We start from the raw sequence: 72,089 nt of genomic DNA, 5'->3' as shown, positions 1-72,089 counted from the left end.
CGGCGAACACGACACGCGGGATCGTGTCCCCGTTTCCTCGCCCGATCCAACAGCAGACCACCGCCTCCTGCAACTTCGACGGTGAAGGTTTCGTTAGGCCGCGTTAGAGGGATGGATCGGCGCGGCGCAGGGATTGATCTACCGCGGCGCGGCACAGGATGGATCCGCCGCGGCGCGGTCCAGGGATGGATCCGCCACGGAGTGGGCGTAGGGTTGGATCGGGCGTGCGATCGGGCGGCGTCGGAGATCGATCTGCTGTTTCGGGTGGGGCCGGAGATAGATCAGCTGCGTGAACGAGGGAGCGAAACCAGCGGTTTTTGATGTAGCGGGTTTTTTCGTTCGAGGGTAGTGCACAGGTCGTACGACGACGAAAAAAATCGGTGGTGGGAGTATGACGAAAATAAACCAGCGAAAAAAACCACGCGGACTATTCACCAACTGCTCCATTAGGAGTAGCGACTAGTCCAAGTGGTTAGCTGCTGGCTCGGCTACACGTCAAGGCCGTGTAAGCAAGACGGTGAAAGTGAGAGTGTTTCGTTATGAGGATGTTTGGCAGACACATGGTGACTACGATCAGCTAGTACTTCAACAATGGAAGAAGGGATCTGGACAACATGGTCTGGCCGGCGTGGTTGCTGCTCTGAACGACATGCAACTACAGCTTGCTAGTTGGGGAGCAAAGGAGTTTGGGAATTTAACATGCAAAGTCTGAAAACTGCGCGCAAAGCTCGATCGTCTACGAGCCTGGTCCATGGGGCGGGGCCCTACAAATGAGGAACGTGCAGTTGGAAAGCAACTGCGTGAAGCTCTCCGATAGGAGGAAATATGGCTGCGGCAGAGATGTAGAGTTCTCTGGCTTCGCAAGGGGGACCGTAACCCAGGCTAATTCCATGCCCAGGCAGCTCAACGAAAGCGTTTAAATAAAATTGAGTTCTTGGAGAAAACCGATGGTTCAACGTGTCAGACTTTTGAAGAGAATTGTGCAGAAGTTCAAGGTTTTTATGAAGCATTATATACATCCCAGGGTTATCGGCCTATGGACGAGTTGATCAATCAAGTTCTCCCAAGGTGACGCCGGTTATGAATGAATACCTGGATAAACCTTTCACAGCCCTTGAGGTCAAGACGACATTGTTTCAAATGGCACCATCCAAAGCACCAGGGGTAGATGGATCCACAGCGGGCTTTTTTCAGCGGCATCGGGAACTTCTTCAAGAAGACATAGTGCTGGCTGTTTTGGACTTTTTGAATGGAGGCGAGCTGCCTGTGGGAATGAATGACACCTCCATTACTCTTATACCTAAGGTAAGGTACCCACAACGCATCTCGCAGTACAGACCCATCTTGTTATGCTCTGTATTATACAAAATCGCTTCCAAATGTATTGCCAACAGAGCGAGGGAGTTCCTCGGAGAGATTGTAAGTGAGGAGCAGAGTGCTTTTGTTCCCGGCCGTCTTATCACTGATAATGTACTAATTGCTTATGAGAGTGTTCATGTGATGAGGAGGCGAAAGAAGGGGAGAAATCATGTGTGTGCAGTCAAGCTTGACATGATAAAAGCGTATGACCGTGTCGAGTGGCACTATCTGGAAGCCATCATGCTCAGATTGGGCTTTAGCACAAGTTTTGTTACACTGACAATGAAATGTGTGACATCAGTCAGGTTCACTGTATGAGTTAATGGTGAATTGCTGCCTTATTTCACACCATCGAGGGGTTTACGTCAAGGGGACCCCTACTCACCCTATTTGTTCTTACTTTGCGCAGAAGGTTTCATCAGTCTGTTGAACAATTTGGGTGGGGCACAGGTGGACAGAGGAATTAGGGTGAGCAATCATTCGCCTTGGGTGAATCACTTGCTATTTGCTGATGATAGTTTAATTTTTATGAATGCAAAAGAAGAAAGCTCCCAAAGGTTGAATCAAGTTCTAAGGATATATGGTGAGTGCTCTGGACAGTTTCTAAACAAAGGAAAAAGCTCTATCTTTTTGAGTCCCAACACACCTGATCCAGTCAGACAAAGGCTTAACTGTCTTCTAGGAATCACGGTTGAAGCCTTCAGTGAGAGATATCTTGGTTTACCTACTGCAACTGGGCGGATCACAAGTGGCACTTTTGATCACCTAAATGAGAGAATGATAAGCAAGCTGCAGGGGGTACAGAACGCTTGATTTCATGTGCAGGAAGAGAGGTTCGGCTCAAATCCATGGATCAGGCGATACCGGCATTTTCTATGAGCTGCTTAAGGCTAACGAAGAAAGTTTGCAAGGGTTTATCATCATGTATGGCACGCTACTGGTGGAGCAGCTCGCTTGATCGTCGATCCTTGCACTGGATCGATTGGGATTCCCTTGCTACCCCAAAGGAGAAGGGAGGGATGGGCTTCAGAAACTTGCAGCTATTTAACTTGGACCTTCTAGGGAAACATGGTTGGAGACTCGTCACTAGCCCTCACTCGCTATGTGCATGGGTGCTCAAAGGGAAGTATTTCCCGAATACTGATTTCTGGGAGGCCTCAGCGCATCCACATGCTTCGTCCACTTGGTGTGCTATCTTGGCAGGAAGAGAGGCTCTAGGTATTGGTATGATCAAAAGGATTGGGGATGGCACAACAGTTTCGATTTGGGGCGACCCTTGGATTCTAGGGCTGCTTTCCATGAGGCCGTCGGTGCAGATAGGGGGTGCTATTTTAGCCAGGGTCTCAGACTTGATCGATGGGGAAACCGGGAGATGGAAGATCAATGTAGTGAGGGAAAATTTTATACCTCCTGAAGCAGATGCAATACTCAATATTCCCTTAAGGCGACTGGGAGGGGAGGATTTTTGGGCATGGTCAGCGGAGAAGGATGGAGTCTATACTGTAAAATCAGCGTACCGAACTCTAATGATTCGTAACGAGCATCGTGCTCTGGAAGAAGGGTCGGCTACCAAAGCTTCGAAGACAAATAAACAGTTATGGACAAGACTTTGGAAGTTGAACGTGGTACCAAAAGTACGTGTGTTCTGGTGCCGAGTGCTTCGAGGAATTCTCCCTGTCGAAAGTGCGTATCATGCATTGATAAAATGTAACCTTGCTAGGAGGTTCTGGAGAGAAGCAGGCGAGTTGCTTAATATCAAGCTCCCAGAATTGCATGAATTGACATGGTCTAGAGATATTCTCTGTGATGCTAGGTTTGATTCGGCAGACAGGGCAAAAATCATTACGGTGATGTGGGCTATCTGGATTTCGCGCAACAATATTACCCATGACAAGGCCAGTATGGAACCAGTTCAGTCACTTAAGATGATCAGAGATGCTCTTATGGTGTTGGAGCTCCCGAGCAAGCACGCAAGCATATTGACGGGCCATGGGTGGAGACCACCAGAGGGAGAGTTGATTAAGATCAATACCGACACTGGCATTTCTATGCAGGAGCATAGAGGAGGGATTGGAGGTGTGTGAGGGAGTCCTGGATTAGGGGGTGTCCGGATAGCCGGACTATACCTTTGGCCGGACTCTTGGACTATGAAGATACAAGATTGAAGACTTCGTCCCGTGTACGGATGGGACTTTCCTTGGCGATACGAATATGTAGATCTCCTCCCATTGTAGCTGACTCTGTGTAACCCTAGCCCTCTCCGGTGACTATATAAACTGGTGGGTTTTAGTCCATAGGACGAAAAAACAATCATACCATAGGCTAGCTTCTAAGGTTTAGCCTCTCTGATCTCGTGGTAGATCTACTCTTGTACTACCCATATCATCAATATTAATCAAGCAGGAGTAGGGTTTTACCTCCATCGAGAGGGCCCGAACCTGGGTAAAAACATCATGTCCCTTGTCTCCTTTACCATCCGCCTAGACGCACAGTTCGGGACCCCCTACCCGAGATCCGCCGGTTTTGACACCGACATTGGTGCTTTCATTGAGAGTTCCTATGTGTCGTCGCCACCAAGAAGGATGCCTCATCCCGTCTTTAAAGACGGCATTGTTGCTAAAGGAGCTTTGGCTATCGGCCAAACTCTCCGGCTAGGTGGTTTTCTTATGACCGCCTGTTCGGCCGCTGCGCCGACGATGACTTCTCGGGTCATCGAAAGCAATCTTCACGTCAACTCGGAACTCGCTGAGCAGTTAGATTCGATGGAGCTCTCTTCCCTAAACGAGCTCTTGGATCGCATCGCCGCCCTGGGAGTCGCTATAGACTACGATCAGATTGGGCCTAAACACGATCTGAGAGAGATTAAGGGCCAGATTCCTCCTGGTAATGAACAGGATCAAGGACTGCCGCGAGGAAGACGCAATCTCGTTCTTCTGCAATAATTGCACGGATAAGGGGATCCTCAACGCCATAAGTCGCCGTGAAATTACACGCTTCGCCGACTTGGCGTCCATAGTATGAAAGTACTGTGCGATGGAAAGCGCCTGGAAAACCGAAATAAAATTTTGGGACAATCCGGCCCTGAATGCAAACCCAATCCGAAATAAAAGGATGCATTATCGCCAGACACCCGGGTTAAATACCAAAAAGCCAAAACCCTCTACAGGGCATGGAACCGTATTGGAGGGATGGCTCAATGGACCCTGTAAAATTCACAGTACAGAGGGCGCCACACCAACTCATAGCCTTAGAGCATGTTGGATACTCCGGCAGGTGACCAGAAGTGGAGAAGATCTTCTAACCCCAGAAGCCACAGAGCACCAGCCCAGGGATACCAGTACGGTATTAACAGTCTTCGAGACTTTCACATCAAATAATATGCGGAAACGAACACTCCGCAGCCTTGCCGAAGTCTACCACGTAGCAAAAATATACCCATGGAGTGACACGGCTATTACTTTTAATGCTAGTGATGAACCTAAATTTCGAACAGCCTGAGCACCAGCCGCATTGGTCCTCAGTCCAATAGTGGACGGCTTTCGCCTTACCAAGGTACTCATGGACGGTGGCAGCGGATTGAACCTCATTTATGAGGAAACCCTTCAAAAAATGGAAATAGACTGGAACAGCATTGAGCGAAGCAGCACAACCTTTAGAGGAATAATCCCCAGTCGGGAAGCGCGCTGTACAGGAAAAATCACACTAGATGTGGTGTTCGGCACGCCAGATAATTACAGGTCCGAAGAGATCACGTTCCAAGTGGCCCCGTTCAGTAGCGGATACCACGCTTTGTTAGGGCGGGAGGCATTTACAATCTTCCAAGCCATACCCCATTATGGGTACATGAAGCTCAAAATGCCCGGGCCCAACGGAATCATCACTCTTGCTAGTGATCCGGACATAGCACTCCGCGCCGAAAATAAGACAGCCGCACTGGCCCTCGAGGCACTATCCGAAGCCCTAGCGGCTGAGGAACTGACCGCGCTGCGCTCCACGGCGAATAGGGACGATGTGATACTCGACAAAAGATCCAAGTCCACCTCCTTTAAACCAGCGGACGAAATAGTCAAATTCCAAGTCCATCCAACGGACCCTACGAAAACAGCTTCCATCGGGGCACAATTAAACCCTGATGTAGACTCCGCACTGCGAGAGTTCCTACGAGAGAACTGGAACATCTTTGCCTGGCACCCTTCAGACATGCCAGAAATCCCACGCAGGCTGGCTGAGCACAGCTTAAATATCATAAAAGGATTCAAGCCAGTCAAGCAGGCTCTTCGGCGTTTCTCCGAACCTAGGAGACAAGCCATGGCAGAGGAACTAGCCAAGCTATTGGAGGCCAGATTCATCAGAGACATAAAACATCCGGACTGGCTAGCAAACATGGTGATGGTACCAAAGAAGGACAAATCCTGGCGCCTGTGCGTCGATTTTAAAGACCTCAACAAGGCTTGCCCAAAGGATCCCTTCCCCCTCCCCCGCATCGATCGAATTATCGATGCTACCGCAGGACACGAGTCATTGTGTTTCCTCGACGCATACTCCGACGACCATCAAATTAAGATGGCAGAGCCAGACCAAGCCGCAACGACATTCATCACACCATACGGCCCCTTCTGCTTCAACACAATGCCCTTTGGGCTCAAAAACGCTGGCGCAACATATCAGCGCATGATTCAGACATGTCTGGCAAACCAGATCGGCAAAACAGTGGAGGCATACGTAGACAACGTGGTCGTCAAAACAAAACATGTCGAATCTCTAGTAGACGACTTGAGGCTCACATTCGATAACCTCCGAACATACGACATCAAGCTCAACCCGGAAAAATGCGTTTTCGGAGTACCAACCGGAAAGCTCTTAGGCTTCATTGTATCCGGCAGAGGAATTGAAGCAAATCCGGCCAAGATCCGAGCTCTGTCACAATTGGATATCCCAAAAGACCTCAAACAAATACAAAAATTGACTGGATGCGTGGCGGCTCTAAGCCGCTTCATCTCCCGCTTGGGAGAAAAGGCATTACCCCTTTATCGCCTCCTCCGGCGCACCGAACACTTCTAATGGACGGATGCCGCCACGGCCGACTCGACGAAATAAAAGCCATATTGGCAACAAACCTAGTCCTGGCCACGCCAAACATTGGCGAATCAATGCTATTATACATTGCGGCAACTCATCAAGTTGTAAGCGCCGTGCTCGTCGTCGAACGAGAAACGGACGGACATAAATACCCCCTTCAAAAGCCGGTTTACTATGTATCCAATGTCCTCACTCCATGCAAGTCACGGTACCCGCATTATCAAAAGATAGCGTACGCGGTATTCATGGCATCCCGGAAGCTGCGACACTACTTTCAAGAGTGTTCGATAACGGTAGCCTCGGAAGTGCCACTTAATGATATCATAAACACCCGCGACGCGACGGGCCGGATTGCCAAATGGGCCATTGAGCTCCTCCCGTTCGACATAATCTACAAGCCACGGCGAAATATTAAGTCACAAGTATTGGCCGATTTCTCACCGAATGGACGGAAGCCGAACTCCCTAAAGAGTACGGCACATATTCCAATTGGATCATGCACTTCGACGGCTCCAAAATGTTGGCCGGTCTGGGGGCTGGCGTCGTTTTGACGTCCCCAACAGGAGATACAGTTCAATACGTACTCCAGATAATGTATACAGAATCCAACAATGCAGCCGAATACGAGGCCCTTCTACATGGTCTCCGGATGGCAGTATCCATGGGCATTCAACACCTAGAGGTGCGCAGGGATTCGAACCTCACGATATCCCAAATAAATGGAGATTTTGATGCCAAGGATCCGAAAATGGCAGCTTACCGCAACGCCGTCCTAAAAATGTCAGCTCGGTTCGAGGGGCTCGAATTTCACCATATAGCCCGGGAAAATAATCAGGCGGCAGACGTCTTGGCACGCATTGGCGCAAAACGCGATGCAGTCCCCCCCCCCCAACATCTTCTTGGAGGGGCTGTTCAAGCCATCCGTAGTTTGGGAAGGGGAACCCGGTAATAACAGCCCGGACCCAACCGCACTGTCCGATACCGAACACTCTGATATAATTGGAGGCTCTGCCAATGAAATAACATCTTCAGCCCACGTAATAATGGCCGTCATCGCCCCGTGGACAGAACCATTCCTAGCCTACCTTACTAGGCAGGAACTCCCCGAGGACCTAAACGAGGCACGCTGCGTAGTGCGGCGATCTAAAGCCTATAAAGTCCATGAGGGAGAACTTTATAAGAAAAGCACCACCGGAGTCCTTCAAAGGTGCATCTCCGAAGAGGAAGGGCGGAATCTTCTGGCTGAAATTCATGCCGGACTCGGCGGTCACCATGCTGCAGCTCGAGCCCTTGTAAGCAAGGCCTTCCGTACAGGATTTTATTGGCCGACGGCCCGGGCAGATGCTCAGGACTTAGTCCAACGCTGCGTTGGTTGCCAGCTTTTTGCAAACCAAAGCCACATGCCACCCACCGCCCTCCAAACTATCCCCATCACCTGGCCCTTCGCGGTCTGGGGGCTTGACATGGTTGGACCCCTTAAAGGAGGAACCCACAAGAAAAAATACTTGCTGGTCAAGGTGGACAAGTTCACCAAATGGATAGAAGCCAAGCCTGTTAAGACGGCCGAATCCAGACCGGTGATAGACTTCATATCTGGGGTCATACACCGTTACGGCGTCCCACACAGCATCATCACTGATAACGGCACGAACTTTACGGCCGACGAGGTAAAACTCTGGTGCAAAAACATGGGCATCAAGCTCGATTATGCTTCAGTCTATCACCCACAAACTAACGGTCAGGTCGAGCGAGCAAATGGTCTTATCATGAGCGGCATCAAACCCAGATTAGTGCGGTCCCTCAAGGAATCTAACACGCACTGGGTAGAGGAGCTCAACTCCGTACTCTGGGGGCTGCGGACCACGCCGAATCGCACCACCGGATACACACCATTCTTTATGGTATATGGCGCAGAGGCGGTTCTGCCCTGCGACATAATTCATAACTCACCTCGAGTGCGCATGTACGAGGAAAGAGAAGCCGAGCTCGATCGGCAGGACAGTTTGGACGCCTTGGAGGAGGAGCGTGACGTGGAAAAAGCCCGTTCCGCATTCTATCAACAGCAGGCTCGAAGATACCAAAGCAGGGAAGTACGGGCCAAAACTTACAATGTTGGCGAGTTAGTTCTACGCCTGCCGGATAAGAAAAAGGACAAATTGAAGCCCAAATGGGAAGGTCCCTTCATTATTGACCAAGTCCTGACTGGTGGAGCGTACCGTCTGCGGGATGCATCGGATAATCGAATCAAGCCGAACCCATGGAACCCAGCCCGGCTCCGAAGATTTTACGCCTACCGCCGGACTCTGTGTTCGTCTCCTTCCTCTGTCCATTTTTTATACATTATCTGTCCTAGATTTTTCTCCTTTTCTTTTTTCACACAGCCTTTAAGGGCCCATTTGTGTCTTGTTTGCACACAAAGGACGCGCCATCCGCGTTCATCATACCTGGGGGCTTCTTTAACAGAAGCTTATTCATACGGGCTTCATGCCCATCACATGTGTCATACTTCCGCATGTACCTTTTATTCACCATTATATGCATCGATATGACTTAAGTTTTGGCCAAGCTGGGTTGCCTGGCTCTTGTATTTATGCCCTACGTTCCCGTTAATTCGGCTAGGGCATAAGGGGAGCACCTCTGCGATTGTTACTGCCGGGTTAGCCGGATGTGTACCTCAGACTGGGTGAAGCCGAAAGCTAGCATTCTTAAGGGAATATTCGGTCGGTGAACTAAAGATGATTTCCCACTTATTTGCTTATGCGCCCCCAGATGTTTTTCCTGCGTCTCTTCTCGTAGTCCGGACATGCACTTTAGGGCATGCCTCCCAGGGAAAGGAACCCCTAACGGAACTATTCTCCCTGGAAGATGTTTCTTACTAACCATGTAATATAACATAACTAGTTGGGCACTTGTCTGTTCAAGCACTAATGACCCCTACGCCTGGTCTCCATGCATGCCCCGGTTCTTACATAACCAAGAGGGCATTCGGACATACTCCGGACCGTCGGGTCCCGAGGTTGAAGCGAAAATGTCCGTCATGACAAACGATCTACAATCCGGCTAGAACGCATTATACATGTCACATTAAATTACATAAGTCAATTTGACTGATTGTATTCCTCTTCAATACCATCCAATAGGCTGTCTAGTTTACAGTCCTGTTGGGAATACTTTGCGGCCAATTCTACTTGGTCGTACACTAAGCTCACAGGGATCTCCTTCCCATCGGGCCCCACAAGTCCGACCTCGGCCATGTGGTTTGGGTCAGCCTTCGTGTACCGCGTCTTCACCATGGCCCAGGCCTCCCTGGCGCCTTGACAGCAGGCCGATATCTTCCATAATCGGAAGCGCCGCCGCGCTCCCTTCAGCTTCTCTGCAAGCTCTCCAAGGCCTTCGGGCATGGAGACGGATGGCCACAAGGTGTGGGCGGCGCCTTGCATCACCTGCCGAACTCGTTCGTGCAGTTGTGAGAGCTCGGGAAGAAGGTCACCCATAGAACCGGGCATTTCCTCTGCAGGACGACCTGTTAGCATAACTATAGACATAACTCTGTTAGTCGACTTTCTCGCCGAACACTTTTTCAAAGTTCGCTCAAGCACTTACTAAATATGCCGCGTCGAAGCCGCCGATTCTCCTTAACGGAGTCCGACAGTTGGGCACGAACATCCTTTAGTTCCACGCCTAGCTGGGTGTTGGCATCTTGAAGATTATTCTTCTCCTGCCTCACCTTTGTAAGCACGCTCTCACCGGCCTTTAATTGGCGCAGGAGTTGTTGCTTATCCCGATCTACTCCGGCGCCATCTGCAATGTTCTTGTCAGATTTGCACACACGCCGCACTTCACATCATACTTATCATTCGAAGCGTATAGTACCAGAGGGGGTCTCCTTGGGCTCCCCTGCTGCGGCTAGTGCGGCCTCAAGTTGTGCTCTGCACTCTTCCAGCTCCTGGGACAGTTGGGTATTCTTTTCTGTAAGAACCTGCATAACAAATGATCCTTAAATCAGTTATTCTAACTGTTTCAAGTCTCGGGGGCTACTGGTATATATAATCACCAAATTTTCTTACCCGTATGTTCTTTACATACTGCTCCGTGGCTCTGGTTAGACCATTTTGAGCAGCACGAACATACGCATCTCCCGAGTTAAAGGGCTCCAACGCCTCCTGGGAAAAACAAGCATCGCGAAGAACTGTCCGGCGACGCCGGTGGTTCATGGCACTCTCCACCTCGGAATTGGTGGCAGACAGCCTGTCCGCATCCTCTGTCGGAGGAGCGTCCGGTGCGCGCCTCGTGTTCGCCTCCGCTTCCGGACCCGGCCTTGGAGCCTGGCTGGTGGAGGCGCGATTGGCAACCTCTCCGGATATAGTCCGGCGAGCGCTCTTTTTCCTAAAGAGAGCACGGGCGTTAGTATGCCTCTGAGAATAATGTCTCGGAATACGATGGCGCGCCATACCGTTGTGCCGACGTCTCAATCCGGAAAACACTTCTTTTCAGCCTATTGGGCCTCGCGGCCCCTTGTTGGCTAGTCGCCGCAGGCTCGGCCTTCCACCTCAAGGACTTCCCCTACTAAACACGGTTGTTTTACGGTAATCAAAAACGCGCGAGGACGGATCCCTTTTCAAAGTGCTGGGACTTCGGTCTCAGTTACCTGTGAGGCTGGAAGTAGCCCTGGGTAATCGGCCGTAATGGCCACCAAGGTGTTGTCACTGCTCAATTGGTAAAACACCCCATCAATCAGCTCCACAGATATGTCCGGATCCTCTTGGGAAGCCGGGTTGAGGGACCGTTCCGGATCCTCGGGTTGTGGAGGAGGGCTGTTTATCTCCTTTACGGCCTGACGCAGTTCCTGCGTCGAAATCGCAAGATAGGATACTTAACTATGGGAATATGGAACGGATGGGCAAGAAGAAGTGTCCGCTTACCCAGCTTGGAGGATTGTACATAGAAAATCCGCCCAGTGGATTGACGCGGAGAAATTCCTCCTCTTCTCCCTTGTACAAAGCGGACAAGATCTTCGTTAGAGCGGCAACCGATTCCGGCCCCTTACGGCCGCAGTGGGTGGCATCATCCTCCCTGTTGAAATCCCACATGGGGTGGCCTCTATACTGAAGCGGCTGCACCCCCCGCATGATGCATGTGGCCATGACCTCGATCATGGTCAGTCCAGAATGAACTAACAACCTTATCCGGCTCGTCAGGTAAAGAACGTCCTTCTCATTTTCCTTCTGAGGGCTCCGTGGATGCCAGTTTAGGCGTTTCTTCAAGGGAGCATTGTCGAACTCAGGGAGGATGATCCGAATAGGATCCGGCAGGGGGACGTCTTCTACATAAAGCCATTCTGAAGGCCAGTCTTCGGACGCCTTCTTTGGGGTTCCGGATAGATACCCGGTCCCGGTGATGCGCCACACTTCGGCTCCGTCCACTTGATATACTGACCCCTTCTGAGAACGGGGCACAAGGTAGAACAGCTTCTTCCACAGCGCGAAATGCGCCTCGCAGCCCAAAAACAGCTCGCAAAGGGCTACGAAGCCCGCGATATGCAATATGGAGGCAGGCGTAAGGTTGTGCAACTGGAGGCCGTAGAACTCCAGGAGCCCCTGGAGAAACGGATGAATTGGAAATCCGAGCCCTCTTATCAAATAAGGGACAAGGCATACCCGCTCTCCTTTGGAGGGATTGGGGACGCTCTCCGCTTGCTCTCCGCCATTATAGGTGGCGAGTGTCGGTGTCAAAACTGGCGGATCTCGGGTAGGGGGTCCCGAACTGTGTGTCTAAGGCGGATGGTAACAGGAGACAAGGGACACAACATTTTACCTAGGTTCGGGCCCTCTTGATGGAGGTAAAACCCTACGTCCTGCTTGATTAATATTGATGATATGGGTAGTACAAGAGTAGATCTACCACGAGATCAAGGAGGCTAAACCCTAGAAGCTAGCCTATGGTATCATTGTTGTATATGCTATCGACTAGCCTGGCCCTGGTTTATATAATGCACCAGAGGTCTAGGTTAACAAGAGTCCTAGCCGAATACGCCGGTGGGGAGAAGTCCTTGTCTTGATCGCCAAGTCTTTGTGAAATCTTCCTTGTATGCGGTAGCTGTCTGAACTAGCCCATGAGTATACGGCCATGGGGGGCCTCGGCCCAATATAATAGATCGGGAGACGACGTGGTGAGTACCCCCTAGTCCAGGACACCGTCAGTAGCCCCCTGAACCGGTCTTCAAGTTGGGGACGCTCCTCAATTCTTCCGAACTGTTCTTCATCTTCGGTCGTCGGTCTTGAAAACTAGTTCAACAAATCTTTTTTATCTTCGATCTTGAGGATCGCCGAAATGCATTCGACGAGTTTACACGTCGGGTATCCGAGGAGCCCCTTTAAGTTTCCGGCCTTTACCAATGCCTTTTTATTTTTATGCCACACCTCGGGTTTGAAGTTGTTCCCGGGCGGCGGCGTCCTCTTGCGTCCGAGCTCCAACGCCAGACTGTATTCGAGGTATCTTTTGCAACCGAGCACCAACGCCGGACCGCTTCCCAGCTCTAACGCCGGAATGTATCCGAGCTCCAACGCCGGACTATGTATCCGAGCTCCAACGCCAGACTGTATATCCGAGCTCCAACGCCGGACTATATCCGAGGTGTCGTAAATCACCTTGGTTCAAAGAAGTTTGAAGGAGTTTAGCCGAGCTTAATGCGGGAAATGTCCTCTATAGAGCCAGCCACTAGCGCCCGAGCTTTATGCCGGGCTGCTTCCGAGGTGGTGCACCACCCCGAATGTGGGCCGATTTTTGTCAATATTTTTTATTGGTGCAATTTATTCTCTGTCGAGATATATAGCCAGTAGCCCTCAAGGTGGGTATCGGTCTAAAACCCGAGATGCAGATGAAGGATGACATAAGACCGCTGATCCCAGTAGCCGCTGAGACTCAGGTTGATTTGCAAAATCGGCCTGAGGATCAAGTCCTAGCTCGGCAGAATACTTTGAGACACTAAAAGCGGCATGCTCAGTCCTCGAGACTCAGGTTGGGTGCGGCCGACCAACCTGAGGATCAAAATCTCCTCGGAAACTATATTGCACATAAAATTTTCTGCATTGAACAGGCAATGCAGTAGCCCCCGAGACACTAGTCAGGTGGCAACACCAGATCAGGGGATCGATGTGCCCCTTTAATATTTGTAAATAATAAGCCCGAAGCCCAGTAGCCCCCGAGCCTTAATGCGGGCACGGGTGGCTGAATTAAGGATCGATATCCATAGTAAAATCACAAATTATGTATAATGACTCTATGTATCTAAGTACTTTACGTCATTAATGCTCGGATCTGCATTGTACAAAACTTTGTTGACCGACCATCGGCTTCCACCTCCTCGGCCAGTAGCCGAGGAGTGTTTGTCCTACTTTATAAATCCTTTATTAGGGCAAAGATTTACGACAAACAAGGCAATCTGGCCAAACGATTTTATAAACAAAGGTACGCAGATAGATATGTTATATTACTGTTTAACAGAAGAAATGTCTTCCAAAGAAAATAGTCCCGCTATCGGTTCCTTTCTTTGGGTTGTCATGCTAAGCATGATCATGAAACCTCAGCTCCAATGTAAAAGCAAAATATCGAGGATTTAGTTTGGGAGGCTAGTTAATAGCCCCCGGTAGTGTTCGGCGATAGCCGAGGTCAAGCCGTAAACACTTCGGCCATTGTTATGAATGACCCGTCATTTAACACCGTCATCGGATCGCTGACCAGTTTACGCTTATTGTGACAGTCAGTTTTCGGCTTTCTCCACTGAGGTGCTTAACCATGTGAGCTGGAAGCACAATCGCAGTGGTTCTCCCTTTGCACACCTAGCCGAACAAAGCGGAACGTAGGAGGCAAGCGCAGGAGCCGGGCAACCCAACTATTGACCGAAGACACAATTCGAAACCGATGCATATATAGCAATATTCGAGAATGTTTTTGCCGAATCTCTAAAGGTGTCCGGCATTGCACTGCGAGACTTGTGCTGAAAACACACAAATAGGTTAAAAGTGCCATAAGCTTGGAAAACCAAAAAACGCCAGTAAAAACTTGACGTCCGAACAAGATCAAGTGTTCGGTGCCAATCCGAAAATTGGCCTTAGCAAAAGAAGTGCTTCTGTCGTGCTTTAACATGATACATCCTATCTCAAGACTTCAAGCGGGTCAGCCTACGGCTTCGACCTCCAATCCCAAGTGCCGACCATCATTGAAAACTATAAAAGCGCTAGCTTTCGGCTTCACCCAGTCTGAGGTCCGGCTCGGGTGACCTGATCGTGACAATCGCAGAGGTGCTCCCTTTACTTCCTAGCCGAACAATCGGGGACGTAGGGGTAAACATAGGAGCGAGGCAACCCAGTTTGCAAATCGCTTAAGTCAATATGGTGCATATTGTGGTGTAATACACGAACAAGGAACGAAGCCGTACAAGTATAATCATATGCAAGAGGAAAAAGCTTCATGAAGGAAGCCCCCAAGTAAACAGCGTATTTGAATTTGTGTGTCACAAACAAAGTTTGGACAAGGAAAAAAATTTACAAGCAACTTTTTTCCAAAAAAGTATAATACTTGGTCGAACCGAACACAAGTTAAAAATTTAAAACTTTGAGCATGAAGGCAACTTAGCTGGTTAATGTGTTCGGTATTGATGACGCGGTCCGAGCTTGATGCGGGACAAGGTGTCATCCCCCAAGCCGGTCCCGAGGTGGCGGAGCAAAGAGCTCAGCACTCCGAAGTGGTGACATAGCACGGTCAATGCAGGCCGATAGAGTGATGCCGAAGTCCCCGGCATGGGGTAATGAAGTGTTGACGAAGCCCCCCGTCCAGCCGAGGTGACGCCAAAGGATATAGTCCGGCTGGATCATTTTCCTGTGCCATATAAAATAGTGCAAACCGGAGATAATAGTAATAATAATAAAAAAAATCGTTGCATAATCAATAATTTATGTAAAGTGAGTAATAGAAGAAATATGGTCTGGCCGAAGTCAATGTCGATGCAGGGCGTCGGCGTGATGCGGTAAGGGCGTGGCAAAGCCTGAATTCACAGGTCGGTCAGAGTTCCGGATGCGGCATTCGCCGGACTATGTCGCTGACCTTGCACTTCCGAGCCGTGGGCCTCCACCTAGTGAAACTAGACTAAGAGTACCAGTCGTCATGTCGTACACACAATAGCTAGGAATACTGCCATTAACACGGTCACGACAGTCGCTGCACCCGCACAGGTCGGCACCGACGATATCCCTCTTCATGTGCCAGTCGACACCCAAGATATACAAGGTTCCCTTGTGGGAATCTTGGGTGGCAGTGCTCCAATGGCCCGAACGCCCTGCAGCAACTTCTGCCGACAAAAAGAACCTGGCCTCCAAGGTGCTTCACCTCTGACCACTGGCCCTTGGCCAAGTCTGCCTCAAACACGTGCAAATTCATCGCCACCGATGATCATATACCACGAAAGCCGTGGCCTTTTGGCGAGTGTTGCTCCGCCGTACCTTCAGCTTCCTTGGAGGGATGCTCCATCGTACCATCAGTAGCTTTTTCTTGTCAGATGATACGATTAGGTGGCGGACGATATTGTTCAGTGGTTGATTACTGCCCTCCATGGATTGGTTCATCACATGCTCCCTGCGATGACCCAAGAGGTCATGGGAGAAGAGCTCCCCCAAGCGCGTGACGGTGAAGATCGGTCCGACCAGTTTGAGGAAGTCGTGGCGTGGGAGAGACCCATTGTCGATGAGATGCGATCCGCTGGTAGATATTGTACCCTAGTTTTTAATAAGTTCGTAGTAGAATATATGTACTACACGTACGGTTGATGGCTGCAACGTACGACGTTGTTGGTTTAGCTACGACTCTACGTACACATTGCCATCACCTGATCCAATCCGTCAGACGTACGTGATCATAGCTTGTACGTCATACATTGCCATCAACTGATCCAATCCGTTATATATATACACCGATCGCTCGATTTCGTTGTTTAACAAACCCTAGCGCGAGCCAGGCGGACGGACGGAGGGATATGGGGATCGTGGATGCGTTGCTTACATCGGCCGGAGCAATAGGCAAAGAACTAGGCCAAGCAATAACGACAAACATGGAATTCATCAGCGACAAGAACTGCGTCGAGCAGCACGTGGCCAACGGCGGGTGCATCGACGAGTTCATCACGGCGGTAGACGAGTGCCACCCCAGGCAGATCAAGACTCGGGAGGACCCTGCCGAGCGCGTCCTCGACGTCGATGCGTGTGTCAAGGCCACGGCGGCGCTGCGTCAGTGCTTCGAGGGCAACCGCCTGTGGTTCGCGCAGCAGTACATACGCCGCATGGACGAGGGCCTCGACGAGGACCGGAAGCCATCGCCGGTTCAGGTGGAGGAGGAAGAGCTGAAAAGGTTCAGGTGGTGGACTGGCATGAGGAGAAGCTAGGTTGATATATACCTATGAACGGATTGTTTTTTAACCCCGCTATGCTTGGATTGTGATGAGTGTTGATTGGCGATCAACTAATTATTGTACTTTTCCTTTTTTTTAACAGCCCATCATACATGTCTGCATGCCCTTTATATAATCTTAATGTTATAGATCAGATTGGTTAGCGGTGATGGTGGAGTTTGTATCTATACTTGATATAATCGACTCTTTGTTTTGGCTGGGCTTTCTTTCTAAAATTCTAGAGGTTCTCTATCCGCACAATAAACACTTGTTTGTGTTTCCTGCGAGCCTTCGCGACAATATTGCAGTATTACGGTTGCCTATTGGAACCTCTATATATACTCATACTTACTTACAAAAGAGCAAACATTATCTTTTCTAAACGCAGCTTACGTCCGCAACCTCCAATTCCGTGATTATCGCCCACCTTTCCACTTGATTCCTTTCCTACTCGATCCCTTCTCACCATCGAGACCCCCTTCGCCCTCCTCTCTCCTCCAACAACCGGATGGCAAACCGTCCCTTCTCTAAAGGTCCTTTCTCCACCATACCTCGCTTGGATGAGGGTCTCGACGAGGACTGGAACCTATCGCCGGAGATGGTGGAGAAGGAAGACCTGACCCGGTTCAGGTGATGGATTGGCATGAGGAGAAGCTAGGTTGATACTTATGCATGGATGGTGATGTAGCTTTCCTTTTCTTTGAACAACCCATCATACAAGTCTGCATGCCCTATATGTAATCTTAATGTTATAGAACAGATCAGTTAGTGGTGTTTGCGGAGTTTGTATACTTGCTCTGAATTCTATAAGTTCTCTATCCACACAATAAACAGTTGTTTGTGGTTAAACACTTATTCGCTGTTCCAGCCAGCCTTCCACAATATTGCAATATTATGGTCGCCCGTTCGAATCTGTCTATATGTACTACTTATAAAAGGGCAAATCTTTTCTAAACGCACGTTACGATCCGCAACCTTGTTCCGCGATTATCGTCACTCGTACGCGTGCACATTGGCGAGATCGCTCGGATCAGGCGCCTGGGTGCGTGTACAGGCAGGTGATGGCTGCGTTGTCCGCGTGCGGAAGGCGTGCATGCTGAGCGAAGGGGTATGAACCATGGAGAAGTTGGAATACAGTAGATATTACACTAATATAAATAAAGAAAATGAATTCACAATAGTACCATAAGTGGTTTTTCTCGTGTTGACATTCTTCCTCGGAGTGGTTTTCTATCATATGTTTAAGCTAACTTGTTTGGAAGGTGATATTTGATGGTATTATTTGGTTGTGAGTTCGATGTGACACAAATGCACAACTAATTCTTTTTATAATCTGCTTGATTTGTTGATATCAACAACATGTTTTAACACCCCCTGCCCCCCCCCCCCCCAAACACGAATCGTTCTCGTCCTTTCCTCTCGCTCCTGAGGTAGCGTAAATGAAGATCTGTTTCCCTCTGTCCAGCGCCGGCGGCGAGGCCGCGGGCTTTCCCTACCTTCGTCTGCCGCTCCGACGGCGGCAGGGTCGGCGTCTTGTAGATAGGTTAGGGTTAGGTTTTTGCGGCGTTGCCGCTTGTCGGCACCGGTGACGCACCCGTGAATCAAGCTGCCGCGACGGTCCCCATCTCGACGTTACTCCCCAAGGCGGCATCGAAGAGTCGATGGCGTGTGTTCCTCATTGGTCTCTCGGCTTGACGAGGTTAGTTATCTTTGGTCTGGGCTGGCCGTTGCAATCCTCTATCACGGTTGCTGCGACGGCCTGAGCGGGATTGCATATAGCTTGGCGTTGGGTTTGTGGTTGACGGCAGGCAGCCCTTGTGTCTTTCTTCGACTTCGTCAGTTGAAGACGGTGGTGCAGGCATCTAGTGGGAGGCACGGGGAAGTACCCCGGCCGACGTGGCACATAGGAGATTTTTCGAGCAACGGACAATTTCATCGGCTCACAAAGCGACTTTTCTCGCGATGGTGCTCCTCTGGACCATGGCTTGAAAGTTTTTCGTCTCCTTCCTGTCCGGCGGCGTTTCATCCATGGCCGAGGTCGCGATGGTTGATGGATGTTTTTTGCAGAGTGACCCCCTAGAAGTCAGTTGTATTTTCTATTTTAGCGGGGTCTTTTTTGCAATTGTATCGGGATATATGTCCTCCCGGCTCTGCCTAGAATTGGGCTGCGTGTGGTGTTGTAATCATGATTTATTATGAACACATGGTTTCCATAAAAAAACTAACTCTTTTCATTTTATTGAGGCAATTATTATTTTTAGTTGATTCTAGGAAGGCCCATACAGGGCTCCTAGCCCACAAAATAATTTCGGTGGAGCGTTTGTGGCCCAGCCTGGTGGGACGGCATTAATTACTCCCTCCATTTCCTTTTACAAGACCACTATCAAAAATATATTTTGCATCAATATAAGGCCACCAACAGTAATCGAGGCAAAAATTAATAATATTTACTCGTACTAGCAACTTTTTAATGCTTACATGCATGTAGTCATAATGACACTCAGCCACTTCCTTCCCATTCATTCGTTGCATGCTTGTGGTGTATTAATGATCCCAGTTAACGAAAAGAAAAGTTGACTTGCAAAGGAGTCATTAAATTCTATATTGATACCTATAATATGAGTTTGTGACCTTGTATAAGGGAATGGAGGGAGTGTTTACGACCGATTCGATACATGTATGAACGTGCATTTGCCTAAAAAAATATGAACGTGCGGGCGAGGTGTGATAAAAAAAAGATATGGAGGGACGTAGCTTCTAGGCCTTCTTCTCGACACCGTGGAGGCAGCCCAAGCATAGGCCCAACTCAGCGAAGGACCCGGCCTGGTCGAGGTGAGAGAAAAAAGAAAGCATCCCTCGACGTACAACGAAACGGGACGCATTTTCTCAAATAAGAAAAAACGGAAAAATCAGACGAACTAAAGTAGGTAACACGCATGGTTGCAACGCACGTAGCGTGCATGGATTATAGTACACGACAATATTTTGACTTGACCGACGGTGCAATTAATCGACAAACCCGATCGTTGGTAGCTGTTTATTCTATATAAAGAGAAAAGAAGAGAAGAGAAGAGAAAATACATAGCGATTGATTGATTTTGTTGTTACCCCAAGCTAGCTAGTTAACGCCATGAGGTTCTTTACATACATGGAAGCCATGAAATCACTAATTAAGGAGTACTCCATGCAAAGATCACTCTCATCTTTTCAGGTTGTGACACATGGCGTGCTGCATGTGCGTCACTTGTTGCAACCTGGAATTTTTCTCTTTTGTCATAGATTCATTTATTCAAAATATTTTATCTTTTAAACCGTGCGTCCAAATCTCGAACCGCTTTCACGGTTGGACTCCTCGCGTCGAGATCTTCAAAACTAGATCTCATGTTGATACGTTTTGAAGACCTTTTTTTTCACCAAAAAAACCGGACAAAAAAAACCGAACCAGGAGCACAACCTTTTTTCCTTTCCGAAAAAGGCATGGTCATGCCTTCCGCGAAAATACAACCATGCCTCTCACGGAAGCAAAACCGTGCCTCTCGTGAAAGGAAAAAAAACGTATTTTTTTTCGTTTTCCGAGTGCCTCTCGCGAAAGCAAAACCCGCCTCTCGTGAAAGAAAAAGAAACAAAAAATGAGTTTTCTTTTCTGTTTTCGACAGGCACATGCGTGCCTCTCGCGAAATGGAAAAAAAACTGAAAACACGTTTTTTTCATTTTCGAGAGGCACCGCGCTTTCACGGAAGTTTAAGAAAAAAGCTAAAGAAGACCGGTGGAAAACTGAAAAGTAGAAGAAACCCGCTTAAAAAACCGAAAACGCGTGCGGAAAATAAAAAAATACAAAATACGGTGCAAGCACCCAGAGTGTGATACGTGGCGGCGGCTGAGAGCGCGTGGCACGCTCTCAGCCCACCCACAAATGATCGTTGCGAGGCTCTCGAAGGAACGCTCCTTAACTAATTGCTCCCTCGAATTCGATGCATATACAAATGTGCATTGCCTAAAAAAGTATACGAACGTGCGGGCGAGGTGCGATAAAAAATAATACGTATGAACAGGCGTAGCTTCTTGGCCTTGTTCTGGACACCACGGACGCAGCCACAGCATAGGCCCAACTCAGCGAGGGACCCAGCCAGGTCGAGGTGTGAGAAAAAAAGAAAGCCCTCGATGACGTACAAGGAAACGGACCGCGGACGTGAAAATCAGACGTGCCAGAAAAGGTAACACGCGCGCTTGCAACGCACGTATCGTGCATGGATATAGTACACGGTAATAATTTGTCTTGACCGACGCTGCAATTAATCGCCAAACCCTATCGTTGGTAGTTATTTCTTCTATTTATATAAAGAGAAGAGAAGAGAAGAGACATAGCGATAGATCGATTTCGTTGTTACCCCAAGCTAGCTAGCTAGTTAACGCCATGGGGTTCTTTACATACCTGGAAGCCAGCCATGCATCACACGAAGCGTCGAAGGCCGGCGCCAGGTGCGACGAGAGGCTCGTCATGCATCGCGTCACCGACGGCGGGTGCTTGGACGACTTCAACAAGGCAATGGAAGTGTGTCGCGGCATCTACAGTCCCGAAGCTTCAGAACGCGACATTCGCCGAGGCAAGGCCAAGCGCGTCGTGGACGTGGAGGCTTGCGTCAAGGCCACGGCGGCGCTGCGCGAGTGCTTCGCCAGCAACCCCAAGCTTTTCAAGCACCAGTACCTCCGCCGCATCGACGAGGGCCTTGACCAGGACACCAAACCGTCCGAGTGGCAGATTTATCAAGATGAAAAAGCCATCTTCAGGTGGTGGACTGACCTGAGGAGAAGCTAAGCCAAGCTATCCTATGCATGCATGCATCGCCTATATATACTCTTGTACACATAGATGGGTTAGATCGATTATTATATTAGCATATTAGTTGCTGGGATATGATAGGCACAAGCTATTTCGGTGTTGAATTGTCTGTTGCTTTTAGTTGTTGAGTTTTTGGCTATAGATGAATTAGATTAGATCTATATAATATTAGCGATGAAGTTAGTATAGATATAATAGGCAAAAGTTAGTTCTGTGCTTCATTATGTTTCTCTCTATATGCATGATACCATTCGCTATGCATATGCATCGCAACTGAGGGCAATAGATCTTATAGAGTATAGACATTGTCAATTAAACGTTGGAGGTATGTCTGCGTTGGACTATGTTTTTCTTTCAATGTATGTGCACGGTATTCTTTGTTCCCAGACAATTAGTGCAAAATCATCCGGCCAAAACAGCATAACAGAGACGGTTCATCAAACTCTTTGGTGCGCATATGCATCACAAGTGACGCTGATAGACTTATACAAATACTCCTAGACTAGGATAATTAAACGTTGGAGTTTTATTTTATGTGCATGTATTCATGACCTATACTACTCCCTCCGGTTTTAACTGTTGGACAGTGTATTTTCGGATGGATGAACTATAAAATTGATATCATACACAGAATTTTCTTTGTCATTTGTGTTTTTCTAAAATATAACCATAAGTATATGGAGGGAACGTTCGCTCGCTAGACGTTACACACGACATCCTTGTGGCCTTTCGATCACAAAACAAGCTGCAGGCATGTATTGATATAGAAAAAGTGGCAAGAGTAAAAATAGTTTGAATACTATCCGTCGACGACCCTGACATGCCACTCCTCCCACGATGAAGCGGTGGTGTGGTCGCCCGAGTGAGGTTCATCTTACCCTGTCTTGTCAACTAACTAATGACATTAGGGCATGTACATTAGTTTAGACGCCTGCAGTCCGTAAAAGTTCTCCACATCATCTATAAACAGCAGGGTAAACACCATGTACAATAGCCTGTATTTTTGCTATACCCGAAAATTATGAACCGAAGTAAAAAATCCCACGTTCGACAATCCATTTGGTTCATGGGGCATGAAAAGGACGGTTTCGACGGGAGTATAGAAGCCTCAGCGACAACGGGGAAAAGGCTGTTGGTAAGAGCATCTCCAGCCATTCGGACCCTCATCGCTGTCGGAGAGCATGATAGACTCCGCCCTCGTCGCGGCCGCGGCGCAGCTCGGCGATTTCTTCCAGAGAACGGCACTGGCGCTCGCGGGGAGGGGAAGGGACATGGTGGCCCTCGTTTATGACAAGGTTGCCGTCGCGGCTACGCCGACGGAGCGGCGTCTCCTGCAGCTCGGGCTTGACGGGGACGAGTGGCGCCGCGGACCCGGTGGAGCGGGAGCCAGAGGATGACAGGTCCATGTGCCTCGTCAACCAGGAGCTTCCGCGGCTGCGAGAGAAGGACGACGCTGGGTACTCCAGCCGTGGCTCGTTTGCCTCCCTCGATGTGCGCCAGGACGGCGGAGAGAGTTCGCCCGGGCGTGCCCTACCATTGACGGCAGCCCTCCGAGTTGTGGCGGCCCCTCGGCGCCGGGCCAGCGCCGGTCACCGTTGGTAGACGCAAGCTGCTCGATATCCTATGCATGCATGCATCGCTTATATATATACTCCTATTGATAGGTGAGTTAGATCGATTATATAATTACCATACTACTGGATATAACAGGCACATGCTATTTCGGTTCGAATTTTCTTTTGCTTTAGTTGTGGAGTTTTCCGGTATAGATGGATTAGATCGATCATATTACCGACGAAGTTAGTATTCTGGATGTAATAGGCACAAGTTATGGCTGTGTTGGATTATCTTTCTTTTTAGTTGCGGACTTTCTCGGTATGTGCACCATATCCATACTTAGTACAGCCTTGTTTCGCTGACCACTAGTACAAAATCTTTCGGCCAGAACAGCATAACAGAGGCGGTTCATCAAATCATTCGCAACTGATGGCGGTAGATTTTACAGACTTGGTCAATTAAACGTTGGAGTTCTCCCTTCGTCTTTAACTGTTGGACAGTGCATTTTCGAACGGATGAAGTATAAAATTGAAAATTGGATATCATACACTGAATTTGTTATGTAATTGTGTTTTTTTAACCGTCGAACACCTCTCTTCTTATCTTACTAATAAATGCTAATTTTAAGTATATGGAGGGAACGTTCGCTCACTAGACGTTAGGAACGACTTCCTTGTGGCCTTTCGATCACAAAATAAGCTGCATGCATCTACTCCTATTTGATATAGAAAAAGTGGCAAGAGGAAAAATGTTTTGCACACTATCCTTCCACGGCCCCGACCTGCCACTTCTCCCACGATGGAGCGGTGGTGTGGTCGCCCTGTTTTGTCACCTACCTACTGACAATACTGCATCAAGCCAATGCATCGATTTCTGAGTAAGAGAAGGCCACTGAACCCAACAGCCGCTCAAATCACATCATGGATTTGACCTTCTGATATTTGAATATTGGACTTATAAAACTAACGCCGATGATCTCAACACGTTTGTGTTATGTTATCTCAGTGCAAGAGGCATGCAAGGGCAGCATACGGGTCTGTAACTCTCGATAGTCACCTCTGCTGGTCCCTCCCCTTAATATTATAAAACACTTTGGATATTTAATATAGACTACATACCGTCTGAAATGACTGAACAAACACACTAAAATGCGTCTATAAACATACGATTGGAATAAAATAGTAGTTTTTACCAATTGGAATGCTAGTAGTTCATGTTTATCTCTAGAAAAGAAAATGAAACAATGTTTTTCCTTTTGGTTTTGTGCCCCTATGATCCTTTTTGCAAGAAAATACGTATTTTTGCCGAGTAAAATGTTAATCGGTCTCCAAAACCAACAAAAGATTGTTTTCGTCACTTAGCAAAACTCTTCCTAACTCTTTCCCTCTTGAGACTATACCGGCTAGGGCACTTGTCCCCTCAAGAGTTCCTCGTTGACCATGGGGATCCGCCTCCCCTCTGCTTGCCGCTCATGCGGCTGGCGGCGGGGATGGTATCTTCATGGCTCGGTTCTAGCTAGTAATTTAAGTTAGGGTTTTTCTCCTCGTAGGTGTGGTCCTTGGCAGATAACAACTCTTCGTCTTCGAGCTAGTCTTCCCATCTCGGATTCTCCTCGAGTTCATCTAGTGATGGAGTTGATGGATTTCTTCGTAGATTACTGCCATCTACTTGTAGTGATGAGATCCTGGTTTCTTGTCGTGCGCACATGATGGCGAGATTTTTTGTTAGGCGTTGCAGATCGTTTCAAGGGTTCAATGATGAGGACGGCAGCTCTAATGTGCTGGTCCTTAGGGCACATGCACAAATACTTCCTCGCTGACACTACTAGGGAAAACCTTATACGGGGAGGGTTACGACTAGCGCGCCTTTGTCCACGGCGCTCCTGCTACTTTATAGTAGCGCGGGTATACCAAGGGCGATATAGCTATCTCATTAGTAGTAGCGCTGCCCTACCGAAGGGTGCTACGGCTATGAGAGCCACCCCTTAGCCAACATGCTACGTATAGTAGCAGCCGGCCCAAACATGTCGCACTACTGCTAGAAAATTAGCAGTAGCGCGTTTTTCTACAGCATTGCCGCAACTAAGTTTTTACTATGCCACATGGCTGGCCCCACTTAGCAACAGCGCTGGTGGAAAAAAAGCGCTACTGCTAACTATTTAGCACTAGCTCTGTTTCCCTACCAGCGCTGCTGCTAAGGCGTAGCAGCCACCTTTTTCATCCCCTTTCTCTCTCCCTTCACTTCTCCCCCCCCCTCCTCTGCTTCTTCCTCACTACTTCTTCTCCCCCCATTATGCTCTCTCTCTCTCTCTATCTATCTATCTATCTCTCCCCCTCTCTCAAATGCTCCTAACTAACTACAACACCTCCATTAATCCAACCCCTTTCTCTTTTTTGTCACTTTTCTTCCACCTCCACTAGTTATAGAGCCATCTCCTTCCCCAACACTTGGTAGATCTACCCATTTAATGAAGTGACCTATCTACCTCCCTAACTAGATCTAGCCATGTCAAGATGTAATCTTTGTCCACTTTTGATCACTAGCTAGCTAGGTGTGTGGAGACACAAAACGACATCATCACCGTGCTTGATCTCTATCTCGAGATAGGTGAGTCAAAATGTGTGCTTTGCAAGAATGGAATATTTGTGTGTGTGCGAAATATTGACCTAATTGGGCGATAAGATGGAAATAGTGCGTGCGGCATGAGTTGTCGCCGACTTGTGCTTGAGTTGCCTATGTTTTGTTGAAATCTCGATTTATTTCTGTTTCGGCGAATTTCGGGCAAACTCTATATGTCCTATTTTTAGGGAAGGTCGTGCCGAATTTTTGTATGACTTTGATGCGTGCATGCATTTTTATAATCAATTTGTTTATTATTACCGCGCAGGCGAACATGATGGTCAGTGGAACGATGGTGTAAAAATGGTTGCGGTCGGCGGTGCGGGACATGTATGAAAATAACCGGACAGAGATTGTATGTCCGTGTCGAAGATGCAAATGAGGAGTCTGGCTCGGCCCCTTTAAAGATGGTCGTTTGAAGGCGCACCAACTCATGATTGGTTTCATGGATGGCTATACTTGATGGATAAGTGAAGATGATGATGATCAGGACGCTGATGGGGCAGCCAATGACGACACGGGATCATACGAAGAGATGACCGATAATGACGGCGGAGAAGAAGCCGGACATGGCATCGGAGAAGAGGCCGGGAATGGCGGCAGAGAAGAGGCCGAAAGTGCCGGCGGAGAAGACGTGGACATGTCACAACCTTCGTCGCTACTGAGTTCAATCATGCAGGACCCTCATTTTCGAGACCTGCTTCGCAAGAAGACGAGTAGCGACAGAGCTGCTTCTAGAGAAGAGGTCAAACTGGAGCAACTGGAGGTAGACTAGAAGACTCCATTGTATGATGGTTGTGATCCCGAGGTTAAAACTTTTTTGCCATGTTAAAACTTGTTGCCATGCAAACATACATTTAAAAAAAATTGTCAAGTTTTTTTTCTCATTGGCACATGGCAAATTCATAACATTTATTTCTAATAAAGATGGCAAATTTAGGTTTTTCAAAACTTTTATTTTTACAAAACATGGAAAATTATTTTTTAATAATGCTCTTATGGAAACTGTAAGATTTTTGCGTCAGAGACATGGCAACTTTTAAATTTCTTTCTTGCGGGCAGATGTCACTTTCAAAGCACCATTCTACCAGAACATGCCCATTTTTAGAATTTGTGTTTTTGTCACTAGACAACTCTATGAATATTTTGATCTACACATATGCCAAAAAATTTAAACCACTGGATATTTTTACAAGGCCAAATTCAGTCATTTATGTTTGGCTGCATGGAAATTTGAAGTTTTTATACACACAAAGTTTGTGTGAAGAGAACCATTGTAAGTTCTTTTTTATTTTATAGTTTCTTTTTATTTTGGTTATTGATTTTTGGGTTTCAAACATTTTTTAGTGTAACACTAGGCAGCTGGGATGTGCCTGGCCTTTTTTCGGTTTGGGCCGGCTGGATCTGTGCCGGATGGGCCAGCAGAAATACTCGCTACGAACTGGTTTGTAACCTCTCAAAAAAAAAGGTCTATATTGAGGTTCCTAATTAAGGCGCTGCATGGCATTCCTTGCACGGCAAGTCTCGGATGTGCATGCACGTACGTATATATATACTTGCATCGGTGTGGCAGCACATCCGATTGATCGAGGCAAGATTAAACCTAAAATAAGTTACCGGCAGCGGCCCATGGGGAGCGAGTGCGACTTCAACGTGGTCTGGCACCACGTGGAGAACGGCGGGTGCCTCGAGAAGTTCATGAAGGCGACGAACGAGTGCGACCCCTTGGACAGCGAAGATGGACGTCCAGGCGTCGTCAACGTCGAGGCGTGCATCAAAGCGACCGCGGCGCTGCGCAAGTGCTTCCGCCGCAACCGCCGGTGGTTCCAGCACCAGTACATCAACAGCATAAGTTACATTGAAAGTGTATAATACCATAAATCAAAAGAAGCATGTACAATCACTCACATTACAGTGTGCTCCCTTTCGACCATTCCAGTCAATTAATTACCAATGCATCACTCACAACTTGCCCCTCGTTATGATCTGTGAAAAAGGCGGTAACACAAATAATAGATGGACCATCTTAATATCAGTTCTCTGCATAGATGGATTTTCTTTTTTCGAAATCTGTAAGAGTACTTACATCAACGACGTTTGATGCATTTTACCTGCATCTAACAGGTGGCCTTGAAGTGCCTACATCATAATCTGAATCTGGTGATTGGTTTCTCTTCGAGAAATATTGCTCCACCGCCGAGATCAATCAAAGTTCAGGAAAAGTTAATTAGAAATTAGGGCAAATGCTAGGCTAAATAGAACATGCATAAGAAGAAGAGTATGTGGTGATCTATTAGTATCTTGAATTTGTACTGCACACTGACCTGCTGTTGCTTCCTTGGGGCTGGCTGGCGAAGACTAGGCGATGCGCCGTCGCCGCAATGGGCAACAAGATGGGGAAAGGCGGAGTAGAGGGAAGACCGCGGTAAGTCTTGGCGAGCGAGAGTCGTCGATTCACAACACATCCGACCTGATGCGTTTACGAGTCATCTAACGCACGCACGGGACAGTAGCAGTTTACGTATGGGCCTTAGCTGGGCTATTCCCGTGAAGATTTCTGGACTAAAAGGCTTTCGCTTGTGAATTCCAAATTCCGATGGGTGCAGCCTTGATTTTCTAATGGGTTCATGCACACGATATAACCTACATACGCGTACATAGCAGCAGAAAAATCGTTGGGTTCACTTGAACCCAACGCCACAACGCCGGCTCCGCCCCTGAGGCTAAGCATCACAGTGCGCCGGAGACTTCAAGAAGGCAACCGTCGTGTATCACGTGACCAACGGCGCGTGGTTCGTAAGAAGGCGATGGACGAATGCCGCGGCCGTTACACTCCCCAAGCGTCAGACCATGACATTCGGTGAGGCCTGCGGTGTTGCGCTGAGTGTTTCACCGGCAACCCCACGGTGTTCAAGCACCACCGGTGCATGAACGTGGTCCTTGAGCAGGACAAGAAGCCGTTGCCGCACGATATTTGGAGAGATAAACAAGCCATATTCAGGTGCTGGACCGGCATGAGGTGAAGCTAAGCTATGCTATGCATGCCCTATGCTCGTATAAACGGATTAGATTGATTATATTCGACGAAGTTAGTATACTGGATATAATAGGCAAAAGTTATGTCTGTGTTGACTAATCTTTCCTTTTTAGTTCTGGAGTTCCCCTATATGTGCACAATATTCATTGTTCTCACTTCATCCGCCTTCCGTAACAACTAGTACAAAATCATTCGGTCACAACATGCTTAGTTCTTTGTTCTCACTTCGTTCGTGTTCCCGACAACTAGTACAAAATCGTTCGGTCAAAACATGCTTAGTCCATTGTTCTCACTTCGTTCCTGTTCCCCGACTACTAGTGCAAAATCTTTCGGTCAAAACATCGGTTCATCAAACCCTTCGGTATGCATATGCATCGCAAGTGATTGTGATAGATCTTATACAAATACCCCTAGACCAGCACAATTAAACGTTGGGGTTTTGTTTTGCGTGCTTGTATGCACGCATGACAGATACTATTCCCTCTGGATAATCTAATAGGCATTGTATTTTAGGACGGCAAAAAATATAAAATTGGATATCATACACTGAATTTTTCTTAACTTCGAGTTTTCTTTCTTTAACTGTTTAACACTTTTCTTCTTACTAATAAAAGATTATGTTCAGTATATAGAGGGAACGTTCAGTCACTAGACGTAAGACACAACGTACTTGTGGCCTTTCCACTGCATGCATCTGTTTGGTACATAAGACATTTTTGCTAAGGCACGCGTAGATGTGCCCTAGATAGACCCATAGAAAAAAGCAAGAGGGAATTTTGTTTGCAAACAAAACCATCTGCGCGATTCACGATTCGTTTTCGTAGATTGTGTTTAACATCGAGGTCTTCGCAACTACTCCCTCCGTATAGAAATATAAGAGCGTTTAGATCACTACTTAAACGCTCTTATATATCTTTACAGAGAGAGTAGATATCACATGGGTATCTTCAGACAAACTATTTTGGATCCTAAAGTTGCAACCCGACGATAAATGAATGCCGAAATTGCTGTTGTGTCCGTAGCAAAGTTGCCACTATGGTACAATACCATGGCAATTTCATTACTCAGTAGGTGGCTTCATGTAAGGTCGAATTTTTTTCCATTGAAACATAGACATATCTTCTCTAATATAAAAGCTCTCATTGAGATAAAGTAAACTGCGAGGATGAGTCCTAAATTGAATATACTGTCTGGGAGTTAACACAATTTGAAATTTTGAAAGTAACTTTTGTTGAACTGATATCATTGTGTTTTTTCTGGTTCTCACAAACATGCATGGTTGCATGTCGGTTGTTGCACTGGGACTCCCAACGAGCGAATGCCAGCGCTGCTTCCAGGCTCTAGATGCCTTGTCCCGCGCTGAATTCCACGGCTAGAGACCAGATCTCCCAGGCACCGCTTTGCTTGGCTGCGCCCTTTGGCTGCGGTGATGGAGGAGGGAGAGGTGGATGGAGTGACCAGGTTGGCGGCAGCTTGGTTTTCCCTCCCAGTCGCACACGGAGGCAACCGGTAGGGGCTGGTAGTGTGAACACCTTTCCATAAAACAAAGCATATTTTCAGGAAATTGTATGTTTTTGTGTCTTGCCACAACTATATGGTGTATTGACTACAGTTTCAAATACATGACACCGTAGAATGCGTGCAGCCAAACCCCAGAACTTAAAGTCACAATAAAAGTTCGCTTTTCTGCCCTCGGGCGGTTCCCCACCGCCGACGACCTCGGTCATCCGTGGTGAGGCGGGTCGCCGAATCCACATGTGTGGATCCTTTTTAGACCATCACACTTGAGGTTTTTTGGCTGTTCATCATCGTGGTTTCGACGGCGGCAATGGCAGCTCTGAATAAAGAATCTTTACAACCTTCACCGACAAGGCGATTAGTCTTATGTTTGGGGATGAATTTGGAAACTAGCCTGTTCAAGCAAGGATAGTCTGGCGGCGACGACATCCTCGTTGTGGACATGTGTCCTCGGGCTCCGTCTTGCTGCGACGTTTACTCCAGCGCCTGCGTGGAGCTTGGGAGGTAGTCCAGGAGCGGATGTAGATTGTGGTCTACATCAGCGTATCTGAAAGATGGTGGATCGTGTGCTAAGTTCGTGGTTCATGGGTGACAGGTATGGTTTTCTCCTCTAATGGCCTAGTCGTGTGGGGGTGTCAGACCTACAATTTGATGGCGTGTCCAGGTCTTTGCCCCGGTCTAATTCTTTCAACGGTAATGGTTTCTCCCTGAGCTAGCCACCTAGGAGGTCCACAAAGTTGCAAATCAGCGATGGAGCCGCCTCAAGCTCGGGTGTCAAGTTTATCCGGTTTTTTTCTTTGGTGGCTGGTGTAGTGGTGCCAGAGGCAGGTGACAGACGTCGGTGTCAAGGTCAGAGGATTCTTCAACCTTGTTTGTAATATTATATCTTGGTTGGTGTTCCTTTGTGTAAAGGCTAATGTTCTGCTATGTTTTCAATTTTGTTAGGTCGGTATGTGACTTGTACTATGATATTTAGGATATAAATGAGACAGGTACTATTATGCCAAAAAAAACTTCAAGCCACAATACGGACTCAAAATATTAAGTTTGGGTCGATGAGAAAAAAAATATTGTGAAAGATATTTTGGCTAGAAATTAATTTTATAAATTTTGGCCAGGATATGAAGGCAGTTGTTATGAAAGTTGTTTCTAAAACGACATGCACTGTAGGTAACGAAAGGATTGACACGTATGGCAAACCTTTCCCTCAAACAAAAAACTAATTAATCAATGCCGACCATTCCTTAGGCGGAAACTCTATCGCACAGACATACGTATATGTACATAGACGTTTCGCCGGCGGCACGTCTTTAGCACAACGTTCGATTGACCGCGAGCTACGTACGCACGTTGGCTTACCCTAGCAGACCGCACCCCCTCAAAATATAACACGCGTTTTTTAATCGGTTAATTGGATAAATGCCACTCGAACTTGGGCGATTCTGAGAAACGCCACTGCAATTCAAATTTTGAAAAATGCCATTGCAAATTTTGCAAACTTTGAAAAACGGAATTGGAGACTTTGAAAAATGCCACTGGAAATGGCATTTTCAAAGCGTTTCCTGGAATCATCAGAATTCGAGTGACATTTATTCAATTAACTCCTTTTTTAGTTTGCACATATTTTAGGACGCTTGTCACCGCGGCTGGGTTTGTCCCAGCCCGTTTAGGCCCAGCAAAGGGTGGCGTTTTTTGCCCGGCGTAAGGTGCCATGTTTTTTTGTTTAAAATGTTTTCCCCGCAGCTCGGCCTACTTGGGGCGGGTGTTTTAAGCAAATTCAAACGAAATTTAGGGCAGCCCGCACCGGCGGGCAAATTTCCTTCTAACTTACGAAATTGTACAAATGTTTTCTGAATGAAAGTTAAAATTAAACATAAAAAACCCTAATCTAATCCGAGTCGCTCCACGCCGGCGCCAACTAGTGCTGCCTCATCACCACCGTTAACGATGACAGTCACCAGGAAAGCGGCAAATTACCAAAGCAAGCTCATGACGATGACCCCTATTGCAGTGTCCTTCTTGGATGTGTTGCCAAGAAGAAGCTGTCTATTCTAAATTGCTACTCCCTTCATTCCAAAATAGGTGTCTCAAAGTTTTACTAAAGTTTAAGGCACTTATTTTGGGACGAAGGAAGTACTTGGGTCTTGCATTGTGCCAGTTGCAAGTGTCGTACTCATATAATCCAACAACGTCTTAACCGTTATTTACTTCCCTTCACTTTCTTTTCCTAGAAATGATTTAGGCTTTGTCCTCTTTTCGCTATTTGAAATTTATCTCAAACCTGCATACTTTTCCAGAGGTGTCTGTAAAGGCTGCTAAACAGAGGAATGCCGATGGTCATTTTATTTTACCGGATCTCAAAATGTATGCCAGTATTCTAATCCCAGGATTAGAATAGTTATTTGGATCACAACAGCCCCTATAAGGGCCCGACAGAAGCCCTCCCGAACTTTCGAACTGTCGGCACGACCCACAGGATCCACCTGATCACGAGGCCGCCCGACAGGATCCACCTGATCCCCCGATCCCGATCCCGAGCCGCCCCAGCCCCCCTCCTCGCCGCTCCTACCCTCCATCCCCGACATCCACCCGTGGTTCGCCGCCGTACTTCGCCGGATCCGGCGCCATCCCCCGTCTCCAGCTCCTGGCCGACCGGATCCGGCGCCACACCTCCGTCGCCACCTCCTGGCCGACCACCGGCACGGGCGAGCGAGCGACGGTGGACGCCGGTGCGAGGGAGCCCGCGTCGCCTGGAGCCGGCGAAGCCACCGGATTTCTGCGTCGAACGAATGCCATGGACTTCCGAAAGCCTCCTCCTCGGTCCATCCTCACAGACCAACGGCTTAGCAGAGCTCATGATGACCAAGGCGCAACCTACGGCGAACTGGGCGGCCCAGGAAGCATCTCGGCGGTGGAGGCCGCATCGTCGGCGCCTTCAAATCTACCAACGATAGATGAACTTCCTCACTCTTCTTGCCTTCACCTTCAATCTTGCCTTGCCTGACCTTCTTGCTTCGTGCAGATGAACTTCACGCCCTCTGCAAGACAAGGATTGCCATGGAATTCTTCTCCTAGCTCCCCGACGAATTGCTCTCATGGTGGCCTATCTATTGCTGGAAAAAGATTGGTCGAACTTCTCGCCAGGGTATCACTAGTAGAAAAAGGGTCAAATGTTCACCCCTTTAGCCCCGGTTTGTATTTGAGCCGGCACTAATGTGACCATTAGTGCCGGTTCGAATGGCTATGCATTAGTGCCGGTTCGTAATGAACCTTTAGTACCGGTTCGTGCCATGAACCGGTACTAAAGGGGTGGTGGCAGGCTGGCGTCAGGCCAGGGCCCCACGAGCCCCTTTAGTGACGGTTTGTGACACAAACCGATACTAAAGGTCTAACCTATAGTACCGGTTTGTGTCACCAACCGGCACTAAAGAGTCTTAACCTATAGTCCCGGTTGAAGACACAAACCGGCACTATAGGGCAATTTTCAAACTCTACCCCCCCCCACCCCGTGTGTATCGCCATTTAAGTTTTGAAAAAATCAAAAGAAAATGATAAAAACTTCAAAAAATAAAATCCTTCGAGAGGTAGTTATATTACTACATCTACTAGTTAGGAAAATTTGAAAACTTAAATTTGGACATGTTTTGCAAAAAGTGTAGGGAAAATGTAAAACGGCTATAACTTTTGCATACGATGTCGGAAAAAAACGTATAATATATCAAAAAATTCAGCACGAAAATCCACATCCGATTCCAAAAGGAAAAAAAGATATGGTCAAATTCCTACGGCCTATTTGCAATTTTTTAGAATCCTCAAATTCCAAAAGGAAAAAAAGATATGGTCAAATTTCAGTTTTTTAAAAAAAATTGGTTAAATCTGGTCAAACTACTTATTCAACAAGTATTAATGTTACTACATAATTATTCAAGAATATTAGTGTTACTAAATAATTATTTCAATTTGTTGAATTTTGGTCAAATCTGGTCAAACTATGGTCAAACTGTGGTCAAACTATGGTCAAACTTATTCAAGAAATATTAGTGTTACTAAATAATTACTGTTTTTTAGAATAATAGTTTCAAACCCAAACGGTGAAACGTGTGACCTAATGCTCAAGCTAAACTGCTGAGGGTTAATAGGATTGATAGCTTACATTTGTCAGGAAAACAACAAGTGCAAACTTGGAATGTAGGGGGAATAGAACTCCGAAGTTAAGCGTGCTCAGTCTGGGGGAGTGAGAGGATGGGTGACCGGCCGGCAAGTTAGGTGATTTGGAATGAGTGATCCACACTTGAGCAGTTAAGAGAGGTGATTAGAGACTAAATCATCAAATAATTCAGAAAAATAAAAAATAAAAAAAATCAATTTTTTTCCAAAATTTTCAAAAAAAAATTAAAAAAACCGGTACTAAAGGTCCCCCATACCAGGGCGCGAGCTCATGCCACGTGGTGGCACTTTAGTGCCGGTTCGTGCCGAACCGGTACTAAAGGGGGGGGGGGCTTTAGTGCCCACCCTTTAGTGCCGGTTATGGAACCGACACTAAAGGCCCTTACGAATTGGTTTTAAAGCTCTGTTTTCTACTAGTGTATGGTTGAACTTCCTTCTGTCTGTTATTTTATTACAGCCATGTGATGTTCTGGTAGTGTGTGAGCCTCAGTCCAAGCTAAAAACATTAGAAAATCTGCCTTCATTCATACGTAAAAAACAAATGTGAAGTTCAACTAGTAAGTCTGCTAGAGTTCAGCTTGGTATGTATCTGGTTGTGTGCACAAAATAAAAGGAAAATAAAACATACAAATGATCACATGAAGGTCAGGTTGGTTTGCACTAGTGGTTCAACCATTCAAACTCGTCAAGGTCAGGTTTTTTAACCGTAGACAGTATTTCCCCTTTGCAAACACGAAGTTCAGTATGTGGAGAGTGCTCAGTTAAGGTACATAAGATATCAAAATACTTTATAATGAAATAATTGTGAGGTTCATTCTATGAAGAGTGCTCAGTTCAGGTACACAAGTATGGGCAGATGCTCACCTCAGTTCAGGCTGTAGATGAACACCATTTTTATATGAGAAGTTCAGGCTGTGAATAATGCTCAGTTCAGTTACAAAGGTATAGGCAGATGTAACTTGTGTGCTAATAAACATTTTTTCTTTTATGGAAGCAAGACGAGAGACGCATGAAGAAGCTTAGAAGTTCCCAGCAGCAAGTACACAATCCTAAGCCTGTACGCATTGCGCCACCCCCTTAATGGGTCACACCTCAAACGCACCAACAGCATTACCAACCTGCTCCACACCAAAATTGGATGACCCGAAACACATGCAGATTTCCAAGATGCTGGGTTAGAGCCCTATCCGCACCACTTTGTGCCTCCAACTAATTGGGTGACGCCGGAAATCCCCCATGGATTCTTTGTATCCACCAGCAGGCTCCCAAGCACGCCGATGGAGGGGGGGTTAGCTCAAGTCCTGCGTGTAACACTGGAGGTTATCCTGGTGTGCCTCGTCAATGCAAAAGGGAACCAACTAAACCGGATCCCAGGACAAATCCAATAGGAACACACACACGGAGGAGAGTGCTCTGCACACTACCACCGTTGGATGTTGTTGTTGCTGCTGCTACAACTCAGAATTGTACGGGACATAAGGTAGATGGATTGCTTCACAAAACAAAATAACAAACCAAAACCAGGATCGCAATACCTCCACAACCACCACAAGCAAAAAGGACGCTAACAAGAGAGAGGCCATCTTCATCCCTCCTTCCTCCTCGTGATCCACTCCTACATCCTGCTATGATAACTCCGCCGTGCCCCATCCCAGAGGGCAGTAGCAGACTCCGGTTGAGTTGCGATCATACACGCACGTAAGTGAAACAAAAATTTAGGTATTTATATATGCATCTTGTATTAGCTGCAATTTTTCTGCTCCCTCCAGGATAACAAGTTCATAAACTGCATTTTAACGTGTCATTTGGATTATTTTTCATTTTCTGCAGATGCTGGATCTCCCGGATTATCTAATACCAAGACTAAAGATGCGATTTCAGAATGTAGAGAAAGCAAGGGGATTTTATAACAGATATGCCAGACACGCTGGTTTTAGAATCAGGAAGACAGGAGGGAATGACAATCACAAGTATTTTGTTTGCGCGTTCCAAGGGAAACACACAACTTCTGTTTCAGAGGCTGACAGGAAGCGAAACAAAACATCGCAGAGGACAGGCTGCAATGCAAGAATGAGGGTGAAGGTGCAGGAGGAGAACACATGTGTGGTAGTGGACATTGAGTACAATCGTAATCACCAACTCATGCAAACTGATGACATGTTGGTATTCTTTCACTCACACAAGAATTCCACTATTTTGGAGTACGTAAAGCTCCTGCAGTACCATGATGTCAAGCATACAACAATCATGTCCATGCTATCAAAAAATGAAGATGGAAGCTACTTCCTAAGCATGACCGGACGAGACCTACTAAACCAGTAAGTATTCAAAAATCCACATATTGCAATGTACATAGCATCCTAAGTCACCACCCTTTGCTATAAAAAAATAACAAATGCTTGTTTGCATATAATTTGTAGGAAAAGCATGCATGCAAGGAAAGATGATTTGGATGATGTATTGCAAGTTGTATCTTTCTTCAAAGACATGAAGGCAATCAATGATGAGTTTTTCTGTGACATACAAGCAGACAGTGACAAATCTATTAAAAACATTTTCTGGTCCAATGCAAGCTGCCGAGGAGCTTATCAAGACTTTGGCAACTACGTAACATTTGACACAACTTACAAGACCAACAGATTTCATATGCCTCTAGGAGTGTTTGTTGGAACAAACCATCATTTGAAGCCAACGATATTTGCTGTTGCCCTAATCAGAGACGAAGATGCAAAGTCATTCAAGTGGTTGTTCGATACATTTGTACGGTGCATGAAAAACAAACACCCAACTTGCATTCTAACATGTAAGTTCAAAAAAAGACTCTACAAGTTTCATCATTTTTTCAGTCTATGGGTCTGTATTGGGTACACTGGTTTTATCTAAAAATAATGTAAAGCAAGCAGTTCAACCACTGTTACACAGAAGTCCAACAAAACATTATAAGAAGCAAAATTATATGTCACATGTTTAGGAAAAATATAGTTATGTATGTGAAGTTCAAGCACTGGTACCACAGAAGTTCAGCAATACTGTTGTAAGAAAAAAATGTGTTACATTATTAGTTAGTAAAACTGCTACCTGTGAAGTTCAAGTACTTGAACAACATATGTTCAACAACACTGCTGTAAGGAAAATATATGTGACATTATTACACAGTCCTACTGCTACCTGTCAAGTTCAAGTACTTGTACAACATAAGTTCAACAACACTGCTGTAAGGAAACTATATGCACTAGTAGAAAAAGGGTCAAACGTGAAGCACATTAGTGCCGGTTTGAATTTGAGCCGGCACTAATGTGACATTATTACATAGTCCTACTGCTACCTGTGAAGTTCAAGTACTGGTACAACATAAGTTCACCATCAGTGAAAACACTACTAGAAATCCCCATATTTCCGACGGTGAAATCTAAAAGCCGACGGGCCGTCGGTTATTACGGTAATAGCCGACGGTAGTTATAATGGCCGACGGTTTGTGTCAACTCACAAGTATTATCACTAATACCCGACGGTATACTAGAATGCCCGACGGTGAAAATTCACCCCTATCCAACTTAATGCCCGACGGTTCATCGTAAAGCACGACGGTTTTTGCTACACCCATGGTGATTACATGTAATGCCCGACGGGTTTCCCTACACCCACGGAGATTACATGTAATGCCCGACGGTTAGTTGTAATGCCCGACGGTTTTTGGTACACCCTCGGGGATTACATGTAATGCCCGACGGTTTTTGCCACACCCACGGGGATTACATGTAATGCGTGACGGTGAAATTTAATAGACGAAGGTGAAAATAAAACTCTCACCTATTAGTGGAAATGGCCGCCGGTAGATGTGTGCCTCTGGGTTATTTGAGAAAATACTCGGCGGTGTATAGTGATAACCGGCGATTGACTTTCCGTCTATGATATGTTCCAGTGGCAACAACAATGAATGTAGAATGACCAATGTTATATTCCAGATAATTTAGTATAAAAAGATCCCAAGAACTAACATCTAGCATTGCTATTGTAAGCCAGTGCATTATGTTCTTTTTCACAATTAATATATAGGCCCTGTTTGGTTCGGCTGTGGATTTTTAAAAGCAGTTGTGAAAAATCTGCTGTGCAAAAACAACTGTTAAAAATCTGATGTGAAAAAGATGTAGGTCATTTGGCAAACCAGCGGATAAAGTTTTTTCAGATTTTGGCCCGCAGCGGAATCAGATTTTGGAAAGCACGTCCTGGGTTGCTTCCGCTTTTGGTTCAGAATTTGGCAGCGGATTTCTGAAATCGGATTCTGCTGGCTTCGCCCTTTGGTTCAGATTCTGCTGCGCGGCAGCGGAATCCGTCAATAAAAGCTGAACCAAACGGGGCCATAGGATGCTTAAAAAAATTGATACATGACAATACAAATATGATGTATAGAAAAATTGCACTTACAAAAGTACTAGTCTGCTAATTTCTTAGTCATGGACTTCTATAACTTGCCTTGTACGTACCTTTAGTTTTATTTTAATAAATGCAACTTCATTGTCTAGAAGGACCCCGTCCTTCATGTATATTATTAAATGCAAATGTGCTGTATTTTAAAATTAAGGAAGTGTCATGCTATGCATACGATCCTATACGTACATATGATCCTTTTTGTCCGAAGCAGTGCGACAATTTTTTTTCCTCCTAATAACCAAGTAAAAGGGAGGCATCACTCTTTGTACAAAGAGTCTGCCACATGGAGCCACAGAGGCCTTACCATTTCAAAGTGTTGTCGTCCCCTGCGACGGTGTTCGTACAATATGAACCTGTTTGTATTTTTCATCACCATTTTAGGGTCCTTAGTAAACACCTATGGATGGTCATGACTCATGAAGTACTAGTACTATCGTAACTTATAACAAGCCCGAGTTCCGTATTTCGAAACAAAAAGGAGTCATCATATACATATGATTCTTTAAATACAATCCTTATCCGACACAAAAAATCAACCGTTGAAGTGGTGGAAGGTAGATACATCGGGTCTCTCTTTCTTCCTCAAAAAGAAAAAGGGAGATCTCGCTAGAGTCTCTCCCAAGAAGAGTTCCTCCGATGGCGGCTCCCCTCCATCGACGACCTCGGTCGTCAGTGCTAGGGGGGGCGTCGGATCCACGTGTGTGAATAGTTTTAGACTAAAGTAGCTTCGTTTTTAGATTGGTCATCGTCTTGGCTTTGGCGGCGGCGATGGTGGCGCTGAATAAACATTCTTCAGATCCTTCCCCGACAAGTCGATCGGCCATATGGTTGGGGATGGTTTTGAAAACTAGCCTGTTTAAGCAAGGATGGTGTGGCGTCGGCATCCTCGTGGTGGACATGTGTCCTCGGGCTCCACCGTTGCGACGACGTCTGCCCAACGTCGGCGCGGAGCCTGGGAGGTAGTTCAGGAGAGGATACAGATTGTGGTCTGCATCGACGACATCTGGACGGCAAGTGTGGACTTCGTGGTTGATGGATGGCAAGTGTGGTTTCCCCCTTCGCCGTCTTAGTCGTGGTGGGGTGCTAGATCTTGAGTTTGATGGCGTGTCTGGGGTGTTGCCCTCGATCTGGTTCGTTCAACGACAATGACTTCACTTTTGTGAGCCACATTGGAGGTCCGCAAAGCTACATATCAGCGAAGGAGCCGCGTCAAACTCGGGTGAGTAGGTGATCCGTCGTTCTTTTCCTCGGTGGCTGTTGTGGTCGTGCTGGAATCAGGTGACAGAGCATTGGTGTCTAGTTGGGAGATGTTCTGCTATTTTTTTTCAGTTTTGTCATATCGATCCTTACGTGAATTGTACTTTGATCTATATGATATGAATGAGACACGTATGACCATGCTAAAGAAAAGAGCCGTTAGGCGATGGAACCAAATACAACACACCAAAGGATCATCTAACGTATTATGATCATTTTTTGCAAAAAAAAAAACGTATTATGATCATACTAAGAATCGTATGTGCCATGTCAAGAAAAAAAGAATCGTGTATGTGCCAAACGAGCTGTGAGAAATCTAAGAATAAAAATAGGTTTAGAAAAAGAAATGGCCCAAAAATAAAGTTATTATACTCCTATTTGATTACATACGTACTAATATTAAATTAATAATTTGTGCGCAAAAAATTAAGTGCACTGCATTGTTCGAACCCAAGAGCAAACAAGCTAGCTGAGCGTGCTATACCAGGGGACATCAGACAAGTTGTGAGCGTACGGCTCCTCAGAAATTATCTATACTAGACCTTCTCAAAGCGCCGTTGACCAGCCCCGCCGCTTACATCCCCTCTGTCCTGCCGCTCACATTCACCTTTCTCTCAACGCCGGTCGCCGCCTAGATGTGTCACCTGACTTGCCTCCGTCCTCCTCCACTCTCGTCTCAGATTTAATCCCAAAGTCCAGTGGCAGGCAGCAATAGCAGATTCCCGTGCCGCCATGAGCTGGATGGGGAAGCGGGGGTGGGTGGGGAGAGCCCGCACTGGCGCAGAAGACGGACGAGGACTAGCGGCCCCGGAGCTACCTCCACTACCTCGTCGCCACGTCCAGTCCGACCCTGCCTCCTGCAAGCACGGCGACTTCTTCGACATCATCTGGGCGGCCCACGACCTAAGCATGCTAATCTCTTCAGGTCAGTACAGTACACTGGGCAATTTGGGATTTATTTTTTTGAAACTGAAATTGAGGAAATTTTGACATAAATAAATGTGGAGACTGAGTTGTTTGGTCAATTGGTTAATCAGCACGTACAACAGAGACAATTTATTGCAACATTGACACGAGTGTGTGATGTAGAGATAATGAGATAATGAGATATGCACATGTTCTATTTGCCAAACAACGAACCCTGATATGCACCGTGGTTTGCGTTGGATAATATAATCCAGTTTGTTGTCCAGGGCCAAACATTCTCGTGATTCTGTTGAATCCGTTGAGGAGGCCTCGTGGTTATCTATTTTTTTCACGTTTCTCGCGTAGTGGGTAGTGCCCACCTCGCAGCCGTGGACTCATGTTACCGACTTATTTGGCGATCTGGCGCTGATTTCTTGGCGCGCTCACCAAAAAACTCTCGCGCGCCTGCACACCACGCACCAAATCAGGTCTTAAACTAACCGCCATAGTCTCCTGATCCTCTTTGAAAGCAAACACGTCCTCATTCTCCAAACCAATCTAGCTCGAGGGGTGCCCGGTGTCCCTCTGCTTCCACTCCGATGGGTGGTCAGGAGTTCCTCTGCTTCCTTTGCAATGGCTGATCAATCGGCACGCGGCGATCACAGTGGGGCGCCACGGTATCATTCTCTTCTCCTTCCCCATTCCCCTCTCCCATCGTCTCTGTCACACACCCCTTAAGTACTTTTCTTAAATTCTGTCTTGCGTGATTGTGCTGATTATACATTATTTCTACATTGCAATTTCTTTTCTGCACGATCCATCAGTAATGATTTGTTGGCGGTTCATAACTTTAGTTTGGCACGTTTTCTTGTTATACGAGTTGATCTTGTTTTGTTTCTTTCTTTCTAATACTCCCTCAGTTCCTAAATATTTGTCTTTCTAGAGATTTCAACAAGTGACTACATACGGAGCAAAATGAGTGAATCTACACTCTAAAATATGTCTATATACATCCGTATGTGGTAACCATTTAAAACCTCTAGAAAGACAAATATTTAGGAACGGAGGGAGTATATGTTAGTCGTGAACTAATTTTGTAAGAAGCAGAGAGAATATTTGTAGAACCTTAAATCTAGGATTTAGCTGGTATCCTCACATAAAGGTTATGTTTTATGTGTTTACTACAGTAGCAACTTTAAGGTGGTTTCACCCGTTTTTGGTACAACTCGCTTGGTGCTGCAGTAGGTAATTTTTTGTTCAGTTAATTAAACTATGAATCTAGCATATGACTTCACTTTCTTTCTGATTCACATCACAATTATATAGGACGCTACATGAAAAAGTAACTTATCTCCAACTAGTATGTGCTTCTGATGGCCATGAATAACCTGAACAGTTCCCTCAGTTTCTGGTTCAGAAAGTTGAAATAGGTACTAGGGCATGTACATTAGTTTAGACACCTGCAGTCTATAATAATCCTCCATGTCACATATAGATAGCAGTCAAAACATCATCTATATCGGTCTGTCCTTTTGTTATCTGTAGCACGATTGAATCGTGGGCAGGCCGTTGCATGCGAGCCACAGTTCTCGTGCACTTCTTCGCTAGATACTGCATGTCAAATGCACGGCTCAGCGGGGAAACCGCAAGTTAACGACACCCTTGAGCGTACAATGGGAAAAGGCCATCGGTAAGCGGCGATATTTTTGGCATGCAGACGGTCTGTTAAATTGCAGACAACCTTCATTGAATTTCTATCCTTGTTCTCTTTCCTCCACGTAATAGAAAATCCGAGGTGGAAAGCGTTGCAGACGGCTGAGTAGACGCCGCTATACATGCCCTTAATAAACTTGCACATTAGTTAGCTTATTTGGATAGAGCTCCTAATGACCATCTTGTTAGTTATGGTCAATGTAGGCCAAATATAGAATTGTTTGATTGATGTTTCTCGCTATTACAATATAATTAATGTATATTACACTTTACATTCATGATTAAATCCAATGCTTATATTATACCTCTTGCTTCCATATATATCAATGTAGATGCCAACCGTAGTTGGATGTACAAAGAGAGACGAGGGAAGTTGATCAGTGAAGCTTGGCAACATGGAGTAGATAACTTTCTAGATCATGTGTTCTCATTGCCTGATGCTGCTGTAGACCGAGAATCCCATTGTCCTTGCAGCAAGTGCTTTTGCCGTTATAAGTGCACAAGGGATGTTATGACCACACACTTGTAGAAGTCTGAAACTGGTGGATGGGTGGTAGTTACAATTGTTTATTTTGGTCACAACCATGACAAATCTACTTGGTTTAACTATGAAGTGTTGAAAGCTTTGATGATTATGCATATGCTCACTTCCACAAATGCACAAGTAACTAACAAAATATTTTGGGATGGTTTTTGGCAGTGGCGTTTCAAGTGTGACCCATCGGAGCAAGAGAAGGCAGATGGTGTTTTGGAGGAGAACTTAACTAGGAAAGTGAAGTAGATGCTGCATGAGGAAAAGGCGGCAGCCATCAAAATATTAAAGAAGAAGGGACAATTGCCTACATAACAGAAGTGGATGAGGATGGTAATCGCTGGCCAACTAAGGAAGCTTTAATTTCTGCAAAGAGAGTTGACTTTGGTACCCACGTTGGTTGGTGTCTGCAATGTGATTAGTGGAGTAGTGCTGAATTCAGTGGGTTATCTTTAACCAACAAGAGGAACAGACTTGCTAATGGGGACATGGTCTTCCATTGCAGTAGTGCGAGAAATGTTGTCGCCACATTTCAATTTTTGGTACTATTTTCCTCAAACATCTTTCTGCTTACTGTTGAATAAAATTTTCACTTACATTGGATGTTGTGTCACACTCTTGAAATGCAGAAACTCAAAACCGGGAAAGACCCTGGAATTTCCGGTGCTTGGCTTCACATGCACAAATTGCATTGAGGGACTAATGAAGAGCAAACATGCAGTCAAAGAACTGCTGGTCATTGGGTTAGTAAAATATTGTGACTTAGTTCATTATAATCATCATGAGAACTATGTGCATAACACTGTAGTTTACAATAATTTTTAATTTGAAAAGGAGGATTTTGATAAGGCAATGACAAATGCCCATGGAGAAAATTGGGAAGAGGAGCACCCAGATTTAGATGGACAAATCATCTACGAAGCAGTAGGTAGAATGCCACATGGCAGGCTGGGAATTGCTAATGAGTTGTTTAGCAAAGCAGAGAAGGTGAAGTTTAAGTCTAAAGGGGTGATGACCTCACAACCGGTGCGGTCTGCTAGGGAGGACCGTCTAGAAAGAGAAGACAAACATTTGTAGTGGGAGATCAAGCGTCTTCGAGGCATTGAGCTTGTTGTTCAGGTAATCTTGTCTTCTCTTATAAATTGGAGTCTGAGTGAATAGGGTTGTGCTGACATGTGATGTTTATAGTCTTTGGCTGAGAAAGGAGGAGTCGACTTTGATGGCATAATGCAATCAACAGCAGATGACTTGGTAAGTTATACCCATCTCAATGGTAGGCTTGCAACAATTGAACCATTAAGTAATGTTTCCTTTTGTTTATGATACATAGTCCCCATCATATTCTGAAGGCGGATTTCAAAGGGGACAAGGTGATGTGCCTCAACACCGAAAAGGTTAGTTCATTGTTGTCGTGACTGCATATCTGGGGATGGCCTCTCCTTATTCCACCATTTTTTTTGTTTCTCTTTGCATATGTATTAGCACATTTAGACCATATATCAAGAAAGAAATTGTGTGTACAAGTCTGGTGCAAGATTTTGGGTCGTGGGAAGTAGTAGCAGAGGCAGATCCTTCATATATTTTAACTACAGATTTATGAAAAGAAATGCATGGTTAACTGTATCGGCGCATTCCTCTAAAGGATTATATCACCCAAGGGAAATGACTGCTGCTACATGTAAATACTTGATGGTTGATAGAACAAGTTTATCTGCACTTCTATGAGAAAAAAATTGTAGTGAAGACCACACTTGATAGCCTACAGTTGGCATGATTGTTTCTCTATACATATGCCTTGTTTCTCTGTACATGTCTTGTTTGCTCGCATATCTAAATTTGCTATCATTTCTTATGTGCAAAACTAGATAAACTGAACCATGTTAATTCAAAAATCATCAATAGGCAAACATATAATAGTATTCAATAGTTTATTTGTACTTCATATATAATTTATTCAGGTTGCAGGGAAAGAATCAGTAGACATTAAAGACTTTAGGCTAACCATCCGGAATATTTTTCTTACGAATACTCTTCCTTTTTAGCTAAGCATTGTTGAACCATGTTTGGTGAAGCCTCTGTACATATGCATTTCAATTATAATACATATACGTGCAAGGATTATTTCACCTTGGGACAAATGCTGCTAGTATATGCTTTTGACTGTTGTTTGAAACAAGATCACATGCACATCTCTACAAATGTACTTTAGAAAGTTATTACTGGGAGCTAAACTGACGCTTGCTATCTCTTAAAGCTCGGCCATACACACTCATGATCACTCTAAATTGTTAGTTTCAGGATTCCAATTAGCTCAATGCTAGGTACTGTATGTGCAGTGTAATCTAAAATATTGTTGGCGTAAATTGTAAGTGAGCTTTTGCCATTAAAACTATTTGAATGGAAATTTATAGTTTCTTGTACATGTCATTCTTAATTAGTTTACTATATGCCCAAACTAGCCAATAGTGTTCTATTAGTTTCCTTGTTCGGCTGTGTCATGTGACTACAAATGTAAACGCTGCTGATAGTATGGTTGCAGATAGATATGCACTGTGCTTGGACAATGTGTATGGAATATGTGTTCCTGCTGATTCATGTTTCCTTCGAAAATTTCATGTGAAGGATCAAAAGGTGAATAGGCAAGCATATTGTTAGATAGTCATACTGTTAAATAGCAGCTAGCAGCTAAACTGTCAATTAGAAATATTAAGTTTAGTCCCTGTAGGTCACTTAAATTTCAGCTACATTATACTGACAACTAGTCTTGTGATTACATAGGGAATGGGAAGCAGGAATGGAGGCAGTATGAGTCATGGGAATGATGATGAGGATGACTACTACGGCAATGAGGGATATGATAACTATGGCGAGGGTGGTCTGTATGGTGATGAGCAGTATGATAACTATGGCGATGCGGAATATAATGACTATTGAGATGAGGGATATAATGACTATGGCGATGGTGATGATGATTGGCTATAGAAGCCTAATGATCTTCAAGTCATGCCAAAATGAAGTTATGTTAGATATTTGAAACACTTTATCTTATGGACAAATTTGTCTTAGTGGACAATTTATCTTGTGCAAAATGTGACCTATCTCAGTCACTATTTTGTTCTGCATTTGACATTTGATAATTATGGTTAATGCAATTTGGATGCAACACAATATTGTGCTTGTGTATGAGATGCATTTGAAATGTCGGTATTCTGAGTTATTGCTATCTTGTGAAACACGCCTTGGTGAAAGAAATATCTGAGGGGTGAGTAATGCCCTATGGCGGAACAAATGTCTCGGTTACACGGAATGCCTTTGGGGACTTCAAAATGTTGGTGAATTTATAAATTGACGGTGTTCGCTCGCCCTCGACTAACAGGTTTCCTGAAGGGTTGCATGCACTGTCGACCATCTAATAAGCTGACGGTTTGTTTCTCCTCATGGTTATAACAAGGTCCGACGGGTCAAATGTACCGTCGACTATTCTGAAAACCGACGGGAAGCAATAACCGTCCACAAGCTATGCCATTTGGGACATCCTAAAGAAGTTCAATGAATACCTCACGTTGTTGTACAAAAAGTATAAAACATTCAAAGAGGAGTTCACAGCAATCTTAAACTAGCCGCTAATGCCAACGGAGTTTGAAGCTGCCTGGGTTGCACTCGTACAAAAGTACAACCTGCAGAACGACCAGATGATGATGCAACTATGGAATAATAGGAAAATGTGGATATCGGCATATTATAAGAAAACTTCTGTGCTAGAATGACTTCTACACAACGAAGTGAGAGCATGAATCACGTGATTAAGAGAGGGTTTGTCAAGGGGACCCGGAACCTACACAAGTATGCTAGGCGGGTAAATGCTTGCATACAAACTCAGATGCAGAAGGAGAACAAGCAAACAATGACCAGCATGGTATTAAGACAAAAAAACACCCCCATCATATTGCAACTTCCTTCAACATGTGCACTTTGTATTTTAAAAAACTGAAACCCATGAATCTGCTTCGACTAATATCTTATTTTTTGACATGTGCAGACCAATCCTATGACAAAAACAAGTTACGGCTATGAGGAAGACTTGGCTATCCAGTACACGAGAGCCGTGTACAGTGAGATGAGGACTAGGATGAGAAAAGCCATGTTATTTCATGCAAAGCCTACAGCAGAGCCCACTAAGTACCTTGTGTAATACCACAACAAGGCTGGCCATGATGATGAAGAAAGATTTTCCTGGTCAAATCATGAATTCCAGGTTGTAGCTGACCCAGATAATGAAATATAAGAGTGTGAATGCAAGCTTTGGACACACAAAGGTGAGCGCAAAAACAAACTCATTAAATATCTAAACTAGTAGTATCATATCAAATATATGAAACTAATTGTTGGATCACAAACTATGTATTCTGCATTCATCACAAAAATGCAGGCATGTTCTGCCTTCACATCATGAACATACTGGACTACCTGAAGCGTGACAAATTTCCAGACTGCAAAATCACAACCAACATTTGATACAAGGGACTACAACACAACTGCATTAGATGGCAGCTCAAGACTATCGAAGTAAGACATCTTGCTGCAGCTAAATTTGATGGTTAACAAGAAAGCAATGAGATGTGACCAGCAATATGACAGAGCCTTCTATGTTCTCAAGAAGCTCATGGAAGAACTTGATGCAATACATTTAGCAAATCGAGCAGATGCTGACGAAAGGATGACTGAAGAGGATGCTAAAATTGAAGATGACTGTCGGTGTCAAAACCGGCCGATCTTGGGTAGGGGGTCCAGAACTGTGCGTCTGAGGATCGAAGGTAATAGGAGACAAGGGGACACAATGTTTACCCAGGTTCGGGCCCTCTTGATGGAAGTAATACCCTACTTCCTTCTTGATTGATCTTGATGAGTATAGGGTTACAAGAGTTGATCTACCTCGAGATCGTAAAGGCTAAACCCTGGATGTCTAGCCTATATGATTATGATAGCCTCTACGGACTAAACCCCCCAGTTTATATAGAAACCGGAGGGGCCTAGGGTTGTACGAAGTCGGTTTGCAGAGAAAGGAAATCACACATCCGGTCGTCAAGCTTGCCATCCACGCAAAGGAGAGTCCCATACGGACACGAGGGAATGCCTTCTATCTTGTATCTTCATGGCCCATAATTCCGGCCCATGTTACATAGCCCGGACGCCCAAGGACCCCATAATCCAGGACTCCCTCAGTAGCCCCTGAACCAGTCTTCAATGGCGATGTGTCCGGCACGCAGAGTGTCTTCGACATTGCAAGGCGGGTTCCTCCTCAGAATACTCCAAAGCAGTTGAATAAGAGCACTGTATCCGGCTCGGTATAATAGTTACAACCCTCAACCACAAGGGCAAAATACTTTATCAAAATAAGGCATGTCTACTGACAGCTTTTTCGGCGAAACATTACGTCTGGCCCATTTTATTTTTTTGAACCGTTCTTTGGCCTCCCGCTTCGCGTTTCGAGGCGCGGCCTCCATTGACACGTCTTGTCAAAATAGAGATCGTGTAACCTTATTGCGGGATTCTCATCAATACAGGTTTGGGTAATCCAACCGTGCCATTCGCATGACCCCTTGGGAATAGGCGAGTTTAAAGGCTGGCGGGGCGGGCGCTTGACATTCACAGCCTATTTAGGCAGACAAAGATCCATCTCTTTTACCCCACACCTTCTTCTTCCTCAGCCCTCCCATCCTCGAGCTCCAGTGCTCAAGTTTCTAACTTTTCCATCGGCACCAAACACTTCAGCCATGTACGAATCCGGCTCTCAAGGCAAGTGGGTGGCCTCCTCCGTGACGGAGAAGGACATCAAGGAGCTCCGGAGGCGGGGTACTTGTGTGCTGACATTGCGCACAGGATCCCTGCCAAGAAGCAGGTCATCCCCACCCGGGAGCCCTGCGAAAGGGTGGTGTTTATCCCCCACTTCCTCCGCGGACTAGGATTTCCCTTCACCCCTTCGTCCGCGGCCTCATGTTCCCCTACGGGCTAGATTTCCACGATCTACCCCCAAATTCCTTCCTCCACATCTCGGCGTTCATCGTCATGTGCGAGGCGCTTCTCCGCATCCCCCCCCCCCACTTCGGCTTATGGCTTAAAGTCTTCAACTTGAAGCCGAAGGTGGTTGACGGGCAGCACACGGACTGCGGAGGTGCCATGGTGAGTAAGCTTCCCAACGTTACCTGGCCCAAAGGGGCCTTTGTAGAAACTGTCAAGATATGGTAGCAAGATGGTTCTACATCACTGAACCCCGCGGCGCCAACTGGGCGGCCACTCCTGAGTTCAGATCCGGACCCCCGATGCGGCTCATGTCGTGGATCAACAAGGGTCTTGACTGGGGGTCGACCGACGAGGTGCTGATGCTGCAAAAGCGCATCAAAAACATGATAGAGAAGAACACCAGCCTCACTGACGTGATCCAGGTGATGCTGTTCCGCCGGACCCTTCCCTGCCAACTCCGGCTCACCACATGTGGGAGTTCAATCCGGCAGGGATGCAAAAATTGCAGCGATTCTTCGGCACAACGCACGAAGAGATCTTGAAGCTGCTGTTCAAGGCCCAAAAGTCGTGGCCGCAGACGACCGACGACATCGGCCTCGACTGTGCTCATCCAGCCACCCCCGTAAGTTTTCTAGTTTCCGAACATAACTTAGTTCATAAATCAAAGGGGTATGCTGAGACTTTCCTCCTTTAACCAGGGCTGGATGAAGAAGGCGGAGCGGATAAAGTGTCCGGCTCCGCTACCCGAAAACCCAACCGATGCTCTACTGACGAGGATGCTGGTCTCAGCACCGTATCAGGCGCCGGAGAAGAAGGCCAGAAAGAAGGGCAAGGAGGCCTCGGCCGTAAGGGTGCTTCGGATGCTGTGTGCGGAGACACCGAAGCTCTCTCCTCCCACGAGGGAGATGAGGACGAAAAGGAGGAGGAAGAGAGCAATTCTCATCCTATGGGGAGGAAGAAGAAAAGGGCGGCCTCCACATACCTAGAGGCGGAGGCGTCCAAAAGGGGGAAGATATCCCTCTCGGATGGCTCGGACTCGGATGCCGAAGTCATCCCGCAGCGGCGCCCTAGGGCAAAGCCCCTGGCCGAATCGTAGGCATTCAAGGACACTATGCATATATCCAGTCTTTTTCTGATTATAGGATCATATATTATTATGTATTTCAGCCCGATCCGTGATCTCCCCCAACAATCATCGTTTTCGGGGAATTCTCTGGCGCCGGAGATGGTGGAGAGCGAGACGCCTCCGCGAGCCTCTCCGCCAACCGCCCCAGACGACACCGTGGTGTTGTCCCGAAGAGCCTCTCTAGGCCATGGAGAGTTGCGGGAGGCCACTGAGGGAGTCCTGGATTAGGGGGTGTCTGGATAGCCGGACTATAACCTTTGGCCGGACTCTTGGAATATGAAGATACAAGATTGAAGACTTCGTCCCGTGTCCGGATGGGACTTTCCTTGGCGTGGAAGGCAAGCTTGGCAATACGGATATATAGATCTCCTCCCATTGTAACCGACTCTGTGTAACCCTAGCCCTCTCCGGTGTCTATATAAACCGGAGGGTTTTAGTCCGTAGGGCAACAACAATCATACCATAGGCTAGCTTCTAGGGTTTAGCCTCTCTGTTCTCGTGGTAGATCTACTCTTGTACTACCCATATCATCAATATTAATCAAGCAGGAGTAGGGTTTTACCTCCATCGAGAGGGCCCGAACCTGGGTAAAAACATCGTGTCCCTTGTCTCCTGTTACCATCCGCCTAGACGCACAGTTCGGGACCCCCTACCCGAGATCCGCCGGTTTTGACACCGACATTGGTGCTTTCACTGAGAGTTCCGCTGTGCCGTCGCCATCAGGAGGATGCCTCATCCCATCTTTAAAGACGGCACTGTTGCTAAAGGAGCTTTGGCTATCGGCCAAACTCTCCGGCTAGGTGGTTTTCTTATGACCGCCTGTTCCGCCGCTGCGCCGATGATGACTTCTCGGGTCATCGAAAGCAATCTTCACGTCAACTCAAAACTCGCCGAGCAGTTAGATCCTGTGGAGCTCTCTTCCCTAAACGAGCTCTTGGATCGCATCTCCGCCCTGGGAGTCGCTACAGACTATGATCAGATTGGGCCTAAACCCGATCTGAGATAGATTAACTCTCCCCAGGTCACCCATCACGTCACAGTAGTGGAGGAACAATGCGGCGACCCCTCGTCTATCTTAAAGACTATTTATGTCCGGATTCCCGATCCCTCCAAGCTGGATACACGCCGAGGGGAGGACGTCACTCAAGCCCTGACCCTAGAGTCAGGCAGCGGGCTAGATTCATTGGACAAGCTTCCGAGTCCGGAAACTCCCTGGCCCCTGAATCTCAGATTGGGTGAGATCTCGGATTTAATTCCACCCACCCACCCAAACATAAGCAATCTATCCCATATTAGGCAAGAGCCCGAAGAAACAGTACACCATTACTGGGCCAGATTCCTCCTGGTAATGAACAGGATCAAGGAATGCCGCGAGGAAGACGCAATATCATTCTTCTGTAATAATTGCACGGACAAGGGGATCCTCAACGCCATAAGTCGCCGTGAAATTACACTCCGAGCAAATGACATACGTCTCAATCCGGAAAAGTGCGTTTTCGGCGTTCCCGCCGGAAAACTTCTCGGGTTCATTGTCTCCAATAGAGGAATTGAAGAAAACCAAGCCAAAATCCGAGCCCTGTCACAATTGGCAACACCAACTGACCTCAAGCAGGTCCAAAAACTAGTCGGGTGTGTAGCAGCTTTGTGTCGTTTTATCTCTAGGTTAGGAGAAAAGGCATTGCCATTGTATCGCCTGCTCCGACGCACCGACCACTTCACGTGGACGGACGCTGCCACAACCGGATTTGAAGAAATAAAAACACTGTTAGCAAGCAACCCAATCATGGCCGCACCAAATGTCGGCGAACCGATGTTGCTCTACATATCCGCAACTCACCAGGTGGTGAGTGCGGTGCTTGTCGTCGAACGAGAGGAAGAGGGACATAAATTCCCACTCCAAAAACCAGTATACTACGTATCGACGGTCCTTACACCATGCAAATCCCGATACCCGCATTATCAAAAAATAGCATATACGGTCTTAATGGCATCCCGCAAGTTGCGACACTACTTTCAAGAGTGCTCGATCACGGTGGCTTCCGAAGTACCACTCAATGACATTATAAACAACTGGGATGCCACCGGCCGAATTGCCAAATGGACCATCGAGCTCTTACCATTTGAAATAACATACAAGCCATGCTGAGCCATTAAATCTCAGGTGTTGGCTGACTTCATCGCCGAATGGACAGAGGCTGAACTCCCTAAAGAGTACGGCACATACTCCAACTGGGTGATGCACTTCGATGGCTCCAAAATGCTAGTCGGACTCGGGGCGGGTGTTGTTTTGACATCCCCCACTGGAGACACAGTCCGTTATGTGCTTCATATACTGTATACAAACTCTAACAATGCAGCTGAATACGAGGCCCTGGTGCACGGCCTCCGGATGGCCGTTTCCATGGGCATACAATGCCTCGAGGTGCGCGGGGATTCAAACCTCGCAATATCCCAAATAAACAGAGAATTCGATGCAAAAGATTTGAAGATGGCGGCTTACCGTAACGTCGTACTCAAAATATCAGCTCGGTATGAGGGACTCGAGTTTCATCACGTGGCTCGAGAGCGTAATCAAGCTGCGGACATCCTTGCTCGCATGGGCGCTAAACGCGACCCCGTCCCACTTAACACCTTTGTGGAAAGGCTCTTTAAGCCATCCGTGGTGTGGCAGGACGAGAGTGGTAACACTGGTCCATAGCCGATCATACCCCAGACTCCGAACACAGTCCCGATATCATCGGGGGCTCGGGCACCGAAATAACATCCTCGACCCACGAAATTATGGTTGTAATTGCCCCGTGGACTAAACCTTTCCTCGCCTACCTTACCAGGAATGAGCTCCCTAATGATCAGACTGAGGCCCGTCACATTGTTCGATGCTCGAAGGCTTACAAAGTTCATGAAGGAGAACTGTACAAGAAAAGTACTACCGGAGTCCTTCAAAGATATTTCTCCGAAAGGAGGGACGGCAGCTCCTGGCTGAAATACACGCTGGTCTTGGTGGCCATCACGCCGCAGCTCGGGCCCTTGTAAGTAAGGACTTCCGTACGGGTTTCTTTTGGCCCACGGCCTGAGCAGATGCATAGGACATCGTACAGCGCTGCGTGGGATGCCAGCTTTTCGCTAATCAAAGCCATATGCCGCCCACTGCCCTACGAACAATCCCCATTACTTGGCCTTTTGCGGTCTGGGGGCTACACATGGTCGGACCCCTTAAAGGGAGAAGCCACCAGAAGAAATATTTACTGGTTATGGTCCACAAGATGACTAAATGGATAGAAGCCAAACCAGTCAAAATGGCCGAGGTCGGACTGGTGATCGACTTTATATCCGGTGTCGTACACCATTATGGTGTCCCGCACAGTATTATTACTGACAACGGCTCTAACTTTACGGCCGATGAGGTAAAAACTTGGTGCGCCAATTTGGGCATCATGCTCGATTACGCCTCTGTATACCTCCCTCAGCTAGACAGTCAGGTTGAACGGGCTATCGGCCTAATAATGAGCGGCATCAAACCCAGACTAGTGTGATCTCTGCAAGAATCAGACAAGCACTGGGTTGAGGAACTCAATTCCGTAATCTGGGGGCTGCGGACCATGCCCAATCGCACGACCAGATATACACCTTTCTTCATGGTGTACGGCGCGGAGGCAGTCTTGCCTTGCGACATTATTCATGACTCACCTCAAGTGCGCTCGATCGGCAGGACGATCTGGAGGGCCTGGAGGAGGAACGCAATGTCGCGAAGGCCCGTTCCACATTCTATCAACAGCAGGCTCGGTGATATGAAAGCAGGGAAGTACGGGCAAAGACTTATAATGTCGGTGAACTCATTCTACGCCTACCAGAGAAGAAAAAGGACAAGCTCAAGCCCAAATGGGAGGGCCCCTTTATTATAGATGAAGTTCTCACTGGAGGAGCCTATCGCCTTCGCAATGCTTCGGATAATCGCTTGGACCCAAACCCATGGAATGCTGCCCGGCTCCGAAGATTCCACGCCTAAGTCCGCACATATACCTTTTCTCCTCGTCCCTTTTTTCCTCTCTTTCACCTTTTTCCTTTTTTCTTTTTCATACGACTTCTAGCTTGCGTTCAGATAAACCGCACACTTGATTGGTATACATCTTTAAATGTACATACCCCATAATACCTGGGGGCTTCTTTTCACAAAAGGTTATTATCATTTTTCGAGCATCAAGTTCACCGTATATATGTATTGTCTGCTCATATATGTCTTTCTTCACCATTATATGCACCTTTATGACTTATGTTTTCTGCCAAGCTGGGTTGCCTAGCTCCTGTGCTTATGCCCTACGTTCCTGCTTGTTCGGCTAGGACTTAAAGGGAGCACCTCTACGATTGTTACAACTGGGTTATCCGGACATGTACCTCAGACTGGGTGAAGCCGAAAGCTAGCATTCTTAAGGGAATAACTGGTCGGCGGACAAAAGACGAATTGCCCTCGTTGCAATATAAGCCCCCAAAATATAACGTATACGATGATCTTCAGCATCACAGTTTCAGGCATGCACAAAAAAAGTATGCTGGCCCAGGGAGAAGAACCCTTAACGGAACTATTCTCTTTGGAAGATGTTTATTACTATCAAATGTAATATATCATAACTCCCCGAATACAACTTGGTTTGTTTAAGCAATTATGACCGGACTGCCTAGTTTCTGAACATACTTTGGTGTTTACCGACGGTACATGCTACCTCTTGAGCATCATTTGGTTTTTCCTTGAAGAGGAAAGGGTGATAGAGCAAAGTAGCGTAAGTATTTCCCTCAGTTTTTGAGAACCAAGGTATCAATCCAGTAGGAGACAACACGCAAGTCACCTAGTATCTCCACAAACAATCAAGAACCCTGCAACCAACGCGATAAAGGGGTTGTCAATCCCTTCACGGCCACTCGCAAACGTGAGATCTGATAAAGATAATAAGATAAATATTTTTGGTATTTTTTTTTATAGATTGGAAAGTAAAGATTGCAAAATACTAAACAAGATGCTATGTAAATAAAAGAGATGTAATATAATAAGAAAGAGACCCGGGGGCCATAGGTTTCACTAGTGGCTTATCTCAAGATAGCATGTATTACCGTGGGTGAACAAATTACTGCCGAGCAATTGATAGAAAAGCGCATAGTTATGAAGATATCTAAGCCAATGATCATGAATATAGGCATCACGTCCGTGTGCAAGTAGACCGAAACGATTCTGCATCTACTACTATTACTCCACACATCGACCGCTATCCAGCATGCATGTAGAGTATTAAGTTCATAAGAACAGAGTAACGCATTAAACAAGATGACATGATGTAGAGGGATAAACTCAAACAATATGATATACACCCCATCTTTTTATCCTCGATGGCAACAATACAATACATGCCTTGCTGCCCCTGCTGTCACTGGGAAAGGGCACCGCATGATTGAACCCAAAGCTAAGAACTTCTCCCATTGCAACAAAGATCAATCTAGTAGGCCAAATTAAACTGATAATTCGAAGAGACTTGCAAAGATATCAAATCATGCATATAAGAATTCAGAGAAGAACCAAATAATATTCATAGATAATCAAGTTCATAAATCCACAATTCATCAGATCTCGGCAAACACACCGCAAAAGAGTATTACATCGAATAGATCTCCAAGAACATCGAGGAGAACTTTGTAATGAGAATCAAAGTGAGAGAAGAAGTCATCTAGCTAATAACTATCGACCCGAAGGTCTATGGTAAACTACTCACACATCATCGGAGAGGCTATGGTGTTGATGTAGAAGCCTTCCATGATCGATTCCCCCTCCGGCAAATCGTCGAAAAAGGCCCCAAGATGGGATCTCACGGGTACAAAAGGTTGCGGCAATGGAAAAGTGGTTTCGTGGCTACCCATGATGTTTTAGGGTATAAGAGTATATATAGGTGAAAGAAGTACGTCGGTGGAGCTCCGTGGGGCCCACGAGGGTGGGGGCGCGCCTACCCCCCTGGGCCCGCCCTCCTACCTCATGGCCGCCTCGCGGAGTCCCAGACTTCAAGTCCAAGTCTTCTGGTTTGCGTTTGTTCCAAGAAAGACCCTCGCGAAGGTTTCATTCCGTTTGGTATTCCTTTTCTGCGAAACACTAAAATAGGCAAAAAAACAACAATTTGCACTGGGCCTCCGGTTAATTGGTTAGTCCCAAAAATAATATAAAAGAGCATATTAAGGCCCATTAAACATCCAAAACAGATAATATAATAGCATGGAACAATAAAAAAATATAGATACGTTGGAGACATATCAAGCATCCCTAAGCTTAATTCCTGCTCGTCCTCGAGTAGGTAAATGATAAAAACAAAATTTTTGATGTGGAATGATACCTAACATAATTTCATTGTAATTCTATTTATTGTGGTATGAACGTTTAGATCCATAAGGATCAAAACAAAAGTTTAATATTGACATAAAAACAATAATACTTCAAGCAAACTAATAAAGCAATCATGTCTTCTCAAAATAACATGGCCAAAGAAAGTTATCCCTACAAAATCATATAGTCTGGCTATGCTCTATCTTCACCACAGAAAGTATTTAATCATGCACAACCCTGATGACAAGCCAATCAATTGTTTCATACTTTTGATGTTCTCAAACTTTTTCAACTTTCACGCAATACATGAGCGTGAGCCATGGACATAGCACTATAGGTGTAATAGAATGGTGGTTGTGGAGAAGACAAAAAAGTAGAAGATAGTCTCACATCAACTAGGCGTATCAACGGGCTATGGAGATGCCCATCAATAGATATCAATGTGAGTGAGTACGGATTGCCATGCAACGGATACACTAGAGCTATAAGTGTATGAAAGCTCAACAAAAGAAACTAAGTGGGTGTGCATCCAACTTGCTTGTTCACGAAGACCTAGGGCAATTTGAGGAAGTCCATCGCTGGAATATACAAGCCAAGTTCTATAATGTAAAATTCCCACTAGTATAAAAGTGACAACATAGGAGACTATCTATCATGAAGATCATGGTGCTACTTTGAAGCACAAGTGTGGTAAACGGATAGTAGCATTGTCCCTTCTCTCTTTTTCTCTCATTTTTTATTTGGGCCTTTCTCTCTTTTTTTATGGCCTCTTTTTATTATTATTTTTCGTCCGGAGTCTCATCCCGACTTGTGGGGGAATCATAGTCTCCATCATCCTTTCTTAACTGGGACAAAGGTCTAATAATGATGATCGTCACACTTTTATTTACATATAACTCAAGAATTACAACTCAATACTTATAACAAAATATGACTCTATGTGAATGCCTCCGGTGGTGTGTCGGGATGTGCAATGAATCAAGAGTGACATGTATGAAAAATTATGAATGGTGGCTTTGCCACAAATACGATGTCAACTACATGATCATGCAAAGCAATATGACAATGATGGAGCGTGTCATAATAAACGGTACGGTGGAAAGTTGCATGGCAATATATCTCGGAATGGCTATGGAAATGCCATAATAGGTAGGTATGGTGGCTGTTTTGAGGAAGGTATATGGTGGGTGTATGATACCGGCGAAAGGTGTGCGGTATTAGAGAGGCTAACAGTGGTGGAAGGTTGAGAGTGTGTATAATCCATGGACTCAACATTAGTCATAAAGAACTCACATACTTATTGCAAAAATCTATTAGTTATCGAAACGAAGTACTACGCGAATGCTCCTATGGGGATAGATTGGTAGAAAAAAACCATCGCTCGTCCCCGACCGCCACTCATAAGGAAGACAATCAATAAATAAATCATGCTCCGACTTCATCACATAACGGCTCACCATACGTCCATGCTACGGGAAGCACAAACTTTAACACAAGTATCTCTCAAATTCACAACTACTCAACTAGCATGACTCTAATATCGCCATCTTCATATCACAAAACAATCATAAGGAATCAAACTTCTCATAGCATCCAATGCACTTTTTATGAAAGTTTTTATTATACCCATCTTGGATGCCCATCATATTATGACTAGTTTTATAACCAAAGCAAATTACCATTCTGTTCTAAAAGACTCTCAAAATAATATAAGTGAAGCATGAGAGATCAATAATTTCTATAAAATAAAACCAGCACCGTGCTCTAAAAAGATATAAGTGAAACACTAGAGCAAAATTATCTAGCTCAAAAGATATAAGTGAAGCACATAGAGTATTCTAATAAATTCCGATTCATGTGTGTCTCTCTCAAAAGGTGTGTACAGTAAGGATGATTGTGGTAAACTAAAAAGCAAAGACTCAAATCATACAAGGCGCTCCAAGCAAAACACATATCATGTGGTCAATAAAAATATAGCCTCAAGTAAAGTTACCGATAGACGAGGACGAAAGAGGGGATGCCTTCCGGGGCATCCCCAAGCTTATGCTTTTGGTTGTCCTTGAATGTTACCTTGGGGTGCCTTGGGAATCCCCATGCTTAAGCTCTTGCCAGTCCTTATTCCATGGTCCATCGAATCTTTACACAAAAACTTAAAAACTTCACAACACAAAAGTCAACAGAAAATCTCATGAGCTCCATTAGTATAAGAAAACAAACCACCACTTTAAGGTACTGTAATGAACTCATTCTTTATTTATATTGGTGTTAAACCTACTGTATTACAACTTCTCTATGGTTCATACCCCCCGATACTACTCATAGATTCATCAAAATAAGCAAACAACACACGAAAAACAGAATCTGTCAAAAACAGAACAGTCTGTAGTAGTCTGTAACTTTAGAATACTTCTGGAACTCCAAAAATTCTACCAAATTAGGAAGACCAGTGTAATTTGTATATTAATCTACTACAAAAATAATCAGGGTAAAATCTCTTTTCTGTGATTTATTAAACTTATTTTCATAAGCTCAAAGTTTCTGTCTTTTTCAGCACGATCAAACAACTATCATCCAACAAGATCCTAAAGGCTTTACTTGGCACAAACACTAATTAAAACATAAAAAACACAATCATAGCAGTAGCATGATGAATTATTTATTACTAAACAAGAACAAAAAGCGAAGAACCAAAATAAAATTGGGTTACCTCCCAACAAGCGCTATCGTTTAACGCCCCTAGCTAGGCATTGATAATTTCAATGATGCTCACATGAAAGACAAGATTTGAAGCACAAAGAGAGCATCATAAAACACGTGACAAACACATCTCAGTCTAACATACATCCTATGCATAGGCATTTTATAAGCAAACAAATTATCAAGGCAAGCAAAAACTAGCATAAGCAAGGAAAAAGAAATAGACGATAGCAATCTCAACATGAAGAGAGGTAATTTAGTAACATGAAAATTTCTACAACCATATTTTACTCTCTCATAATAATTACATGTAGGATCATAAGCAAATTCAATGATATAGCTATCACGTAACATGTTCTCAACATGATCCACATGCATGCGAAGTTGACACTCTTCCAAAATATTGGGATTAACATTAACTAAAGTCATGACCTCTCCAAACACACTTTTATCAAAAATTTCATAAGATTGAACATTCTCCAAATATGTGGGATCTAAAGTTGATAATCTTCCAAACCCACTTTCAATATAATTGCAAACATTATTATCAATCTCGTATTCATCATGGGGCTTGAATAAATTTTCAAGATCATAAGAAGAATCACCCCAATCATGATCATTGCAACAAGTAGTGGACATAGCAAAACTAACATCCCCAAGCTTAGGGTTTTGCATTTTATTAGCAAAATTGACATCAATAGAATTTATAGAAAAATCATTGCAATCGTGCTTTTTATTCAAGGAATTATCGTGAATCTCTTCATAAAGCACTTCATCACAATTTTCAGATTCACGAATTTCAAGAAAAACCACATAAAGATAATCTAGTGCACTCAATTCACTAGCAATTGGTTCATCATAATTGGAACTATTAAAAAGATTAGCAAGTGGATGGGGATCCATAAACTTTTAGCAAGTGAAGATGCAAGCAAAAAGAAGGCACACGGTAACACAAGCAAACAAAAGATCGAATGGAAGAAGCGTGAATAAAAAGGAAAATCTTTTTGAAAATTGTTTTAGAAGTGGGGGAGAGGAAAACGAGAGGCCAATGGCAAATAATGTAATGCGAGGGAGAAGAGTTTATGATGGGTACTTCGTATGTCTTGACCTTAGCATAGATCTCCCCGGCAACGGCGCCAGAAATCCTTCTTCCTACCTCTTGAGCATGTTTTGGTTTTTCACTTGAAGAGGAAAGGGTGATGCAGCAAAGTAGCGTAAGTATTTCCCTTAGTTTTTGAGAACCAAGGTATCAATCCAGTAGGAGATAACACACAAGTCACCTAGTACCTACACAAACAATCAAGAACCTTGCAACCAACGCGATAAAGGGGTTGAATATCCCTTCACGGCCACTCGCAAAAGTGAGATCTGATAAAGATAATAAGGTAAGTATTTTTGGTATTTTTGTTGTATAGATTGGAAAGTAAAGATTGCAAAATAGTAAACGAGATGCGATGTAAATAAAAGAGATGCAATATAATAAGAAAGAGACCCGGGGGCCATAGGTTTTACTAGTGGCTTCTCTCAAGATAGCATGTATTACGGTGGGTGAACAAATTACTGCCGAGCAATTGATAGAAAAGCGCATAGTTGTGAAGATATCTAAGGCAATGATCATGAATATAGGCATCACGTCCGTGTCAAGTAGACCAAAACGATTCTGCATCTACTACTATTACTCCACGCATCGACCGCTATCCAGCATGCATCTGGAGTATTAAGTTCATAATAACAGAGTACCGCATTAAGCAAGATGACATGATGTAGAGGGATAAACTCAAGCAATATGATGTACACCCCATCTTTTTATCCTCGATGGCAACAATACAATACGTGCCTTGCTGCCCCTGCTGTCACTGGGAAAGGACACCGCAAGATTGAACCCAAAGCTAAGCACTTCTCCCATTGCAAGAAAGATCAATCTAGTAGGCCAAACTAAACCGATAATTCGAAGAGACTTGCAAAGATATCAAATCATGCATATAAGAATTCAGAGAAGAACCAAATAATATTCATAGATAATCAAGTTCATAAATCCACAATTCATCGGATCTCAGCAAACATACCGCAAAAGAGTATTACATCGAATAGATCTCCAAGAACATCAAGGAGAACTTTGTATTGAGAATCAAAGAGAGAGAAGAAGCCATCTAGCTAATAACTATGGACCCGAAGGTCTGTGGTAAACTACTCACACATCATCGGAGAGGCTATGGTGTTGATGTAGAAGCCCTCCGTGATCGATTCCCCCTCCGGTAGATCGCCGGAAAAGGCCCCAAAATGGGATCTCATGGGTACAGAAGGTTGCGGCGGTGGAAAAGTGGTTTCGTGGCTACCCCTGATGTTTTTAGGGTATAAGAGTATATATAGGCGAAAGAAGTACGTCGGTGGAGCTCCGTGGGGCCCACGAGGGTGGGGGCGTGCCTACCCCTCCTGGGTGCGCCCTCCTACCTCGTGGCCGCCTCACGGAGTCCCAGACTTCAACTCCAAGTCTTCTGGTTTGCGTTTGTCCTAAGAAAGATCCTCGCGAAGGTTTCATTCCGTTTGGATTCTGTTTGGTATTCCTTTTCTGCGAAACACTGTAATAGGCAAAAAACAGTAATTTGCACTGGGCCTCCGATTAATAGGTTAGTCCCAAAAATAATATAAAAGAGAATATTAAGGGCCATTAAACGTCCAAAACAGATAATATAATAGCATGGAACAATAAAAAATTATAGATACGTCGGAGACGTATCAGTACAGTATTCGGAAACACTCCAAACCTTGGGTTTCGGAGGTCGAAGCAGAAAGTCTGCCATGACAATCGTTTTACAATTCGGTTGGAGATAAGTTTGTTGATAAAAGTACATTGTTACTTAGACTCAAAAACTTCTTCCTCCTCTAGACCATCTAACAGGTTGTCTAGTCTACAATCCTGTTGTGAGAACTTAGCGGCTATCTTTACTTGGTCGTACACTAAGCTAACTGGAATTTCTTGTCCATCTGGTCCCCGAGGTCCAACCCGGGCCATATGATTCGGATCAAGTCCGGTGTATCGCGTTTTCACCATGGCCCAGGCCTCTCGCGCGCCTTCACGGCATGCCGATATCATCCATAGCCCAAAGCGATGACGAGCTCCCTTGAATAAATCTACGAGTTCCTCCATACTTCCTGGAGGGGATTCAGATGGCCATAAAGCCTTAGCGAGGTTCCTCATCGCCTTCCGAGCTTGCTCATGCACTTTGGACAGCTCTTGTAGCAGGTCGCCTTGGAATCCGGACACTCCCGCGCAGCTCGGAGGTATGCATCCGCTGAGCTAAAGGCATCGAATGCTTCTTCGGTGAAATTTGGGTCGCGCATAGCCGCCGTCCGGCGCCGATGGATCATCGCACTCTCCATTACAGAGTTGGTGACGGATACATTATCCGAATCCTCGGGGAGAGGACAATCCGGCATTGCACCCGTATTATCCCTAGTACTTGGGGTAGGATCCGGGGTCGGATTGGTTGATGCAGGACCAGCGAGGTCTCCGGACATAGTCCTGCGTATGCTCTTCCTAAAAATGTGGCACGGTAGGAAACATCACAATCCGGTATGTCTGCCTAGTGCATATTACAAACCGTACCTCTTTGGTGGAGGCTTGGTAGTACCGCCGTCCGCCTTTCTTTTCAAAGACCCGCCCTGCGTAGGTGTCGCCCTCTTAAGGATCGCCTCTGATACGGCGTGGCGAGACGAGCGCCGCCCCTTCGGAGCACGAGACAGTGCGGTGGGTGAGGCGCAAGGGGAAAACTCTTTGGGAAGAGACGTCTCCTAGGTACTTACGTGGGAGGAGGGGAGAAGGCCGGGGTAATCGGCTATAATGGCCTCTTCCGTGCCGTCGTAGCTCCCCTGATAGAAGACCCCCCCTCTTGAGCTTGATAAATATATCCGGATCTTCTTCATATTTGGGATCTAGGTCTCTATTGTGGACCTCTGGCTGCGGAGTGGGGTTGTAGATCCCCTCGACGACCTTCCTCCACTCCTGTTAAAAATAGTCAGATTAAATTCGACTAGTACAATTCGGGAAAGAGATTAAGTAAGGCCAAGGATCAATAAGAACTCACCCAGGGGATGGGGTTGTACATAGAAAAACCATCCCGACATTTCAAACGTGTGAAATCTTCGTTCTCCCCTTTGAAAGGTCAGCCAACATAGTAGCCAGGGCAGCGAAATTGTCCGGACCCTTGCGACCACAGTGGGACGCGTCATCCTCCCCATTGTAATTCCACATGGGGAGGCCTCTAGAATGGAGCGGTTGCACGCACCACATTATGGAAATTTCCATTACCTCGATTATAGATAGTCCGGAGCTGGCAAGGACTTTGATCTTGCTTGATAGCTGCTTATTAACCTCCGCACTGTCCTCTTCCTCAAGGCTTCGGGGACGCCAGCTGGTGCGCTTCTTTAACGGAGCGGTGGAGAATTCTGGAAGACCACGCCGGATTGGATCCGGGAGAACAACGTCTTCGATATAGAACCATTCCGAGGGCCACTCTTCGGAAGCTTTCCTCGAAGTACCGGACGGGTATTCTGTCCCGGCTATACGCCATACTTCGGCACCGCCCACCTCGAATATGGATCCCTTTTGGGAGCCAGGGACGAGGCAGAAAAATTTCCTTCGTAGCTCGAAATGGGCCTCGCAGCCCAAGAAAAGCTCGTAGAGGGCAACAAAGCCCGCAATGTGCAGAATGAAGCCCGACGTAAGATTGTCCAATTGGAGACCATAATATTCCAGGAGACCCCTGAGGAAAGGGTGGATCGGAAAACCTACGCCTCTTAGCAGGAAGGATACAAAGCACACCCGCTCCCCTTCGGTTGGATTGGGGAAATTCTCGGCCAGGGTCTCGCCAGTGATGGATGCTAATCCAGACCGAACGGGGCCTAGATCCGCAAGAGGCAGGTATCCTTGTGTCTGAAGTTTATTCAGATGAGCGTGGGACACCGAACAACTCTCCCAGTCGCCCTATCGAGGGCCGTGAGGGCATGAGGAGGAGCTAGGAATGCTGGCCATGCCTGATCGATTTCTTGTCGGAAGATCCAAGGATTTCTGCATGGTGTGGAATGGCATTTGAGATCTCGCCTCTTTAAATAGACGCCTTCCCTGCGTAGTCAAGGGGTTATTTGTAAAAATGTTCAGACCGTTCGTATTCGTCTGACATGTGGAAGCCGGGGCGACGATGGCGCGGAAGCCGAAGGGTATACCATTTAATGTAAAGCCGAGTTGTTCGAAGAACTCACCTTAGCAAGACCGAAGATGTACAAGCCAAACACAGTCCTTTGGTTCAGATACTTTGGAGTGTTCGGAGGAGGAACCCGCCTTGCAATGTAGTAGACAATTTGCGCGCCGGACACGCCATCATTGAAGACTGGTTCGGGCCTACTGAGGGAGTCCTGGATTAGGGGGTCCTCGGGCGTCCGGGCGATGTGACATGGGCCGGACTCATGGGCCATGAAGATACAAGATGGAAGGCTTTCCCCCGTGTCCGGATGGGACTCTCCTTAGCGTGGGAGGCAAGCTTGGCATTCGGATATGAAGATTCCTTCCTCTGTAAACCGACTCTATACAATCTGTCCCCTCCAGTGCCTATATAAACTGGAGGGTTTAGTCCGTAGAGGCAATCATAATCATACAGGCTAAACTTCTATGGTTTAGCCATTACGATCTCGAGGTAGACCAACTCTTGTAACCCCTATACTTTTTAAAGTCAATCAAGCAGGAAGTAGGGTATTACTTCCATCGAGAGGGCCCGAACCTGGGTAAACATCGTGCCCCCTGCCTCCTGTTACCTTCGATCCTAACACGGACAGTTCGGGACCCCCTACTTGAGATCTGCCGGTTTTGACACCGACAGCTGGTGTCTGCCACCAGCCATACGTGGTTAGCGATATGCCGTTCATCTATGCTGCAGGTGGGCAGATCCGCACGCATAGAGGCGGTGAGGACGGTGTGGACGACGTGTGAGTAGTCCTGACTCATGTGATGCTCCTCTGGTCTCCGGATCTGAGCCCCAGACCGGCGGTGCACCAGTGAGGTGAAAAAGACATCCAGCTTGGGAGTCCAAACTTACCGGCAACCGGGCTGATTCCGGTGGAATCGACCAGAACCATCGGCCCCCGCAGCACTAGAGCTGATTTGGCCAGAATAGAGACAGATGGAAGGTAAGGACGAGGGCGCCGCGGACTCCGTCTGGAAGACCCATGGCACCACACCAGCGAGGGGAACGTGCCAGAGAAAATCGGGAGAGCCGAGGAGGCAAGCCGGACGGGTAGTCGTTTCGGAGGAGCACCAATCGTCTCCCGGCCATCGCAATCTGGTGTAGCGAGAGGAGAAAATTGGAGCTGCTGATGTGGCACAATGTTGATGTGGATGGGCTGCATGTCAAGAGAAATATGGTAGTGGGGATGAACTATTTAGGTATTATAGATTATAGATACGTGTAATGCGTGTAGTCCTAGCTACGCGCGCGTGGATGCTTCGACTATTGTACAGATTAGCTTGATTATTAATGGCGGGCAGAGCTAGGAAATTTGTTTGGCAATTTCGATCTCTTTCTTTATTTTGTTGCTGAGTTTCTAATTGCAATAATTCTCGCCGGTGGTTGTGATCAACAAATCAAGAACCAGTTGTCGAGAGAACAAGGCCGGCGTCCAAACGTATGTGTCATCTCGTCAGCTAAAGTAAAACAGATTGTGAATCTACGCGTTCAATATTCGATCGAGTTCATAAGATAGTGCTGTTGATCTGGTCGAGACGGTATTACACTGTCTCAGCTCCTTGGATACGTAGCTAATTAAGCTGACAACTGATGTGATCGGATACTTTCATTCTTTAAAAGCACCATATGGTTTTTACATTTATATTTTATAAATAACTAACACACAAGCCCGTGCGTTGTAACGAGAGAAACCTCCGGATCGTAAGTCTTCCTTGTGCGTTGTTGATGAGTGCCAACGGGTTGAGCAAGGCGAGATTCTACCAGCCTCCCCCCCTACAGTGTCAACATGGGCTTGCCAAACATTGAGACTGGACGGAAATTCATCAAAGAGCGCAATCATCGGCCCCTTCTTAAAAATATCTGTATATTGTGTACAGGTGGGAACATGCAAAACTCAAACCCGCCGGGCGAGAATTTTTGCGCACAAAATGAATGTCGATCTCGATGTGCTTCGTACAATGGTGCTGCACAGGGTCAGCAGACTTGTAGAGAACAGACACATTATCACAATACACAATAGTGGATTTCTCGATAGCCCGATGAAGCTCCTGGAAAAGCTGGCGAAGCCACAAGGTTTCGGCAACGGCACGGGCGGCGCTCTGCATGTAGGCAGATTGTGGAAACAAAATGGAGAAGGGAAGATTGCATGAATGGAGTAACATAGGGGTCGGTGACAGATCATGATTAGAAAAACTAGACTTCACTATAGCGTGGGAAGGTTCTGCCAAAGCTTCAAATCTTCTCTTGGCGTCTCGCACGTTCTAGCCTGCCAACAAGATCAGAGCAAGCACGGCGGCATATGACTACTCTGGCGGTTTGTACAGTTTCGAATGTTGTCAACGATTCATGGCGAGTAGGCGGCAACCGTTACTAAACTGTAACATGGACAGGGCAGTGTGGTCGATGAGAGTGGATGGTGTTATAGTTCCCTTGATTGGAGATGAGAACCCAAATGCAAAGCTGTGGCTCTTCAACCTAGTGACACTCAAGCAGGATCAATTTTTCGATGTTCTAGTTACTCTATGGGCGATTTGGTGGGAGCGGCGTAAAGCAATACATGAAAGGTGCTCCAAATCCCACTCTCCACGCACCTAATTATTACGTGATTTCTTGATATGGCACGGTCTGCCCATGAAGTGCCATGCAAACATGACCCTTGGGGTAATAGACCTCCTCGTGCTTGGAAGCCGGCAGCCGAGTTGTTTGCAAAGTTGAATGCAGACGCGGCAGTAGAAAAGACACAGAACCGAGCGCTCGGGCAGGGCGGGGGGTAGTACGCTTTTTTTAGTAAATCTGGTTAATGCACTACTATTCTCATTAACAGCATTCAACCATCCGGGTAACCATAGGCTTCGCCTCGCATTGAAAGCGGGGCCATTCGTTGAAGATAAGAGTATATCGAACCCATATGTCGTCTTGCCATGAGCAGATTGTATCCATTGGGCAAATCTAGGTTCAATCAAGATTTGCTTTTCTGGAGTACCAAAAGCAAGCATGACGTTGTTATGAACATAAAGGCCCAAGGTATGGAATTAATCCTAGAAAGAGTCTAGCCCAACTTAAATGAGATATGATAGCTTCTTTATGGTCTTAGCTAGCCCATCTTCTGGTATATAATTCCTTTTTAGGCTAGGGAAAGAACAAGGAAGTCACGGGATCTATGCAGGTTGCACCCTATACGTAGGTAACGTAGCATCCATGGTGCGATCGGTCCTCTCGGTAGCGTGATCGAAGCTGGTACGTCGTCGACGCCACCGGAGCTGCAATGCAGCGGTCGTCGACGCCGCCGGAGCTGCAATGCTGCGCCACGACACCGCGGGAGCTGGCCGGAGCTGCGATGCAGCAACCGTGACGCTGCCGGAGCTGCGATGCAGCGCTTGTCGACACTGGGTTTGCCCGCAGCTTTATTTCACACGCTCGTCGGGACCTTGGGTTGTTGGAACTTGGAATACAGGGGCGTCGCTAGTGCTCGTCACCTGCCCCATGGTACAGCTCGTGCGCGCTACTATCAGCTGAGCCACTGCCTAGCAGTGCCCGCGGCCAGTGCCGCTCGCCGGCGGAGCCTCCTACTGCAACATCGGGGCGGCGGTGTGGCGAGATCTCGAAGTAGAGCGCGGCTGGGCATCGCCCGTAGCGTCTCTATGCACACAGCTGCGTCTTGCACTCTCGCTTGCTTCCTTGGTGAGATGGGGACAAGGCGATAGGAAGAGAGGAAGAGGAAGAGGAAGGATCAAGAGAAGAAGAGATAAGATTTCTGCGATGGGAAACGAAAGGTGGGTGATAAGGCTGCGAACGGTGAAGCCCACGCGGGACACGCGTCATAAGAAGGAGACGACTTACGAGAGCGTATTATCAGCCGGTTGAAACCAAGTGATTTTCATTGAAATATCAACAAACCGAGGCCGATCCTTGGCACGTAGCTATTTATTTATAAAGTAACATAGCGATCGATCGATTTCGCTGCTAACCCTAGCTAGCGTAGCTAACGCCATGGGGATGTGGAATAAATTCCTCGAATCAGTGTTCCATAAAACAGGCGAAGAAACAGCGCATCGTATGGCTCCGCTTGTACAGAGCACCGCCGCCGTCGCTGACGAGAAGGCCGTCGTGCATCACGTGACCAACGACGGGTGCTTCGACGACTTCGCCAAGGCAATGGGCGAGTGCCACCCGAGTCCCCCGACGTCAATCGTGCAGCGGGGCGAGCACGCCGTCGACGCCAAGGCCCGCGTCAAGGCCACGGCGGCGCTGCGCAAGTGCTTCTCCCGCAACCCGGCCATGTTCAAGCACATGTACCTCCGCGTCATGGACGAGTGCCTCGATCAGGATCTCAAGCCATCGCCCGAGCAGGTAAAGGAAGAAGCCCGCGCCGGGTTCAGGTGGTGGACTGGCATGACCAGAAGCTGAACTATACTCGTATACTAGATTATTATTACACCGATTAGCTATCGTGTGGCTGTAGTATATGTTGGATATAATACACACAGCTTAGATTAGGATCATATGTTTTTTTATATGTGCAGCATATGTTTACTCTTACCAATAGAAGTACCATGCTTTTACACCAAAGTAAAAGATGATATGCCACTGCAACCAATGATGTGAGAGGTTAATAAGAATAAATCTTAGCTACGTACAACTTTATATTTTGATTCTATATATATCAATAAATGAAGTGAAAATCTGAGCCTCATGATATGATGTTATTATACTAGCTAATTGCTTATTCTTTCCAACGGAGGGATACATTCGAGTGGTTCAACATCAATTGTGTCCGACATAAATCTTGCACCCATCATATTTTTGCGGTGGCGGGATTGGAGAGGAACCAGGGAGGAGTGGAGAAGGTCGAGTGAATCTGCGGCCAAGGGAGGGGGCGCCGGAGGTGGAGTGGAGGCCGGAGTTGGAGACGACGGAGGAGCTTGGCGGCAGTTGGTTTGTTGGGGAATCCAATCCAATCGTGTGGAGAGGAGGAGAAGCTGGTTGGTTGGTTCGAGGAGGACTTCAATATTTGGTTTGTTTTGGGACTTGTGATCTTTTTGGCCTCCATCCCGCATCAATCCTCGGTTTGTTTGAACCTCAGGCGAGGGCATTTCTCTGAAATTTTTTGAGTAGCAGGAATAAGCGGCGGGAAGACCAAGAGGCGGAAGCATCACAAAAATTACGGCACACAAAAGCACAAGCGTTTTTATTTTCAGGGGAAAATGACGAGTGGCTGTGCGAGAATTGCTCCCATGGATCCAGATCGATCACTAGCAGCTGTCCCATCCTTTTTTCCCTCCTTGATCCGACGGCAGATATCATATATCACGGGGATCACGCTCACTTCTCTCTACTATAAAACCCAACGACCAATGTTGGCTCAAGTTTATTCACGTAATATCACCCAAAAAAACATCTTGAAACGAGTTCAATACAAATATCTCTAAAACTAAAAAAACATTGAAATGTTTCTTTTAACTGCAACCATTATTTCTTTTCCATCACGTGGGACCCACTCATCGATGGGCTACCATCATGCAGAACGGAGATATTTCAGTGATTGGGCTATTGAATGTTGATTGGTCAATCATCACCTCCCACCGATCAGTCCCTCACTCCAGCCGTTCCCAATCATTCACCCAAATCCAACGAAGATAAAGCAGAAGCAATGCGTACAGTCGTCCCCGGGGACAGCGGAGCGGCGGCTTGAATGTGGAGCGTGGGAGTATGTGAATGCCGGTGAGCGGACGATAGGTTTGCCGGCCAGTCATGTGGGTTCTGAATGCGTGGAGGATTGTCGAGGCCACGCAAAGAGAGAGAGAGAGAGCTGACCTATTTATATTTTTTGCACTTCTTTTTTGCGAGTATATTTTATTTATTTATTTTGTCTGTCGACTTGCCGGCCGCGTACGGTTGACTCCATGCAAAACGATGGATGGATGGAAGCAGGGAAAAGATAGAAGAAGGCGTCAGTCGACTTGATCGAGTACGTACGTTTATCCCCCGCAAAAAAAAAGAGTACGTACGTTTATTTTTGTAAAAATAAATCTTTTTTGGCAGAAGAGAGAGCGAGTCGACGCACGGTCAGCGAGCGGGCGATCGATGTGATGGTTGTTTTTTTATTTTTTGAGAGAGCGTAGGTTGTGATGAAAAAAAAATGAGTGGATAGATGGAGTGGTGCGCCGATATGTACATCTTGTCGTTTCTCTGAAAAAAAAGAGGAGATGGAGAGCTATATATATGGATCAAGAAAGAAAAAAAAAAGAAGTCCCGGGATGGCGATGCAAAGTGAGTACGTACCATGCATGGACTCTTCGTTATTTGACGGCGTGATCGACAAGTTGATACGTACGTAGTGTCCCCGATTTTTGGAATATATATATAAACAAGCCCAAGCCAAGCTGATATTCGGTAGCTATTCAAAGCGACATAGCGATCGATCCACCAATCAGCTTCATTGCTAACCCTAGCTAACGCCAAGGGGATCTGGTGAAGCTTATGACACCGCTGATGCTGTCACAGATCGCCGTCATCAGCGACGAGACGGTCGTCCTGCACCACGTCGCCAACGGCGGTTGTGCCAAGGATTTCGCCGCGGCGATGAGGGAGTGCCACCCCACTCCTCCAGAGGAGTTCATCAAGGAGCGAGGTGACGCCACTAACTGCATTGTCGACGCCAATGCCTACGTCAAGGCCACTGCGGCGCTGCGCAAGTGTTTCGCCAGCAACCCGGCGATGTTCAATCATCAGTACCTCCACCGCATGGATCAGGGCCTCGACCAGGACTGGAGACCGTCACCCGAGCTGGTCAAGGAAGAAGAGAATGCCAGGTTTAGGTGGTGGACTGGCATGAGGAGAAGCTAAGCTATGCTATGCTATGCAAGGTGGTGATGGATCCATAGATCTTACATGCATGCATGCTCTGTAATCGTATAGATAGATTAAAACGATCATATTGGTGGCACAAAGACCACACACCCCTCGCACCCCTCGCGTTGCCTCCCCCCGGGCGACGCCAGGGACCCCAACCCTAGCGCCGCCAGCACCTCCCCCTCCGCCCCCTCCTGCCGCCGCTACCGCCGACGTGGGCCGCGGTGGCGGCGGGCCCGGTGCCAAAGGTTCTGGGTGGGGGGAGGCGGCGGATCCCATCTGAGGCGGCAGGGGCGGCCCTTCTCATGCGATCCAACAGCGGCGGCTAGGACGGAGTATCCGGGCTGT

The 72,089-nt window shown here is 46.3% G+C and overlaps 1 protein-coding gene and 1 pseudogene across 1 annotated transcript; both read left to right on the top strand.

Moving 5' to 3' along the window:
* Window positions 1-16,465: 16,465 nt before the first annotated feature.
* On the top strand, window positions 16,466-16,870 carry LOC147962710 (uncharacterized). Its single transcript, XM_087536399.1, has one exon. It carries the CDS (start codon window positions 16,466-16,468, stop codon window positions 16,868-16,870), a length of 405 nt encoding a protein of 134 aa, XP_087392525.1.
* Window positions 16,871-41,034: 24,164 nt separating this feature from the next.
* Window positions 41,035-46,387, top strand: LOC147962709 (uncharacterized; annotated as a pseudogene).
* Window positions 46,388-72,089: the final 25,702 nt, after the last annotated feature.

The sequence above is a fragment of the Triticum urartu genome, chromosome 7A (genome assembly GCF_056163025.1).
Source record: "Triticum urartu cultivar PI428250 chromosome 7A, HENAU_Tu73, whole genome shotgun sequence".
NCBI classification, from domain to species: domain Eukaryota; kingdom Viridiplantae; phylum Streptophyta; class Magnoliopsida; order Poales; family Poaceae; genus Triticum; species Triticum urartu.
Note: the sequence above shows the minus strand (reverse complement) of the source record. Positions and strands in the feature narration are given on the sequence as shown.

Excerpts from the sequence above, each read along its gene's own strand:
- LOC147962710 (XM_087536399.1), top strand. The coding sequence starts at position 16,466 with ATGGGGATCGTGGATGCGTTGCTTACATCGGCCGGAGCAATAGGCAAA.